Source organism: Cupressus sempervirens, chromosome 5 (genome assembly GCF_028749045.1).
Source record: "Cupressus sempervirens isolate cs-2001-9-10 chromosome 5, ASM2874904v1, whole genome shotgun sequence".
Taxonomy (NCBI): domain Eukaryota; kingdom Viridiplantae; phylum Streptophyta; class Pinopsida; order Cupressales; family Cupressaceae; genus Cupressus; species Cupressus sempervirens.
This window is the reverse complement of record NC_143122.1, coordinates 428,362,002-428,434,090: the sequence shown is the minus strand read 5'-3', so window position 1 is coordinate 428,434,090 and position 72,089 is coordinate 428,362,002. Positions and strand designations below refer to the sequence as shown.

The 72,089-nt window shown below is 33.7% G+C and overlaps 1 protein-coding gene across 1 annotated transcript; it reads left to right on the top strand.

The window, feature by feature from the left end:
* The first annotated feature begins 11,831 nt into the window (after positions 1 to 11,831).
* On the top strand, positions 11,832 to 53,829 carry LOC149556620 (uncharacterized). The gene is made up of 4 exons (XM_089829930.1): positions 11,832 to 12,077; positions 52,983 to 53,053; positions 53,219 to 53,311; positions 53,425 to 53,829. Exons 1-4 carry the CDS (start codon positions 11,832 to 11,834, stop codon positions 53,549 to 53,551), a joined length of 537 nt encoding a protein of 178 aa, XP_089686056.1. The 3' UTR covers positions 53,552 to 53,829.
* The last annotated feature ends 18,260 nt before the right edge of the window (positions 53,830 to 72,089 follow it).

Genomic DNA, 72,089 nt, shown 5'->3' with positions numbered 1-72,089 from the left:
CCAGAGAAAGCCTAAGATTTTGAGGTTCTTCTTTAAAGTGTGACCACTTTTCCTCTATGTCCTTAAATGTTGAACCACCATCTACAGGCATTCGACTAATGTCATCTCGACTTCTATTGTATGCATGGTAATCCATAAATTGTGCTAAGCCACTACACCTAAATAATCGTTTAAGATGAGAATTAATGGGGATGTAACAAAGAACCTTGCAAAGCACCTCTTTTGTCACTCGATCATCTTTATATCTACTTGTATGGAATTTGGGGCATTATGTTGCATTTTTGTATTCTTTATGATAACTTACGTGATCTTGAGGACAAGCATCTATTGATTGATACTCCATTCCAATATGTTTCATAGTGGCACATAATTCTCAGTACGAGCGAGGGAGAACATTTGATGGTGGTAACAAATAGTCACCTATCAATCTAGAACAAAAAATATTATTCATTAGTATAAACAATTTTAATGGTGCATATTTCAACTTTTATAGACTATAATGACATCTATCACAAACCTTAGCATACGTGACACTATTATGTTGGATAAACCATTCATAACATTCAAATTCACCAACAACAATACAATAGAGAGAAGAGTTGATTGGGATCCTTCATAAAGGGTCATGTTTTCCTTCTCGAGTAGAGGTATATCATGGACAGCCTCAATGCCATCCTCATCATCATCATCATCATCATCATCAGTAGCACCAGTACCAAATGTGTCATGGATCAATGCATTTGTACTGTCATCTTCAAATGTGTTTTCTGGTGCATGATAGTCATCTTCCATGGGATCATGATCTTCTCCTTCAATACTCACACCTCCATGTTCCTCCATATTCACACCTCCATGTTCCTCCATATTCACACCTCTGTGTTCCTCTAAGATGTGTTGGTCCATATCATGTACTACATTGGGGAGATCAACCTATATAAAAATGATGATAATCAAACCCTCGTTTTGTGGTTCATAAGTATATTAATTGTGAAAACAATATAACAAACAACTTATCAATTGATGATAATCAAACCCCCCTTCAGTATGACCATTCTCCCAGTTCAGTGTCTCTTAGTTGTTTTAATTTTGATTCTTCTTGTCTTTAAGTTGTTACAATTCTTGCAAGGATAATAACATTTTTCATCACCTAGTCTTTGAAAGTTAGACAACAATCTAGTGATTTTCTCCCTATTTTGATCAAACTTCCTTGTATTATCTGACATGATCCTTCTTCATAGGAATAATTTATTCATGTACCCTTATTGAGTTGGTTGTACTTAATGTTTATATCTACACATATGGTTTTGAAAGAAACATTTGGTGTAATTATTGTGTATATCTGCAAAAATATTGGACATGTTTACTTAATGTTTATATCTGCACATATGGTTTTGAAAGAAACATTTAGTTTAATTACTGTGTATATCTGCAAAAATATTGGACATGTTGTACTTAATGTTTATATTTGCACATATGGTTTTGAAAGAAACATTTGGTGTAATTAATGTGTATATCTTCAAAATTATTGGACATGTTGTACTTAATGTTTATATTTGCACCTATGGTTTTTGAAAGAAACATTTGGTGTAATTAATGTGTATATCTGCAAAAATATTGGGCATGTTGTACTTAATGTTTATATCTACACATATGGTTTTGAAAGAAACATTTGGTTAATTAATGTGTATATCTTCAAAAATATTGGACATGTTGTACTTAGCATTTATATCCACACATATGGTTTTGAAAGAAACATTTGGTGTTGAAATAATACAAAAAGTTTTGCAAAATTAATGTCTTACAAGAAAATACACCTGAAGAACTGTTAGCTCAGAAGAAAGAACATGGTGTTGAATTAGTACTAAAAGTGCTTGACATGAGAGGTCTAGAAGTGAGGGTTTTTGACCAATCTTGAAACCTTGAATGTTGAAATGAAAGCTATCGAGGATCAAACACCTATGCCAAAGTTATAACACTATGTGAAATTAAAAGCTATCGAGGATCAAACACCCATGCCCCTTGTCCTCTATCCCCTCCCTCTTCATTCCTCTTGTTTGCAACTCCTTTTCACTTCCTCCATTCTTCTTCTTGTTTGGCCTTCTTGTTTTCTTGAACATTCAAGGAATTGTTCACATGATTTCTCATTAGTTCATATTTCAATTGAATTCTTTTTTCCTTCAACTTAGCCATCTATTGGTTTACCCATATAGGAGTGAATGGTGTTAAACATGAGTCATTATTATGTCAAAACTTCATCTATGTTCGACCAAACTATAGAAGGAATTACATTCTTTCTTGTTTTGTCATAATCACCTTGGAAATAGCATCTGCATTTGCTTAAACCAGCATATCCTAATATCTTAAATGTTGGTTTCTCAAATTTGTTCATTTGAAACATTTTGTTAGTTTTTGTGTATGTTCTTTATCTACTTTCACCTTTAAAAGTTTTCATGCATGGGATCTTTAAAGAAAACACGCTTCTCATAAGATTCTTACCCTCCAATTTATTGCATTTAAGATATTAGGATTTTTCATTATGACCTTGGAATTTTTCATGTATTGCATCTACATTTGCTTTGTCATTGCTTATAAGAGTGTTTCAAGGTTGGCAACCACATCAACATCCTTTGCATGGTTTAGAGGTAATGTCATTGTGGCAGAGGCTTCTACAAGGGAATGAGCCTCGTGATTATGGAATTTACATAGAAGTTACTAGATTCAGTACTTCATAACATTTTTGGATCATATAGTGATGCCCAAATTAACAACAACAATAGATACTTGGGACCCTCACATGGAGATTGTGCCAATACATGCATGGTTACATACTTGGCTTCCATTGTTGGGCCAACATATGGAGCCTTTATATCCAACCATTCGTTATAAGTTGGGGAATGCAATACATGTCTATCATGCAAGTGATGCATCTGCATATGCAATTTTATCACCTTGAAAATCCGTATTTGATCCTACTAGCTGGGAAAAACTGATTGTTTAAATTATTTTCAATTAAAAGATTATTTCTCCATCTTCAAGTAACCTAAATCCTTGCTTGTCCCAGTTGTATTCTTTCTCTATTGCTATATTTTCTATAATAGATTTTCAATTTCTTTCTCCATATTTCAATAATGCATAGAAAAGACCATATCATCTTAGGATAACACAAAGGAAAGTGGTTGCAAATATATGAATAAAGAACTCAAAAAAGAGTTCAATTAAACAAATAATTTGTGTCTAGTGCTATTTTATGAAATATTAAACCAACTAATGATCATATACTTATAATGATCAAAGTATGCACAAAGAAAGATCTTGATACATAAAATTTCAGCTAAAAATAGAGGGAACAAAATTCAAATAGGGAATCATATAGTATCTAACTATAATTATAAATTAAACATAATATCAAATACAACCCTGTTTACAATGTAATATCATTATGTATATTTTGTTAGTCCACACCAAAATCAATAACCTTATTTTTACTATACAAACTTTTTGTTAGTCAATAACCTTTTTCTTTTTTTAATTTGGGAAGTAATCCCCTTGAATTGAGCATACCATGTTTTCTATCCAAGTAGTATTAGGACAAGCACAAACAACTCCTAGAATTGTTGTTCATAGACCTAGTGGATATTCATGCACACCCAATTCAAAAGTTGCTACCATTATATCTCTCTATTTCGGATAATCATATAAAAATTTGGGTTATGGTGCTCAACCCATGAGCACTCTAAGCCTTATCTTATCTTGGATGTCATCCAGATACATTATATTTCTCCTTTGATTAAATCAGCAAAAAGACTTAATCCCCACACAACTTTCAAGAATCAATTATAGTCAATGTTTAGATCATTTTAATTCTTTTTATTAATGGTTGAATTTAGTTTTTATAATTACAAAGGAAAATATTGGAGTGAATGTGTTTCTTGATCAGCATCAATAAGTTAGAGAGTAAAAACTCATCCATAACCCAAAATGACTGAGGAAATCAAAGGCTTAAGAAAACAAAAAAATAGAGTATATCTTAGAAGAAGAATATCACCTAGTGTTCAGTGGAGCTAAGAAAAGAGTCTAGGGTTGATAAAATTGAACTAATATTGCATAGCTCATGCTTTCAACTCTATTTATTTTTCTATTAAACAAAATAGGAAGAGTTTGTATAGTTAAAAAATCATTCTGTGTATTCTATGTATTTTGTAATATTTTCTATGATATGTTTTTGTAAAATTTCTTGCAAACTCTACCCATTTTTTGTGGTCTGCATGATTTTTGTGTAGGATCTTGAGGTAAGTCACTTAGCATGGGTTGAGTGAGTTTTATTGTTTTATTATTTGGAATTTGGAATATGTATGTAGTTGGATCATTTTTTCTATTATGTAGATAATATGTAATAAGCACCTTAAAAAAATTCTCTTTAATATATAAAGATATTTGCTATGATATGTTTTTGTAAAATTTCTTGCAAACTCTACCTATTTTTCGTAGTCTGCATTATTTTTGTGCAGGATCTTGAGGTAAGTCACTTAGCATGGGTTGAATGAGTTTTATTGTTTTATTATTTGAATTTTGGAATATGTATGCAACTAGATTTTTTATTCCTATTCTGTAGATAATATGTAATAAGAACCTTAAAAAAGATCTCTCTAAATACATAGAGAGATACAAGTTTAGAAGGAAAGGAAAAGAACATTTACATACATACCTCTTCTCACCTTAGAAGAAAATCACAAAGCAAGGGCATGTAGATCACAAGGGCATGACACCAAAAAGAAATCGCAAAGCAAGGGCATGACATGGCAATGAAATTGTAGAGCAAGAGAACAACAACAAAATGCAAGGATCGTGAGGGCACGACAACCAAATGCACTGATCATAAGGGCCATGACAATGTTCACAACACTACACCTCTTTCCTGCCCAACTCACTCCACCTCTTTCTTGTGTAGCTCTCCATAATCAAAATCAAATGGAAAAATATAGTCATTTTTTCTTTTTTTGTTTATTCTTATGAGGGTATCAAAATTATGACACTAACATTAGTATTGCAATGACATCATGGACATTGCAAAAAAAACATGAAAATCACCACAAATTACACCATCTTTGCAAATTATCCTTACAATTTGAACCCAAATGTTGTAGTGCTGATTTTCACCATCAAAGATCTGGGGCTAGACTTGGTAGTGAGGGTAATGGCTCACAAATTTTATCAATCCAGTTGACTGGAGAGTGTACCCTTTGTTTTAGTTGGCATAGCATGGAAAATTGTGAAGAGAGATCATTCATATGATCTTGTTGACTTACAACTACAATAATTGGAGGAGAAACTCAGGAGCATTAGGAAATTGAATAACACAATGTAAGTTTGGATAACTATTAGTTTTCATATTCTTTTATATGAAAAAATTATTTCCTACCATTGGTAATGTGAATTGGAGAAAGAAGAGACCAGTGACTAAGCAAACTAATGAGTTCATCAGATAAATGGGAGATGATTTTGAAATTGTCATGGATGGGTAATTTGAAGAGTTCAAATAAAAGATGAAAAATAGGTCAAGAATACCTAAATATTTGGTAGACAAGTACTATGACAACATTTGTTTCCTAGTCGTTATTGATTGGACTTATGTTCAAGAAATCATACCAAGAATTGCATGGTTGAGGCCACTATGAGATAATTATTGATGAGTTTGTTGTTTCCTTAACAATACTACTACTTGAGCTTATTGACAAGGATGTCGAGCCATTCAACACATATGAAACAAAAAAAATAAAAATCATGATGGAAACCAAAGTACCAAAGATGGAAAGAAAGAGAAAGAAGATGATAAAGACCTCAGAAGATACATTTGGTGAGGCATAATTACAGATTACACAAGGAAAAGATGAAGATTCGAGCAGTGGTGAAGAAGATGATGACAATTAAATAAAAGAGAATAATAATAAAGAAGAATCAATTGAGGAAGAAGAAGAAGAAAAAGTAGCGGAAGGTAAAGGAAAAGAAATAATGGCTACCGAGACACAATCAACTAAATACAAATAAATTTTTATTTCCAAGCCCAAGGTGAAGAAGAGTTTAAAGAAGACTATCACAAAACTAACACCCACACCACCAAGGGTGAGAAGAAAAAGGACTAGGAAAACTAGCACTATAGTTGTCGAGCCTCAGAAGAAAGGTGTTGTCAAGATAACCACGCTAGCTCAAATCAAGAGCTCAACAAAGAGGAAGACAACCTTTGAGGAAGCCAAGCCAAGAAAACCAATGAAGAAACCAAGTAGAAGGCTCGTAGTTAGAAAGGATAAAAAAGAAGAGGAAGAAATGATGTAGGGAGGTTGTGGGATTGAAGAACAACATATGGAATAAACTCACCCTCAGACCATTCAAGAATCCCTCTTAGAGATGCACATGGAAGCTACACATTGATTAAAGAAATCATAGAGAACACAAGGCTAGATGCAACATATTTGTAGGTGTAATTGTTTCACTTCACACATAAAGAAACCATAACATGTTTGACTATGAGGCCTTCTAGGTTATAGCCTTATACAAAACAAGAAATTTGCAATCTCAGAACCTTAGTTCACATCTTTTATCTTCTACTTTCTCCTAGAATGTTACTTTACAACATCTAACCAAGCTTCATTTATAGCCAACTAAGCCACAAGTCAGCTATTCAAGCACTTATTTACAATATAGGTCCATATTTGGAAAAGTAAACAAAAACCACACAAATGGTGATATAAAGTGATGTGCACTTCATGGTAGGTCCAAATGTGTGTTAGGAGTTGGCTCCTAACTACACAAGATACCATGTAATCAAATGAAACCACACCAATTATAATAACATGCTACACAAGGTGGAAACAATAGGAAAATGATAATGCAAAGAATGACACAAAACTCAAGAAATATAGAACATAAGAATTCATGCACTTAAGAAAAGGATCTAGGATAGGTCCTTGACATGATGACAATTGCACATACCATGAAAACAAAAGCAACAATGACACGAACAATGGACTGGTACAAAAAATTGGAAATATTTTTGGTTGATGTAAGATTGTTCAAAGACCCAAGATGCAAAGAATTGATATCCACATCAAGAATGATTGATATTATGACCTAAATAATATAGATCTAACTCAACTTGCATAATCTACAAACTATCTTCAATTGGTTTGTCTTTCCACTGAACTAGGTATTCCATATAGTCATTCTCTTTGGTGCTTTTACTTATTCGGCTACTCAAGATCTTCTTAATGATATCTATTTTCTTCTTAGAGTGATCCAAGTTACCTTTCATCTTATCATCTAATTCAAAATATTCAAAGATATCTACACTATTGAATATAAGTGAAATGTCCATGTCTTCTGGTAATTCAACTTCATAGACATTTCCATTATCAAACTTCCTTAGAATCTTACAAGGACCAAACTTCTGCATCTTCAACTTACTATAGGTACCAACTGGAAATCTATTTTTCTTCAAGTGAACCATTACCTCATCACCAACTTCAAAAGATTTATGTCTCCTTCGCTTATTTGTTCTATGTTTGTATTCTAGATTATTGTCTTCTAGGTTCCTTTTAACTTCCTCATGTAAAGCCTTCATGAAAATTGTAAATTCTTCAGATTCAACACTTCTCTTTGTCTCAAGGTTTAGATTTCTTAATTTAGTAGTTCCTTTAGGATTTTTTCTAGTAACAATCTAAAAAGATGTCTTCTTAGAGATCCTATTTATAGAATTATTGTATGTGAACTCTGTTTGTGCCAAAATCAAGTCCTAATTAGTAGGCTTATCTCTAACCAAACATCTCAATAGGTTACCCAAATTCTCTTCACAAATTCAGTTTGTCCATATGTGTTCAAATGAAATGTAGAAATAAACTTCAACTTTGTATTCAACTTCCTCCAAAGTGTCCCCCAAAAATAACTAGTGAATTTAGTATCTCTGTCTGAAAAAATATTTTTAGGCTATTCATGCAATCTCACTAGTTCCTTAAAAAATAATTTTGCTACATGTACTACATCATATGCCTACTTATAAGGTAATAAATGAACCATCTTTGAAAATCTGTCAACTACCACCAAAATAGAATCATTGCCTCTTTGCGTTCTAGGAAAACTAAGAACAAAATCCATACTAATATCTTCCTAAGGCTTATCAGGTATAGGCAATGGTGAATATACTCCCAAAGTTTGACTAGTCCCCTTTGTTGTTTGACAAACTCTGCAACTTCTTACCATTGTTTACACATCTTTACATATATGCAGCCAAAAGTATCTATCTAAAATCAACTTTACTATCTTGTCAATCCCAAAATGTCTAGGAAGTCCACCACTGTGTTTCACTTTTATGATGTTTTCTCTCATAGATTCTCTAGGTATGCACAAGTGAATTCATTAAACAACATATCTTTGTGAATGAATTAATTAGTCCACTTGTCTCTCACCATTTGTTCGTTACAAGCTTTCAAAGGTTATGCAAAATCAAGACTAATTTCATACAAATACTTCAAATCATTAAAACCAAGTACCTCAATTCTAATTTTTGTCAGGCAATTCCTTCTTTGGCTCAAAGCATCAAGAACCTTGTTTGACTGTCCACTCTTATGTTTCAAAGAAAAGGAAAATTTATGCAAAAGCTCAACCCACTTCATATGTCTCTAATTCAACTTATTCTAACTTCCCAAGCACTGCAAATCTTTATGGTCAGCATACAACACAAAACCCTTAGGCATTAAATAGGGTCATTTCTTCAACTCTTGAATAATAGAAAAAAATTCTTGATCATGAATTGAATACTTTTTCTTAGCATCATTCAATTTTTCACTAAAAAAAGCTACAAATCTTCCTTCTTGACTAAAAAAAAACACCACTAGCATCACATTCAACTTGAAAAACTTTATTGAAACTAGGCAAAGCAAGTGGAGGCAATTCTACAATCTTTTGTTTCAATATTTCAAAAATCTTATGTGATCCATGTGTCCACTTCAAAATTTTTTTATCTCCTCTCATAGTCTTAGTCATATCATTACAAATAGAACTGAAATTTATGATGAACTTCCTATAAAAACTTTCCAATCCATGAAATGATTTTACCTCTCCAACATTCTCAGGTGTATGCCAACCATGAATAACTCTTACCTTTTCAAGACTTGTCTTCAAACCATCAACTAAAATATCAAAACCAAGATACATAATATCGTCCTTCATAAATGAACATTTCTTTAGGTTAATCAACAATTTCTCCTCTTTCAATCTCTGTAATACTTGTCTGACATGCTCAATATGCTCTCCCTTAGTCTTACTAAATATCAAATTGTCATCCAAGTATACAATCACAAAATTACCCAAGAATGTTTCCAAATCCTCATTCATCAATCTCATAAAAGTACTAGGTGCATTAGTTAAACCAAAAGGCATAACCAACTAGTCATAAAAACCTTAATTAGTCTTAAAAGTCATTTTCCATTCATCCCCTTCTCTGATTCTGATATAATGATACCCACTTTTCAAATAAATTTTGGTAAAAAAACTTCACTCAACTCAAACTCAACAAGGTTCTACATGATCCAAGCCTGAAGAAAGAAAGAACTCTAATACCACTTGATGTAGGGAGGTTGGGGGATTCAAGAACAACATGTAGAATAAACTCAACCTCAAACCATCCAACACTCCCTCTCAGAGATGCACACAAAAGCTACACATTGATTAAATAAACCACAGAGAATACAAGGCCAAATGCAACATAGTTGTAGGTGTAATTATTTCACTTCACATATAAAGAAACCATAACATGCTTGATTTTGAGGCCTTCCAAGTTGCAGCCTTACACAAAATAAGAAATTTATAATCTCATAATCTTATTTTTCATCTTCTATCTTCTACTCTCTCCCATCATGTTACTTTCCTACATCTAACCAAGCTTCTTTTATAGCCAGCTAGGCCAAAAGTTGGCTAGTCAAACACTTATTTACAATATGGGTCCATATTTGGAAGAGTAAAAAAAACCTACACAAATGATGATATGAAGTAATGCACACTTGATGGTAGGTCCACACATGTGTTAGGAGTTAGCTCCTAATTATGCAAGATGCCATGCAAATAATTGAAACCGTGTTAATTAGAACAACATGCTATGCAAGGTGGAAATAACAAGAAATCATGACCATAAAGAATGACACAAAACTCAAGAAATATAGAACATAAGAATTCATGTGCTTAAGAAAAGGATCTAGGATAGGTCCTTGACATGATGATAATTTTGCATAACATGATAATAAAAGTAGTAATGACTACTTTGCAAACAATAGACTAGTATAGAAAACTAGAAATATTTTTGGTTGATGCAAGATTGTTCAAAGACCAAAGATGCTCCTGCAACAAGTAGAGAGGATTGAGTCACATGACTTGAGTCAATTCAGAATTGCTACACACAAGAAGTCACATGACTTAAATGAGGTATGTGAGAATATAAGGAGCATTGCAAGACTATTTAGATTCCATTATATAAAGTATGATACATTAAGTAATGCTGGTAAAAGTAAGGTAGAAGAAGCATTTTTGGACATGATGGTGAATTATAAACATACACCTATAGAATTAGGAAAGATGATTCAAGAGGATCTATACAAGAAAATTGATGAAAAATGGAAATGGACATTAGTGATAGAGAGAAAAATAAAGGAAGCCTTATTGGCTCAAACTATATCTAAACTAACAAAGAAAAAAATCTATTTAGCCATCAGAAATCATACAAATAGTTTTGTACCCAAAAGAAGAGGATATATGTTATTGAAGAACTGAGTATAGGAGGTAGTTGAAGAAAGAAAGTTGACATGGAAGAAGATTTATGGTTTAGGTTCTACTAATGAAGAGAATTATGATGAGGAAGAGAAGGAGGTAGGTGAAGTAGAGTTAGATTATGAGGAGGATATCTATGATGATGTTGAGAAATTAGTTGACACAATTCATAGGATGGCTAAAGAAAAGTGAACATAAAACTAAAAAAGTCACCATATAGGATGAACCTATAGAAGATCCACCAAAATATGGGACTAATGCAAAGGAAGAGCTAGAGAAGACTATGCTGACCAAATTAGAATAGAGGGAGCAACCTCCTACACAAAAGTCAACAAGAGAAGTGTCGATGAACACTAATCCTATGTTAGTGTAAGTGAAAGAATATCCTAAGATTGACACAAAAGTCACTTCTAAACTGGTTGAACAACCACCTATTTCTATTGTCACTTTGAATCTAGCTAAAAGTCAAGTAAATGCAAATGTGAGTATTGTCAAGCAACAGAGTGTGTCAGCTAGTGAAGGAAAAATTGCACAAAGACCTGAACAAATAAATGATGACAATAAAGATAGTGCATGTAAACATTTAGAAGGAGAGGAGAAGGAAGAGATATCACATGTCTAAGTCTACCAGTCTATTGCAATTGTGACAACAAGTGCCTCATGACCTCAAATTGATGGAGCAAAGGAGGCTGCATAATAGAGTTCAACCAGTAAATTCATTTCTACTTATGAGAAGAAAAGAGTTGATGCACGTGAATAACAAGTGATAACCACTACAAAGAAACAAACAAATGAGGAGATAGAGACAAAAGGAGTCAAGGAGTCTTAGAGACCGAGTGTTAAAATTCCCACTCAAGGTTTGTAGTTGTCAGTGCCGAGTACTAGCACCCTAGATTCAAAGGGGAAGAAATTCAAGAAAATAAAATTGAAATCTCTTGGAGGAATACAAGGTAAGCCTGTGACACTTCATGAAGTGATTTTGATTCCTAATTGGGACACAAATTAACTTAACTTATGATAAAATGGAGACACTTCAAGAATTGTTAGCCATGAAAACAAGACAAGAAGAGGTGAGAAGGGAACAACACCAGAAGGAGGTATTGTATGAGATCAAGGGAATATTCCTTGAAACAATTATTGTTGATAATATGGATGAACAAACTCCAATCATTGAGAATTTGGTTCAAATAGTGGAAAGATTGAATGATCCAAACATTGATATAAATGAGAAACTTATGCAATGGTCTAAGAGAAAGTTTGAGAAAAAGGTCATGGAGAAAATTGCAGCTGAGATACTTATCAGATAGGTAGAACTTCAAAACTTGTAGATAATTTGGAGAAACTAATTCAAAATGAACATATATTGTTTAGAAAGTTATGTGATGTTTCTATCTTCACAAAACCAATAAGAGCACAAATGGATAAAAATGAAGTTGATTTTTAGTATAGTGCAAATACATTGAACATGGATGCAAGTTCTAGCTTAGTTCATTTTCATAAGTTAAGATTTTCACAAGGAAGACAATCTAAATTGATAACATAAGACAACATAATAAGAGAAAAGCTCATATCAATTCAAGATATGTTGACACCTCACTTGGAGGTAATGCAAATTCATTTACAGAATGCTAAAGAGTTAATAAAGAGGGATCCTAATATGTTTATAGTAGATAGTATGCATGATCTCACTATTAAATTGGAAATCAAAGTTCAAGAAATAGAGTCTTTAAGGAATGCTTGGGAAAGTACATTGGAAATGATTTTGAAGATTCATAAACCACTTTTGTACAAGTGTGGTTTAACCCTGGCTAATACCGCACAACAACCATGACAAAAATAAGGGGGAAAATTCTATGATCAAGCATAAGGAGAAATAAAGGATTATATACCAAGAGACAAAAGCAAGACATATACATAGCTGACGAAGTTGAGTCAAGGTATGGAGCACACCCTAAGAGGAAGGTTTTGAAGATTTTGAATCTTTGAAGTTTTGATAAGCATGAAATGTTGATCATGATAAGTGTTTTTTCCACTAATGCCAAAGGGGAAGATTGTTGATAGTAAAGATAATCTAAGTATTATCTATTAGTGCAAAACACTTAGTCATTATCTAGGCAATATTGGTTAGTCAACATTGTGACTAAGCCACTATATAGGCTGAGAAAGTATAATGGTGAAGTGCACATAATCATTTCATATCAATTGAAAGTTAATGTCAAGTACACACAAGCGTCACCAACCACTTTAGTTAGTGCAGAGTGATTCAAGATAAAATGAATGTTGAGAAAGATAGAGGAACTTTCAGTATAAGCCAAGTAGAGTTAAAATTGAGGGACATCATGAAGAACATACATGATCGAGCATCAGAAGACCATTAGTGTTGAGTAAGCCAATTTTGCATATGAGTTAATAATGACATAAAATCTTATGTAAATCATTTTTTCCAAGCTAGAAAAATGTTTTACAGATCAAGGAGTTAATTAGGGAGATAATTACCTATGTTTTTGAAGATCATTAATCCTTATGAAAGGTAATCAACCAATTAGAAAATTAGAGTGAAAAAAGGGATGAATCTAGATCATTGATCATGATCTAGAAGCTTCATTAAATAGCTATTTAAGGAGGAATTTTAGACCTAATTAAAAGAGGTTGTAAATTAGAAGTTTGGATGTGAAGTTTAAGTTGAATCAGAAAGGTAAAAGATAGAGGTGACTAAGAAGTGTAGTAAGGAGTCATTGAAGATCAATCACAAAGTGGTGATATTACATTGGGTAGAGGAGATATTAATAAACATTCTAGTGCAAACCAAAGGATCAAGGTACTGTAACATTTTAACATGTGTTTTAGGGTAGATCTCTTAACATAGTGGTCCTAACAAGCCTATGTAAATCTCCTAATAGTGTACTCAACTATGATGTTAAATCCTTTAATCAAGGTAGACCTAATAGTCTTGTAAGCTCTTAATAGGGCAAGCCCCTCACAAGGTAGATCATCAGAAGTGATCAAACTTTGTAGCCTTCGAAAGCACACTTTATTGTTGCAGTAGTGAAGATTTTTGTGGGTGTCACCCCCACTGAAATTTTACCTTCGCCTTGGAGGGTTTCTATGTTACCATATCTAGTGTCATGTGTTGATCAATTGATTATATGTGTTATTCATGTTATTAGATGTTAGATTTGATGTTACATTGTAGTAATGATTGTTTGATATAAGGTTATAGTTTAATGAGGGTTTATGATGGAGATATCAAATATGTCTTATGTTTAATGTGCTTTTGAAGATCCTGATTCACCCCCCCTCTCAATATCTTACTTTCCCTATTAGATTTCCAACATGGCCTTGGTAGGAGTTGTTACATAGCATTTAGTACACAACTCCTTGTTAGAGGACTAGACCTTATTAGAGGTCTCCAACCCTATTAAGACTTGCTAATAAAAATAAAGAGAATGCAAGATTGAGAATGAAGGTTATATCTCCTTCTAGATTCATTGTCTAATTATGATGAAAAAATTATAATACAATAAGACTATACTTGACATCAAAATGCATGATTAGTTTGTAATGAAGCTCACATACGATCTGACCCAACATCTAGGCTCATACAAATTAGAATACCATCATCATATGACATCATTATCCATTCTTTCATATGAAACCAAACTTTCTTTTATATTGTTCACTATTTGATTGAAGGTTAACCACCATCTAGACTCATTGTCCAATTATAATGAAAGTATTACAACACAAAAAGATCACACTTGACATTACAATGCCCAATTAGTCTGTAATGAAGTTTTCATCTAATTTGATCCAACATGTAGGCTTTCAAAAATCATAACAACATCTCATTTCATTATCCATGCTTGCATATGAAACCAAACTTTCTTTAATATCTTTCTCTATTTTTTATTCAGTTGGCTAGATAAAACCTTCCACAAAATATGTAGCATGAATTCCAATAAGAAAAAAAAAGTTGTTTTATCCAAGGGTTAACATCTAGGATGTCATCTCTATACTATCAAGCAATTAAATTGTCCAAATAATTCAATTTAATAGGCCAATTCTTGATAACCAAACTATTCTAAGCAGTTGTTATATTGTGCCAATTTCAATTTTCTCAATTAAAACATATGCCAATATACATATTAGCATAGGTGACCATACCTAAAGTCTTTAGATATTGTATATTTCATATATCCAAAATTTTAGCTATATTTTATAAGTATTATGTGCTCACTGGTTAAAACTGTTGGCTTGCATCTTTATTTCTTGCTATGTACTTAGGCATTTTTTATGAATAACCTCTAAACAAAATTGATTGATTAACCACGAGACCATAACAAAAAGATATGTTTCCATCAAAGGCAACATATATGCCTTCATCCAATGATCACTTGCCATCAATATTTACATTTCCAATTGTTCATCAAGCTTCTTTACATTGATTTTGAATTTGTCCTTGACTTTCTTGGCTTTTGTAAGTTCATTCCTTGGGACCGCATTCACCCTATCAAGTTATTGTTAATTATGATTTGTCTCATCAAGATCAAGTTACATCTGACCAACCTGAATGTTTAGTTTATGGAAGTCATTTGATTTTTCCTTCAAATATTTCTCAAGCATTTTTTTATCTTGCTCACTTTCTTCAATATTCTTTTCAATCCTCAAGATTGTTATCTCCACTTCATGGTTCCTTTTAAATTACCTCACAAATATTGTTTCCATCTGTTCACATTTGATAGGTATGAGTTCTTTCCTTTTAGATCTACATTTTTCCAACTAATCCTTAAGAGTTATTACAAAACTTTCAACTTCCTTTAGCTTGTCCTTCAATTTAGTGGTCTCTTCATTTTATTTATCAACATCTTCAAGTCCAATCAAGATCTTCTTTTGAATGCTACAAGGTGTTAGATAACTAAGAGGGGTGAATCAATTATGTCCAATTATCCTACAATCCCTTTAGACACTACAGTGTTGAAAGTCTATTGGGAAAGCAAGATACTGGGAGGGGGGAGGGGGTGAATCATGATCTATAATTTTTTTGCATTTGAAACAATTATCAAACTGATATCTTTCACCTCTAACTCTTATCTCAAAAATATCATAAACTACATAAACATATACTAAATTGATGTATTAGATCTATTCTATTGATCACAACCATAAACATGAAAGTAAATTATCAAAACATAAAAAAATGATTTGGTAACCCAAAAACTCTCCAAGGTGGTAAAACTAGGGTGGGGATGACACCCACAAATCTTCACTACTACAACAATAAAGTTTTCTTGTTAGGGCCATAATTTTGATCAACTTCTGATGATCTACCTTGTGAGGGTTTGTCCTATTAAGAGCTACATGATTAATAAAGTCTGCCTTAATTAAAGGATTTAAAAATTACAACAAAGTAAGCACTATGTTAAGATATTTGCATAGGCCTATTAGAACACCATGTTAAGAGATTTACCCTAATTCACTCTGCTAAATGATGTATTAGTACCTGATCCTTTGGTTAGCATTGTAATGATTGATTATAGATCTCATCTTTCCACTATTTGATCTTTCTTTGATCTAATATAACTTTGTTCTACACTTCACTGCTCTAATTGGTCATTTTGACTTGTTTCACCTCCAAATTTTGCTTTGATATCCAAACCTTGCTCACGCACATACACAATCACCATACTAAAAATAGGGTTTGGATCCTCCTTATATAACCAATAGGAGAAGGTTCTAGATCAAGATACTTGATCTAAATTTCTCGCTTTAGTTTCTTAAACCTTCCATTTTTTTGATTGGTTAAACACCTTACATAAGGATTAGTGATCCATGGAAAACATGTAATATACTCCTTAATCATTAAAACATGCGATAAGTTGGGAAAAAATGGTTTACCTCGGTGTTTGTGTGATTCCAAACATATATATCAAAACTAGTTAACTTGGCACATGAACACTATGATGCTTGGTTATGACTAATCTTCATGCTATTCCTTAGCTTCTAAATGCTTGACACTCATTGTATAACTTGGCATGAACTAATTCTATGTTGCTCGACACAAATTGACTATCTCATTTGGCATGTATAGGAGCACTCAACAATCATAAATGTCCTCAACAACGAAAATTTCTCAACCTTAACTAAAATATGTACAAGTCTAAATGCATTTCTTAGCCTTAGTAGGATGTCTTGCACACAGTGATGACCGACCAAATCTACCATGTAAAAAACTAAGTGTTTGACATTAATAAACAACAAGCTATAGGGATCAACAATCTCCCCCTTTGAGATCAATAGCAAAAACACTTTATCATGATTTCATATTACGTCCAAACTAAAAATAGTACTCCCCTTATACTACGACCTAGTCTTCATCAAGACTTCAATAAATACAAATTATATACATGACTTACATACTCTGATTCAAAAGGAGTATCAATTGCAAAATTTCAAAGAATCGTACCTTTGATATCTACCTTCATATATTTCCCCTTTAAGTTATGACATATTTCCCCCACACATATATACATTCCCCCTTGTTTTTGTCACTTATGGCTATTGGGGTGTTGGGGTCAAACCATACTTGTCCAAAAATGGTTTGTGAAGTTGTAGTATCATGGCTACGACATGATCCCAACTATTTGACTGATTCTAGTAGTTGAATCTTGATTTCTAACATAACAACTAGATCAACAAAACTGTCACTCATGGAGAGATTTGGATCTTGTTGTGCTACCTCCTTGGTTGATATAAGCTCTCTCTACATAACCTCTAAATGAGGCAAAAACATTTTTTGAATAGAGATGAGCTTAGCCCTTATTCTTCCATCATTAACCACTAGCTAGACTAATCTTCCTATTGGAAATATAAGAGGAGTAACTAAGAGGGGAGGGGTGCATCAGTTACTACTAAAATAAATCCCAAATCCCTTAGATGTCAGTACAAATATGCAAACTAAAAATTGCTAATGCTCGACAAACACACATACTCGGTAATAATTGAATATGCTCGGTAAACGATTAACATACAAACTTTAAATGTTATCTGTGATTACCATTACTTTAAGTTAGTTGCAAACACATAAAATAAAATAGCATGAACATTTTTGACACCAGGATTTAATGTGGAAACCCAATTTTGGAAAAACCACCAATTGTAACTAGTTACTATTTTCACTCTTCTGAAGTGAGCCCTATTAGGAGCTAACCCTGTTAAAGGTTACAAAACACAATATTAGGTATGACCCTATTAGAGGATTTAATCACCCTATTAGGAGTGGTCTTGTTAGAGGTCTTTAGACAATTCAACAGAACTGCCACATTGTTAGAGTATTTTGCAAATAGTTGTAAAGCCAACTTTGTTAGGAGATTTTGATCACTGCTACAATGTTTAGAGAGTAACAATGAAATGACCTAATTTGAATGCAACTTAATTTCTAATTATAGATCTCTGTTCTAGCTTGTATTTGATCCTTCCTAATTGAATATAGCATTTTTGCTCCATAAGGATATTATGATTATCCTTCAAAGTCGCTTCCTCTTCTCATCATTAAATCTTCAATAACATCTTCATACTTGCATATCCACACTTTGAAACCACAACTTGACCTTATACTTAAATCTTTCATATTGTCAAGTCAACTTAAATACAATTTAGAATAAATACTATTCATCGCCTTAGTCGGTTGGAATCAATAGATAAATCAATTAAGCTTAATATGCCAAAATAAGAAAATCTTTTGTTAGCCAACCCAGCTAGGTAGAAACTAACTTTAAAGTGATTTCCTTTGTTAACCAATAAAAGCTTGTTTAACACTACAAACTTGCAAAAATCCTTTGGCAATCGAGTGAGCTCAGTTAGCACTGGTTCCATCCAACTTTCTTTCATTAGCCAAGTGAGCTCGGTTAACACTCATCTTCTACATACTTTCCTTCGATGCCTAAGTGAGCTCAGTATACACTACCTTCGAAACTAGGCAACCATAGGAATGCTCAGTAGACACAGAAAATTGTCTTCACTGCCTGAGTGAGCTCAACATATACTGACTAATAATGATATGAAGTTTGTGTAACATCAAAGACAATACACAATTAATCAATTATATCCAACAATCTCCCTCTTTGGCATTGATGGCAACACAACATGTCATAGCATAATGAAATTTTGGATTCCTTCTTGGGAACTCCCACTGTCAGTATTGAGCTCTTCCTTTCATTGGATTCTTCCTATGTCTGTAATAACTACTACCAAGTTCATTCAAAACTTTCTCCCTCTTACAACAAACTTCTCCTTCTTTGGAATGATAGTAAACTTCTCCCTCTTTTGGTTCCTTAATTTATTCCAAAAAAATTCTCAGAGATATGATAGTAAACTTCTCCCTCTTTGACAAAACATGCCAAAAACAACAATTCTGTTAATACCAATGTACCTTAAGTACTGATTCATTTGCAATATGCCCTTGTTAATTTTGTACCAACTAATTGATCTTCAATGTAGCTCTTGTTGATGCATCACTAAGCTTTATTTAGTGAACTTCAGATAGGGGAATGACCCCTAGCTTACCTCTAAGATATAGAAATGCATCCTTAGGTAATGGCTTGGTGAATATGTCTGTAATCTATTATTTTGTATTAACATATTCTAATTTGACTTCTTTATCTTGCACCAACTCTCGTAAGAAGTGATATTTTATAGCAATGTGCTTTGTTTTGGTATGCATCACTAGATTCTTTGATATATTGATTGCACTAGTGTTATCATAGTATATGACTATTGGATCCTTGATTTTTATCTTCATTCCTTCCAACAATTGTTTGAACCAAACAATGTTAGAACAATTAACTATTGCTACCACATATTATGCCTCTATTGTGGATTGAGATGTACAATTTTTCTTCTTGCTTGTCCAAGACACTAGTCTTTTAGCAAGAAAGAATGCTCCACCAGTAGTGCTTTTTTTGTCATCAATACTTCCTGCCCAATCAGCATTAGTAAATAATTTCAAGTCCAAATTGCCTCCAAGTTTATACCATAATCCATAGTCTTCAGTATCTTTCATATATCTCATGATTCTTGATTGCCATTATGTGATTTTCTTAAGGATTTGCTGAGAATCTTGCCACTATTCCAACTACTAGAGCAATATCAGGCCTTGTATGCACTACATATTACAATTTTCCAATCATTGATTTGTATGTGGTCTGATCTACTTCTTTGGAATCATAATTTTTGGAGAGCTTATGTCCAGTAGACATAGGGGTTCCAACTGGTCTTGAATCTTCCATTCCAAACTTCTTTAGTATCTCCTTGATGTACTTAGATTAAGTGATGTAGATACCATTTTTGTTCTGTTGTATCTATAATACAACAAATAATTTTATCTCACCAAACATGGACATCTCAAATTATTTACTCATTTCTTCTAAAAATGCTTTGCATAAGTCATCATTTCCTATAAATAGGGTATCATCAAAAAATATTTCTACCAACACAATCTTTTTGTTTGGTCCTTCCTTGATATATAGACTACTGTTATCATTTGTTCTTTAAAAGCCAATTTGTACCAAGTAATTATGAAGTCTTTCATACCAACTCTAGGAGCTTGCTTTAGACCATATAATGCTTTGTGTAACTTGCAAACCATGTCTCTTTTGCTAGGATCTACAAAACCTTATGGTTGTTCAATATAGACTTCATCATCAAGAATCACATTCAAGAATGCAGATTTAACATCCATTTGATGTACTTTAAATCCTTTATGTGTTGCATATGCTAGCAAAGTTCTAACACCTTCTAGTCTTGCTATAGGAGCAAAAGTCTCACCATAATCAATACCTTCTTCTTGAGAATAGCCTTTGCACACTAGTTTTTCTTTTTCTCTTGAAATCTTTCCATCTTCATTCAACTTATTTTTGAATACCCACTTTGTACCAATTACATTTTTATCTTTCGATCTAGGAACAAGAGTCCAAGTTTTTTTCTTTTATATCTGTTCTATTTCTTCATTCATTGCTTCAACCCAAATTTCATTATCCAGAGCATCCTTAACACTTCTAGATTCAAATTCAGCAAGTAAACATGTACCTTTTAATTTTCTTCTTGTCATTGTTCCATCTAATTTATCTCCAATTATCTGATTAGGTGCATGATGCCTTTTGACATATCTTGCTAACACAGGCTCTTTAGGCTTTGAATGAGTTCCACTATCTTCATTATGAAAGTTAGTTTCAAGCTCAAGTCCTTCTATTTGTGACTCGGGTCCTTCAAACTTGGTTTGAACTAGCTCGGTAGCCTCTAACTGTGACTCGGGTCCTTCAGACTGTAACTCAGGTTGCATTGTCTACAACTTGGTAACTATTAGGGATTTTGGGGACTCAGGAGATGAAACTTCCTTTCTTTTAGATAAATTTGGGTGATAGGTTCATAGTAAAATAATCTTATGTAATCCTCTAGCTCCTTATTGCTTTCATCTTCACTCTTTTCTGCAAACTCATCAATTCTAACATGTGCACTTTCTATTATTTTATGAGTAGACAAATTCAACCATTTGTATGCTTTACTTCTGCAGGAGTATCCTAGAGAAATATGCCTTCATCACCTTTTACATCAAATTTTCCTTTTCTAGACTCTTTCAAGATATAACATTTGATGCCAAATACTTTCAAGTAACTTACATTAGGTTTGTAGCATTACCATAGTTGATAAGGAGTTTTGTTTGAGTCTTTCTTTAATTGTACTCTATTCAAGGTATGAATTGTAGTGTTGATGGCTTCCTTCTAGTATTTGAGAGCAACATTCTTTTCAATCATCAGGGTTATTACACAATCCATGATAGATCGATTTCTTTATTCAGCTATACCATTCTGTTGTGGTGTATCAGGAGCTGATACTTGTCTTTTAATTCCTCTTTCAATGTAAAAATTATTGAATTCATTGGAGATGAATTCCCACCTCTGTCTGATCTTAAACATTTCAACCTTTTTCTAGTTTCTTTTTCTACTCTTGCTAGATACTACTTGAATTTTTGAAAGGCTTCTAATTTCTCTTTTAGATACAATACAGTCATCATTCTAGAATAGTTGTCAACAAAAAGAATGAAAAAGTTTTCTCCACTATAACTCTCTATACCAATAGGTCCACATAAGTCTGTGTGAACAATTTCCATGACTTCTTCTGACTGATAGTTTTTGCTTTTCAAACTAGTCTTTCCCATCTTACCAATTTGGCAAATCTTATAAAGACCCATATCAGGCTTCTTCAAACTAGGAATACCTCTTACTCTTTTATGCTTGCTTATCTGGACCAGATTATCAAAGTTTACATGACATAGCCTTTTGCGTCATAACCAACTTTCTTCTACTTGAGCAATAAAACATAAACAATCATTGAGATCAAGATAAAATGGATTACCTTTTGTTTGCTTTCCAGATCCAACCAGATTTCCTTTTCCATCCAGTAGTTTGGCCTATCCATTCATGAATTCTACCTTGAATCCAAAGTTATTCAATTGTGCCACACTTAGTAGATTATGCTTTAGTCTTTCAAACCAATAAGCATTGTCACATACAAGTTCTTTAGTTAATGAAATACATCCTTTTCCTTTTATGTTACAAGGTTCATTGTTTCCAAATCTCACACTACCTCCATCATAAAATTCCATGTGCTCAAATTTTGTTTTGTCTCTAATCATATGATGTTAACATCCACTATCAATAATCCATATATCATTTTTGCTAACATGAGAGATAAGTGTCATCTTATCTTCTTCATCATCAAATTCATCTTTCATAGCAATATATACCATTTCATCTTCACTGTTATCAGAATCTTTAGCTATAAAACAAGATTTCTTACGTTTGTCCTTGTATTTCTTATTGCTCTTGCAATCCTTCTTTCCTTTATGCTTATTGCTTTTCTTTTCATCTTTGATTTCCTTATTTGGAGACCTAGCAGCAATGGGACCAACTTCTTCACAAGAAAAGCAGATCAGAGGAACTTTACCTTCATACTTTCTTCTTCCTTTGGAATAATTCCTTGCAAGTAGGGCTTCAACAACTTCAAGATCACTGTCTAAACTTTCTTTGAATTCTTCTTCTTCACTTCTTGATTGACTGGATTTTGATTTCTTACCCTTTTCTTTGAGTGAGAGTTTAGCTTTAAAAGCAAATTCAATAACCTTTGAACTAGGAACATAGTTATCAAAGTTATCTAACTCAAAAGCTGTCAATCTTCCAACTAGAGCATCCAAAGATATTTTATTATTTGGATCACATCTCACCTCTCGAATACTAGACACTCCAATTGCATGAATAGGAAGAAGAGTTCTAAGTACCTTGCTTACAATTGTTTTCTCTTCGATGTCTCCTCTAGATGCTTTGATTGCACTTACACTTGCTTTGATCCTTTCCACATATTTTACAATGTTCCCATCTTTTCTCATTTTCATCTGATCAAAATGGCCTCTAAGACTTTTAGCCTTAGCTCTTATTACATTGTCATCTCCTCCATATATGTCTTTTAGCTTGATCCACATCTCATGAGCTATCTTGCAATCTTTGACTTCATCAAATTCAACATAACTAAGAGCAGATGCAATATCAATCATCATGATGTTATGATTCTTCTTTTCAACAATGTCTTCAACAGATAATGTTCTAGTGAGAGTCTTGTATTCAGTATCAAGATATTTGCATCCTAAATCATTGATGGTAGCCAAGTGTAACTTTATAAGTCCTTGTCATGTTGCAAAATTGTCTATGTTCAACTTTAGAATCTCTCTTTTGTAAGACATCCTGATCTTTAGCTTAGGTCCTTGAAACCTTCTCTACAAGCACCAAAAGCTCTGACACCAATTGTTGGAAATGTAAGAGGAAACTAAGAGGGGAGGGGTGAATCAGTTACTACTAAAATAAATCTCATATCTCTTATATGTCAGTACAAATATGCAAACTGAAAACTGGAGATGCTCAATAAATACACATACTTGGTAATAATTGAATATACTCGATAAAGGCTTAACATAAAAAATTTAAATGTTATCTGTGATTACCATTACTTTAACTTAGTTGCAAACACATAAAATAAAATAGCATGAACACTTTTGACACTAGGATTTAACGTGGAAACCTAATTTGGGAAAAACTACCAATTACAACTAGTTATGGTTTTCACTCTTCTGAAGTGAGTCCTATTAGGAGCCAACCCTGTTAAAGGTTACAAAACATATTGTTAGGTGTGATCCTATTAGATGATTTAATCACCCTATTAGGAGTGGCCTTGTTAGAGGTCTTTAGACAATTCAATACAACTGCCACCTTGTTAGAGGATTTTCCAAATAGTTGTTAAGCCAACTCTATTAGGAGATTTAGATCACTGCTACAATGGTTGGAGAGTAACAATGAGATGACCTGATTTGAATGCAACTTAATTGCTGATTATAGATCTCTGTTTTGGCTTGTATTTGATCCTTCCTAATCGAATATAGCTTTTCTACTCCACAAGTATATTCTACTTATCCTTCAAATTCACTTCCTCTTCTCATCATTAAATCTTCAATAACATCTTCATACTTGCATATCCACACTTTGAAACCACAACTTGACATTGTACTTATATCTATCATATTGTCAAGTTAGCTCAAATACAACTTAGAATAATTACTATTCATCACCTTAGTCGGCTGGAATCAATAGATAAATTAATTAAGCTTAATATACCAAAATAAGAAAATCCTTCATTAGCCAACCCAACTCAGTAGAAACTAACTTTGAAATGATTTCCTATGTTAATCAACAAAAGTTTAGTTAACAATGAAAACTTACAAAAATCCTTTGGCAACCAAGTGAGCTCGGTTAGCACTGGTTTTATCCAACTTTCCTTCATTAACCGAGTGAGCTCAGTTAACACTCATCTTATGCATACTTTCCTTTGACGCCTGAGTGAGCTCGGTAGATGCTACCTTCTAAACTAGGCAACCACAGGAATGCTTGGTAGATATAGAAAACTATCTTTACTGCCCGAGTGAGCTCGACATATAATGACTAATAATGATATCACATTTGTGTAACATCAAACAAAATACACAATTAATCAATTGTATCCAACACTTCCTTGGAAAAAAGTTAATTTATTAAAATAATTGGAAAAAAATTAATATTTCATGTTCAAAGAATGTGCTTATGCTTTCAAATATAATTGTTGTTCATCAATAAAATCTTGATTCTCCTTTGTAAATAATTTGATATCACACAACTTTTTTTACAAAGAAAGAATGTTCTTTACAACATATTCTATAGTATTTATTATATTTGACTAGTGTACTTGTTGTATTGTAGTTTGAGTGGAGACTTTTCTAATGAAATTCTTCTCAAATATTCTAGAACTCCACTCCATCGACTTTTCATTAACATCTATATAACCATTATTTATTTTCCCAATAATATGAACCAATTGAGTTATAATAGAAGCATTCTCATTAAGGTTTTCAACATCAAATTCTCCAAGAAAAATGTCCTTAATCTCTTATAAATTGTGTTACTTTCTTTTGTTGTTGCTCTCTCCTCATCAAATTGTGTAGAAATTTCTACACTCAATCTTGTCTTTGTTTCTTTCTAATTTTGACCATGTACCTCAGTTACTACATCACTTGTTTTCTCTATCTTCTTATTTCCCTCTACAAGACTTCTTGAGACAGGTGCTTGTATCTCACTGATAGTAGAATTACCTACTTATGCATTCATCCCATCAATCTAACCCTTTGTGGTCTGGTTTGCCTTAGTAAGCTCTTCACCTTTCTTCTCTTCAAATGTCAATTCACTATGTTCCTCGACATCTATGACCAAAGTCCTTTATTTCATTTGTTCCAATTATTCATTGAAGTCAATAGTAATAATAGGTGTTTCAATAATTGATACAATTACTTGTTGCTTCGTTCCTTACTCTCTAATCTTAGGATATTCTTTGATTTGAACAAGAACTAGATTGGATGTATCAAATAAAATGTCTTTAATGGATTTAGGATTTTTCTCCCCTTTCTCTTGTTTGGTGAACACTATCTCCTTTGGCTCAGTTGAAATTGGAGTCATATTGGGCAATGTGTTGTCCAATATTTCATCCTTAATAGTGACTGACTTTGTCTGTTTGTCCTTGTATTGAGCCATCTTATCCATAGTATCAACTTTACATCATTATACAGATCCTATCTATTATCTAGTTCTATTTTCTCATCTTCATTTTCCTCTTCTATAGTTGGTTCCAACAATCCAAATGCTTTCTTCCATATCAACTTGCTTTCTTGAGCTACTTCCTCAATTTTGTTTCTCAAAATGTTATAAGCTCTTGTCTTGGGCACAAATTTCTTTGCAAAATCTCTTAAGGCTATAGACATATGAGTCTTCCCTTAATTTGGCATTCTTTGGGTGAGAGTTGTTTCCCTTATTTGTCTCTTAGTAGACAATGACCATTTCCATTCAAAATCCATTTTATTATACAACTCCTCTGGTAGTGCTTTACCTAACTCAATAGGAGTAAACATAAAATTTACCATCATATCTAAAACTACTTTTTCTACTTTTTCTTTATCTCCTTTATCTAATGAATCATATTTTACATGCTTAAATCCATAAAGGCTTGTTGAAATTTGAATATTTTCACATACCTTATCTATATCCTGAGGAGGTTTCGGGTACAATCTAGAGTTTTCTTAGATCATCAAATTATGTCCTTTCTCCTTCATCATCATCCTCTTCATCATTAGGATTTACAATAAGATTCCTCCTTAGCCTCTTCTTTTGGCCTTGCTTAGTCTCTATTGCTTCTAATTTTATCTTCTTGGGAGATGTTTCCTTAATTGGCTTGGTAATCTTTATAGTTGCTTTCTTGGACTTGGCAACAATAGGGGTAGCTACCTTTGATCTATGTCTTGCTACTCTTATTTGCATGGAGAAGGGTTGTGTAACCACATTCTTCAAACTCCACTTGACTTTAGGATCAATAATTACTATCTTTTTGCCTTTTGTTGCCTAAGGATTGGCAACCACCAATTCCTTACCCTTAGATTCATCCTTTTTATCATCACTCTCTTGGTCTTCCCCTTATGCTTCTATGATTTTCAAGCGTGTCTCTCCAAGTTTTCCTTCTAAATCTTCTACCATTTTCTTTCCTTTTATGTACATCTTTGGTGCCTTTGTTTGCATCAACATCTTAATCTTTGTTGTTTCATATGTGCCAAATGGCTTGGCATTCTTATCGATTTCCTCTAATAGTAATGTTGTCACTACTACAACACCTCATCAACATTTACTTCATAATGCATTGATCTTAACCATGCAACCCTTCATATAATAGCTTAGGCATAAGTATAGTCAGTATCCACTATGAAGCATATGTAATCATGACTTAGGGATTCTCATCATATTCTTCATTTTCCTCTTAAACTCATCAAAATACCCATCCATAATTATCTCAAAATTATCTCCTAATTGCTCAATGTAACCATTGATATGTTTGATTACAGGCCTAGTCTTGTCACATACCATTTCACCAATGGTAGGAAATGAATTATATACATAAATAAATATAAACAATATAAGTGAGCCAAACTTACAGGATGTATTCTTTTCCTTTCTAATGGTTCCCAGATTCTTAGCTAGTTAAATCAACTGCAACTTGGCCAAATCATAACTATGGTCCTTTTTGATAATGTTGTAATACAAATCAACAGTTATGCAAGGTACACTATTCAGTTAGCTTAACTAATAGAATATGTGAGCAATCACTCAAACTACAAACTCTACAATAGGATCATCAATTACATCAATTGACATCCCATACCCATTCTATTTTTCCTTGATAAGCTCCTTAATTATATTTCTGGCTTGACATCACACAATATTCACTCAATTAAGGATAGGGTTTCCAGTGACTTGCTGGATGATTGAATTTGTAATCTTCACTAGCCCATTTTCTAGCCACAACTTCATATCATGTATCCTACTCAAAACTATTTTGATCCACTTAGTAAAAAAAATCTTTGGAGAAGCTAGGGCATGGGTAAGCCCTTTTTCGACAACTACTCAGTTTTCTTCCTTTAGAATTCCATTCTCGCACAACTTGTTATAAGTATTCCTCAATTCAAAATCTCCAATTTCTCCAATTTTGCACATGTAGCAAGATAACTCACTTTTTACTATGATGAATCATGGAGGGATAGATGACAATGTGCCAGATGCATCTCTAGCCATCGCTATCTTGGGATAAGCCTTAAATTTCAACGGGGGGCATGCATCATTTCTTATAATTTGGGCCTTACAATCCTTTAGTACCTCCTTCTTCCCACTTCTGGATGTAGAGGATGCCATCATGAACTAAGTTTTTAAAAATTTAAATAAATTCATAAAGTAGAAAACTTGATTCTAACAAACTTCACAAACTTTACTTACTTTTGTCGATGACATGCATAAGATCTTTGCAAACTCCACACAAATCGCACTGGAATAACCTTTGAATTACTCTACAAACTCTAAATCATTGGGTGAATGGTGAAATGAACACAAAATTCACTTTATATCTTCAAATGGTTGAAATACCCTTACATTCAATGATTTCTACATATGTTAGGTAGATTAAATATGCATAAAAGTTGTATTGGCATTTATAAGACAAATTGACGTTCATACTCTATTCACTAACTTGATCGTGACACCAACTTGACTGCAACAACATATCAATCCTTAACCACAACTTGGACCAGACATGAGCTTAATCAATATAATGACTTAATCATAGCTAATATCTATACTGATTCTTGGCATCAACTCAATATATGTTTTCTTTGCCTAGTTTACATTTCATAACAATCCTAATGCATCTCATCTTATGAAAATATGGACTTTTACACATTTTGTGTTAGGAAATGATGTATGATAGATCATTTGAATTAATTCTTTTCTTAGTTTTAGGTATTGTGATCACCTGATCCATTGGATTGGGTGGTCTCAACTTCATTAGTTCCATTATTCTTGCCTTCATCCTTCTTTCTCCATTTTTTATTCTTTTCATTTCTTGTTTTTTCTGAATCAATGTTTCCTTTTCCTTTGTTTTGTTCATCACTAGGTGTTGGTGCTTGGGTCCTGCAATTCTTTCTCACATGCCCGATCTTGTTACAACTATAACAAACTAAATTTCCATTCATCCAACTCTTGGATTTGCCTCTGAAATGTGTCCAGATAAATTTTTTTGTAATATGAACATATTCACCATAGTAATGGTAATTGTATCATGTGTTGTAATCCCAATTGTAAGTGTTACCTTATTTAGATGCATTTCCTTGCTTCTTGATTAACTAATTAGGTTTTTCCTTTGTTCTACATTCTCAAGCTCTATGTCCATACTTATGACAATTGTAGCAATAACCTTCAATCTAGGTGCAACTGGTGTATTGTTGACTTTGGATCTACACTCATGTTCTTGATGTCCTTGCTTCTTGCAATCAAAACAATTACCAATACGTTTAGGCTTAGGGTTTTTCTTACCAGTTTTGCTTCTGCAAATGTTTGTTGTATGACCTTGTTTCCCACAGTGATAACATGTAGGTTTGTTATTCTTTGGCTTTGCATTCCTCTATTCTCCACTCTCTGATGATTATCCTTCCTCAGTAGATGATAGGTGCTCAACATAACCTAGACCAAATGTATCATGGGGTCTTCTTTGTGATCTCATTAGTTCTTTGTAGTATCTCACAACTTCTTTGGGTTTGTTCAACCTTTTAGTGAATTCCTTTTCAAATCTCAACTCATTCCTCAAACAGTAATGCCCCTCCAAAGAAAAACCAAAAGAATATATCAAATTGACAAGTTTGATGAGTAAATTGTTTTTTAACATCTTTTTTTCTGTTTAACTCATCAATCATAGATGTACAACCCTATTCCAATTCCCTTAACATTCAATCTTTACTACTTGATTTATTCCATGCATTAGTGTTATTGTTATGAAGTTAATATAGTTCTTAAGTATAAAATTCAGATGTCATAGCATCATCATAATTGACTAAACTAATCTTACAATGAGGATAATCAAGAACAACTACTATAACAGGATATACATCATGATTTACATAAAGAAAGTAGATAACATAAGTAATCACTATCATACACATATACCAAGATAAATTTTATAAAAGAGATACAACTTTCATACATTTACTTTTCAAGAACCAACCTCATCCTTATTTACCCAACCCTTACACATGCCATTTCCTTAAAATGTATCAATCTAAAATCCATGTTTGTATGATTCATCAAATCACATCATTTTTATTAATGAAAGTAACATGAACATCCTTATTTAAGAATCATCCAAGCATATCTCAAGGAAAGAACTCCAATGTAAGCTACAAACAAACCTCTTGTTTTTCCACCCAACCATGTGGAACCATAAGGAACCACTCCCTTGAGCTAGGAGATAAAACCATGATCCACCTAGGCTCTAAGGTAGTCTATATCTTACATCCAAAATCAAGCACAAGGGTAACATAAGGCCATACAAAATCATAAAGCCCAAAATGAAGTCACAAAGCAAATGGACAACTAGAGGCATAAGTAAAGTGATGGATTCAACCACATCTAGGTGAGTGTCATCGTACCTTCCTAAGGTGTTGGAATCCACCTCCTGGGCTTAAGACTATATTGCCACACATAACATCTTTTCCCTCAATACTCCAATGAGGAAAAGAATGACCAAGCAATGTTGGGATCAACCTCCCACATTATGAACCTATAAGTTATGTAGAATGTCCCTTCCCTGAATACTCCAAAAATACTTCCATAATTATCTTATTTAGTGTGTGAATCCCAAAACCCAACCCATAACTTTATTTATTATTATGTTATAACTTATGCAGGATATATCAAGGGACTTTGATCAATTTAGCAAGATGGCAAGGGGGGAGAGAACACTAGGTCAACACATTGATAGACTCTCTGAGGTTATTGGCAATGTGAAAGAGGTAAAGAATTTGATGAAGCAGGTGCCAACAATTGAAACCAAGAATAGGAACTTAGACCAGTTAGGCAAAGATCTTCAAAAAAAGATAGATGGTCTAGATTCTAGAGTGAGTAACATGGAAAAAATAGTCAAGAAACTAGTAGATCAAAATTACATTATTTTGAAGACTATGGATGACAACTTCAACACCATGTTGAACAAGTTGGAACAAAGTAAAGGCGAAGACTCTCATGCTGTGAATGAGGACTAGGGCTTGAGCAAGTGCAAAAGGGCTGATTCCAAGAAGAATGAAGGAGTGGAAGCAAAAAAGTTGGATGACATGAAAGCTTCTGCAGAAAATATGAACATCCTAGCAGACCAAGCAACAAACCTTTTGAAGACATTGTAGCTGTCTGGGGCTATCTTTTTGCTATTCTTTTGTTGTCCTTTTCTACATAGTTTTTCTTTGGCCTATTCTGTTTGTTCTCTTTTGGCTTTGAGGCCTTCTATTCTCTTAACTTTTATGTTCTTGTTTCTTTGATACTTTGTTAAAGGTTTCAAGTCCTTTAAAACCTATTTTTACGTTTACAATCAAAACTCATAAATTAAACCAGCCTACACAGGGCTCTGGCTTTCAAACATAGGATTCTTGGCAGCAACTTTTGGGCCCCAACACCTATGGTGAGCCACTTACCTAGGATTTCCTACCCTACTCTAGATCCAATACACAAGCCATGCAGAGTTAAACAAGTCAAGAAGTCACATAATAGAAACAAGGCCAATTAGGATTAACCAATAGAGAAAATTGACTATAGGATATCACTAAATAAACTGCAAACTAAGAAAATAGTAAAACCACATATTTGTTTCTTATAACCGTGCATTTGTTCAATGTTGGTGCACATTTTTTCAGTGCTAATGCACATTAGTTTGATGTTAACGCACATTTGTTTAATATAACCATGCATATGTGAAGCATAAATGCTTATTTGTTTGATATAATTGTGTATTTGTTCAATATAATTGTGTATTTATTAGGTAGAGGTGCATTTTTACTGACAGGTGGACAAAAGGGGTTAAACGTAGGGTTGCTCATATGCTTAGTATAATTGCACATATGTCCAGTTTGCCTGTGCATTCATTCCAGAGAACTCAAAAAAATATAAGGAAGGCTATGAATTTAATTTTGAGACTTCTTGGGATGGAAGAAGATTTTCTAGTATCCCCTGGGTTGAGATCCCAAATTGAAACCCTCACAACTAATCTTATTCAAGGAATTCAATTCCTAGCATCCCCATTAAACATAATTGCCACACAGTGACTCTACCATAGACAAACATGGGATACAGTCACACACAATTCAATCACATTATATATATATATATATATATATATATATATATATATATATATATATATATATATATATATATATATATATATATATATATATATATATATATTAGTTATCTATTTGATCTTATCTTTCTCATCCTAATTTTTTGCATAAAATAAAATGGAGTATCAAGACCTACTTGTTTTCTTGAGCTGATATGGAATTGGGCTTGAGTTTGTGAAAGATGAAAGCCTCCATCCATTATCCTAGTGCTTGTATCCTTCCCATCCTTAGCCTTGGTTTCCTTTAAGTTTTTACAGGTAATAATCTTGAAAAATGTATATTTGACTATAGTTTTATGCCTCCATCCTTCTCTCCTTCTATTTGTTGAGAAGCCCCTTTTTTATAGGGAGCAATCTTAAATTTATGGATGATTGCATCCATTTTAGTCAGCTCACTAAGGTTTGATTAAATAAATCAAACCTTTAATTAATAATTTAATTTAATTTAACTCACTAACCATTATTGGGTTATCTAGATCGTAAAGAGGTCCTTACTCAAAGGATTCTCATGGCATAATGGTTAAGTCTCTAAGATCCTTCTCTAGAGGTCAAGAGTTCAAATCTAGAGACCTTTTACTATATCTAGACTATAACTTGGTCTAGCTAAGTCATAGGCTAAAATTCATTTTCATTTTATGCTTCATGAAGAGCTATGTGGGTGAGTTGATGGAGGGTGAGATTGAAAGGTGGAAGGTTCTAGGTTCCAAACTCTTAAACATTTTAATCTCTTTGTTTTTTTTTTGTTCTATCATTTTTATTATAAAACATTACAATATAGTTACACAATTAAAATACATCCACACATATACACGTGTGTATATATATTTATTCAGGTATATATGTGTGCACCCATATATACTCAGATAAACATATATTAAGACTTCCAAATCATAAGACTAAAATCAATGCAAGTAAAATATCATTAAACCAAACAAGAATAAAAATCCCCAACAGGACGTCTAGGTTCAAGGTGTCTATTTGGATCATGATTCCAATCAATAGATAATTTTGAGGCTTTTAATACTTTTACATGCGTCACCAACCAACACAACATGTATATAGAAACATATCAACCATAATATAGGTGTTAGATGAGTTAGTGGGGTTAGAAGTCCATAATAATCTATACTTCGTAATCCATATTTAAAAACATATGAAATGTATCATAGGAAGTATAAAACATGCGACATAAAGTATCATCTAACATCCTACCATTCTCACAATGAAAAAGAACCTAATATGCCAATATACATCTAAAATCAAGTTTCTAGGGAGACATTACACAAATTCTCATTCTCAGATTTCAGATTTTCAATATCCACATCTTTTCTATTCGGTTCTTCATTTTCACATAGCAATTGATTGAGCATATCAAATTGCTTATATGTGAGTTTCGGCATAGCTGATATTCTTTCATAAAGTCTTGTGGCTATTTGTGTCTTATCTTTATCATCCATTATCTTATCTTCCTCAAATTTCTTTTTTTGTTCAGTCACTTCACATAGTCTTACTGATTGGATTTCATGGTCTCTTTTTAGTCCTTTTATCTCATCATTAAATGTATTATTTCTTTCCAATAGATATATTGTTGTTGCATCATTTTCACTCGAATTTCCATCATCAAGTAGTCCTTCTGTGTCTTCTTGATATGAGTGTCATTTTTCTAAATTGTTAATTCCTTCCTTCTCTTTAAGGATTTCTTCAATTCCTCTTTTGTTGTTGTAGTGCAAGTTGTATATCAAGTTTCTAGTTTTCAATGATCTTTCCCAACTTATAAGCCTCCATCTCCAAGATCTTAACTCTCAAGTGATTAGACTTCTACCAAGAGAACAAAGATTTGTTATTAAATGTTGAAAATCTATTGGGAAATCAATATACTTGTGGGGGGGGGGGGGGGTGGGGTGGGAGGGAGGGGGGGTGAATTAGGGTCTTTAAAACTTTTGTCATTTGAAATAATTATCAAACTGATATCTTTCACCACTAACTCTTATCTCAATAATATCATAAGTCACATAAACATGTATTGCAATGATGTATTAGATCTAATCTACTGATCACAACCATAAACATGAAAGTAAATGATCAACACATAACACAAAGATTTGGTAACCCAAAAGCCCTCAAAGGTGAAGATAAAACTGGGGCAGGGATGACACCCACAAATCTTTAGTACTGCACCAATAAAGTTTACCAATTAGGGCTACAATTTTGATCACTTCTGATGGTCTACCCTGTGAGGGGTCTTCCCTATTAAGAGCTACAAGACTTATACAAACTACCTTGATTAAAGGATTTAAAATTTAAAACAAGGTAAGAACTTCATTTAGAGATTTACATAGGCCTATTAGGACTACTCTGTTAAGATATTTACCTTGATTCACTCTACTAAAAGATGTATCAGTACCCAATCCTTCAGTTAGCACTGTAATGCTTGATTATATCCTCTTTTCACCGTCTGATCCTTCTCTGATCTAATATCACTTTGTTCTACACTTTACTACTCTATTTAATCACTTTGCTTATTTCACCTTCAAACTTTGTTTTGGTATCCAAACCTTGCTCATGTGTATACATTCTCACCATACTGAAAATAGGGTTCAGATCCTCCTTATATAACTGACTGGATAATGTTCTAGATCAAGATCAACAATCCAAATTTCTCCTTTTTGCCACTTAAACCTTCCATTTTTTTGATTGGTTAAATACATTGCATAGGGACTAATGATCAATGCCAAAATATGTAATCTACTCCTTAAATTACTCATTGATCATTAAAACATGCAATAAGTTGACCAAAAATGGTTTACCTCATTGTTTATACAATATGTCAAAACTGGTTCACTCGACACATGAACACTCTAATACTCAGTCATGACTAATCTTCATGTTGTTCTTTGGCTTTTAAATGCTCAAGACTCATTATATAACTTGGCATGAACTGACTCGGTGTTGCTTAGTGCAAACTAACTTCTATCTTACTTGACATGTATAAGAGCATTAGGCGACCACAAACTTACTTGGCGATAACAATTGCTTGGCCTTGACTAAAATATGAACAAGCCTAAATACATTACTTGACCTTAGTAGGATGGCTCGGTTGCAGTGATGACCGACCAACTCTTCCATGTAAATGACTAAGTGTTTGACACAAATAAACTTCAATAACAATTACTTGGTGATCTTATTCAATTTCACAATTCACTTTTACAATCAATTTACTCCAAACTGTTATCTCATTATTCATTACTATACCAAGTATTATAAATTAACTTAGATTTTACCTAGTTGTTACCGACTTGCAGTAATAAGTAAATATCATGAAAAATCAACTTGCAACATAACAACAAACATAATTGACACCATGAATTTTAACGTGGAAACTTTATAAAGGGAAAACCCACCTAGGAATGACAACCCAATAATTTCACTCTTCTAAAGTGAGCTCTATTAAGAGCCAACCTTGTTAAAGGTTTACATACACATTGTTAATGTGACTTGGTTAGAGGATTTACACCAAAATATCATCTAGACCTTATCACTCCTCAATCATGTCTAAAGAGTGGTCATCTCAAAAGGACTTACAAACATCACTAATTGATGTTACCATATAGGATTTTGTAGACTTGTTAGGTCCACTTGATTAAGAAATTTGTCTGATGCAATGGTAAGAAAGTAATAGTTCAAATGATTCATTAGGTTTAGCACTACCTTGCTTGTTCAAATCTTTGTTCTACTTAGTCACCTTCTGATCTCTTTCTTCTGACTAATTCACTCCTTTTTCTTTCACTCTGTAGTTAACTATGCTTGTTTCTAGCTTCTTTCATCTTCAAAAAATTCACACTTTGACCTTATTTCTCCAACAATTCCACCAATGATTAGCAACCAATTTTTTTCTCAAGAATCTCCTTCAATAGTAGTCTCTTTTCTTCTAGCTTCTTCTAGGTTTTTCCACTTAACCACATCTTTAGATCTTAGATTCATTGCATTTAGTCACTTCAAAAATATAAATTTTATTAAACCTTGTGCTCATCCTTATCTAGCTTAAATCTCCATCATCGTATCTTCATTGTATTTTCCTAGTCGTAGATCTTGTAACTAACTTAAATGACTTTAGCCTTCGAACACCTCGAACATTCTTAATTTTTATCATAAGTCAACCTTAATTTCTATTTTCCTTTACTTTTTCTTCTAGTTGTTAGTCAGTAAATATAACATTTTACTCAGGTAATATATCACTCGGTTAACACTAAACTTACTCAATTAACACTAATATTTTAAATTTTACTTTGTCAATAGCTCGGTGACAACTATAGTCACTTGGTGATCACTATCATCCTTATTTCACCTTGTTACTTAGTGCAGCTTGTATAAATCATTACATTACAAGATTTACATGACTGTAAAAATATCAAACCAATATTTCATTATCACTATCCAACTCATTCAAGTGCCCATTGAATGCCATACTTATCAACTCTAGTATCGGCATACTTTCTTCAAATCCTCTTCATCAATCAAATGATATGGAACTCTATTGAATTAGCATAATGTCTAATCAACAAAAACTTGACATCAATGACAACATAACAACTAATATTACTATTTTACCTACATTCATAACATTCTCAATTACATCATCAATTGGCGCTAACATAGGGTCCCATTAGGATTCTCTTTAAGATGTTAGACTTCCTCCAAGGCACAAAACTCTGATACCAATTTTTAGGATTAAAGAATATTAGTAGGTGTGAATAAATATTCTAGTACTTTGATCCACATTATGTTTATTGCACAACCAAAAAAATAATGAAATGGAAAGGAAACTAAAACATGATAAGGACACCATGCAAGAACTCATAACACCATATTTTTATTGTAGAACCCTCGCTAAGGGGAAAACTACAATTGGAATTATCAACCACAAAATTACTCTTTAAAGGTAATTATCCTTGTTAAAGGATTAAGTATAATATGGACACTATAAAAGGTTTGTAGGAATGTACAAGGTTTATGTGTGATAATTGCTTATCTACAGTTGCAATCCAACACCTCAATAAGTCATTAGATTCATGGTTAGAAATATTAGATAATTAGACAATATACAAAAAACCATGGTAAAGTGACCGATCACCTTCTATTCAATATGAGTATGATGATCTCAAAAATTTCAAGCTTTTTAGTAACTATAGATGCTATTGAAACAATGTATTTAGTATGAATGCAATTAATTTATACTTTTGGATTTTTGTACGCAATAATAAGAATGAATCTAGATGATTTAAATAACGATGCAAATAATATATATGAACTCAATAACAACAATGATCTTCAATAACAAGGATGCACAACATCACTAGAGAAAATTCAACATTATAACTTTACTCTTCAATTGCTCATAAGAATAAAATGTAAGAGGCCTTCTTTTATAGGTCCCAAGGATAAGCTCGAGTTGAGTTTGATCCATGCACTTCCTATTGATCAATTACCTTGGAAGGTGGAAGCACATTTACCTTTCCTAATTTGGAGTGATGAGAGAGTTAACTAATCCATCGATATAGCTAACTCTCTTTTTATAGCATTAATGTAAAGGATCAGTTAACTTGCCTTTCGAATTTATGCATAGTCAACTCCTTTATTTACTTTTTTATTCACATTTTAGATTTGAACTCAACTTTTCACTTAAACTCTATTTTTGAATTATGTTTATCTATCTTAGAACTTCAAAGAAGATAATTGAAGATAATAGAATATTGATCCTGTTTAATAGGATTTTCTTAATTTATGAATATTTAATTCAATAATTGATATTCTTAGTGCTTTAGTTCAATTTAATCATTTAAATTACTTTTTCATGTGTAATTGGAAAATGGGTTCAATTTAATTTACGTGCTAGGATATTTCAGTAAATTAATTGATTTAGGATGATTTGATTGCCAATTAATGTCGATATTCAAGAATTAATTGATTTTTGATGATTATTGCAAGTTAATGATTTTATGCAATTTGATACTCACATCAAAGTAGATCATAGAAATAGATGTGCCTTTTGGTTAGGACTTTTGATAAGTTTAGGTTGATGATTAGGATTAGTGACATCTATTTTAGAAGACCATTTTTAGGTAATTACATTTGCCCCTCTTTGATTTGATGTGTGATCAATGCATTTGTTCAAAGAATATTTTATGTTTGAAGAACAAGACAACTTCAAGTGGTTTGATGAAGTCATTCTTGAAAAGATTGAGAGATGAAATTGACTTTGAGCTTTATTATATGAAGACCAATTGATGATAAAGAAAGAAAAACAAACTTTGAACTTGGTCAAACAAAGGTCGATTGACAAGCAAAATTGATTCCTACCTAGATTGAACAAATGTTGATTGATACACAAAATTGACTCTGAATTTGATTTAAAAAATATCAATTGATAAGATAGATAAACCAGCTTTGAACTTAATTGAACAAATGTTGATTCATCAGGTAAATTGAATCCAAACTTGACTGAACTAAGATGAATTGAACCAAAGAGAAACTGACTTTGAACTTGATCAAATGAGGATCAATTGAACCAAAGAGAAACTGACTTTGAACTCAATCAAATAAAGAACAACTGAAATAGATAGATAAACCAAATTTGAACTTGATTAAGCAAAGGTTGATTGTACAAGATAAATTAACTTCAAACTTGATTGAATGAAAGTTAATTGATATAAGAAAGTGACTTAAAACTTGATTGAAAAGAGGATTAGTTGAGTTAGACAAATTGACTCCAAACTTGATTGAATGAAGACCAGTTCAGATAAGAAATTAACTTTGAACTTGATTGAACAAAGGTCACTTGATCAAAAGAACCGATTCTGAACTTGATTGAAAAAAGATTGACCAATGAGACAAATTGACTCTGAATGGGATTGAACGAAAATCAATTTAGATAGAGACTAGAATATTTAGTTTGATATGGATCGATGAAATCGATATGACCCTAGTGATAAAATTACCCCCAGAGAAGATGAATTTCAATTTTGAGTAGGTTGATAAATTGATAGATGTGATGATGCATTCATCCTACCCCCGCAGGAGTGAAATCAGAGGATGATACATAAATTGATAATTTGAAGCAGCTTGATAAAAGAATTATATTAATGATGACTATAAATAATATATAGTTAATTAGATTTGATTACAAAAGTTTTAGAGCATTTTCTACATCGATTTGAGGTCCTATTGACCAAGTTTGACCTTGGTCAACCAAATTTTGACCTTGGTCGACCAAAATTGACTTGTTTTGATGAAGTTCAAAAGTTTGATAATTATTATTTTTTGATTATGTTTGGAGGTTGATTTTACATCACAGTTATTGATTTTTCACAAGATAGTTGATGTTAAATTTTGATTTTGATCTTGTAAATGGACTCAAGACTATCTTGTGAGAAAATGACGATAACATAATGTGATTGAGAACTATTTTCCTTCTATTCCTATATGCAATTTAAAGTAATCATACCATGCTTATAAAAATACAAATATATAATGAATGAAAACCCAAGACTTAGTCACTGAATTTATATCTTATTTTCATCACTCACTATTTCATGGATATCAAATGTCGGTACAATCCTCATTGGCTAGAACACCACAAGGATATGAGTATGGTATTTTTTTTTTCTTTTTTTGGTTTTTCTTTGATTCGATCAATGTCAAAAGTAGACATAAGCATCAAGGCATAAATGCCAAGATGACCAAAATGTTTCTCATATACAAGCTTGTCAGGCATGCTATAGATTCTTCTCGTGCTATGCAATTTTGATGGTTATGTCTGCAATGACCCCTTTTTGTTCATAACCTGAGACATAATACAACTTTATCTACCCGTAGTGGCCTGCAAATTTAGATCCCGAGGTGGTTATCTGAATTACAATAGCAATGAGAAATCACTCAAACAGATAAGGAGAAGTTCCAACCTCACCAAAGTGTCCAAAAAAATGAGTAGAGGTAAACATGACCATCCAAAACATGATGAAGACTCTCATAGTGGATGCCTCGCTTATTTGGACCCAAAGGATCAATGGAACAAAACCAATAAGAAGAAAAAAAAGAAAAGATCATGCCCTGTGTCATCACTCCTCTAGTCAAGATAGAAATGCCCAAGTCATTCGAGGGAGAATAATAAGGAAAAATTAATACAAAGAAAATTCTAGTATAACTCAAGCATATTTCAAATTTTGTTTCATGTTAACAAGTACAATTTCCTGCCATGTTTGATGTTCAAGGTACTAGTGTTCAAAACCCTTCAATGACTAGGAGGCTGGTAACTAACTTATATTAGATGAACAATAACTAACACAAGGATAACCAAAGTTAGATGCTTAGGATATTGCCCTCTACTATATGTTGATTACCCTAAGACTATGACATTCATCATTTTTATTCCACGGTGATCTTAGAAGGGTTATGAAAGTAACCGAAAGCTATGGACAAGCTAAATAGTAAATGAAAGTGAGAAATGCATGAAAGAAAAGCACTTAAAAGTAGGGAAAAATACAAGCAAAGAAAAGCAGTAAATGGCCACGAGACACATTAATAAATGGAGCACTTTGAAACTAGAGGCATCTATTTACCACATTTTCACCTTCGTGGGAGAAATTATATTTTTGCTACCAAGAAGTCAATATGCCAAGTTTTTATCAAGGCACTTTTTTCTTCTTTTTCCATTTTTTTGTATTTTTGATCTTTTGATGTTTTTGATATTATCAAGGTGCCTATTATTAGGTTCTCATTAGGATGATAATATTTTTAGACACTTTTTTTTAATTGTTTTTCATTTTTTAGGATGTTTAAATATATACAAAAAGATTCTCAAAATATCAGCTATATAATTTATTCAAATGTAGGATATTGAAGGGTCCCCTAGTTGTTCTCCTTCGATTGTTGATAACTAATATGCGCTAGACCTAAAGATTGTAGTAACAATGTATAGACCAAGTCAATTTGGTTCAAACTTACCCTTATGCTATTTGTTTTGTTAATTCTATGGATTCTCTCTCAGAACAACATCACCTACCTGAAATTATGTAGGTCATACTTTTTTGTAGTAGCTCTTTGACATTACCTTATGATAAGCTCTTAGGTGATCAAACACCACTTTATGATGCTCATTATCCAGCAGTTCAAGTTTTTATAGCCTAGATATTCTATGATCATCATCAATAATAAGACCTTTTAGAGAAACCCACATAGTGAGAATCTCAACCTTAATAAGTAGTAAAACTTTTTCTACATACACCAAAGCAAAGGGCACTACAGTAGTAGGTGTACTGATACTTGTTCGATAAGCCCACATAGTTGGATTTGGTTGAAGGTATCATTCCCTCCCACATTTGGTAACAATTTGATGTAGGATCTTCAGTAAGGTTTTGTTTAATGCTTTTTCTTGTCCATTTCCCTAAGGATAGTAAATGGAAGACTACTTGTTTTTATCTTGAACTTAGCATAGAGTTGTTTGAGATCCTTGTTCAAAATTGTCCCCTATTATAAGTGATGATGGAAGAGGCAATATCATCACTACAAATGATATAGTTCAAGATGAACATTGCTACTTATTTACCAATGGCTTAAGTGAGAGATACTACCTCTACCAACTTTTTAAAATACTTAGTTGTTGTGATGATAAACTTATGTCTATTCGATGAAGATGGGTAAATTTGTCCTATCATATCATAGGTCCATTGTTGGAATAGACAAAGCATGACAAACCTTATAAGCTCTATAGTTGGAGCATGGATTAGATTACCATAAAGCTAGAACATCTTGCAAGATTTGACAAATTTTATAGCTTCTCTTTCCATTTCTAGCCAATAGTAACCTATTCTTAGTATTTTACGAGCTAATGTTAGGCTCCTTGAGCATGACACATAAATGCCTTTGTGTACATTAAATAATGTGCATTTGGACACATCATGTTCTAGACACCTAAGTAGGGTACCATCTAGACCTCGTCTACATCAATCATTTTCTATAACTACATACTATGAAGCATTTTAGATAAGATTACATTTTTCATTTCAAATAAGGTTTCCTAGAATAATTTGGTTTCGAAGATAAGAATAGATATGATGGTGGTGAGATGAGTTATGTCCTGTGATAGAATAGACCATCTAAGAATCATGAGAATTATAGGTTTGGTAGAATAATGTCTCCACCAATAATTCATAATGTAAATTATTCTCTAACATTTGTAACATCGAGGTAAGAGTTTCCATAACATCAATTGCTTTGCTTTCAACCCTTGGAACATGTAGAAAGGTAACATATGTGAAGTACTTATTAAGAATATCTACCATCCTCTTATAGGGTAATGAATTTTCATCTTTTGTCTAGTATACGCCATTCACTTGATTTATCACTAGTTGTGAATCTCCATATATATGCAATTCATATACCTTCCATTCAATGGTCATTGTCATACCATTGATCAAGGCTTTATATTCTTCAATGTTATTGGTACAAGGGAACAATATCTTGTATGCCTTGGGTAATGAATACAGTTGAGCCATAATAAATGAAGTTCCAACATTAGATCCTTATTGTGTGAACGATCCATCAAATATCATCTTTTAGATTTGTTTTGTTAGAAGCATGATAGAATCATTTGGAAACTCAACATTCGGGGGTCAATCATCATGCAATGGTTCTTCTACCAACTAATCAACAAATACCTATCCTTATAGAGCTTTCCAATCAACATATTTAATATCAAACTTGCTAAGTATTATGACCCATTTAGATAACCTTCCTATTACCATTGTTTTGTTCAACACATATTTCAATGGATTAGTCTTTGCAATTAGTCTAATAAAATGAGCTAACATGTAGTGTCTAAGATTTTGTGAAGCAAAGACCACTACCAAGAAAACTTTCTCAATGATAGCACGTACTTCATCTCATATAAGACCAAAGTTTTACTGATATAGTAAATTGCTCTTTCTTACTTATTTTCATCTTCTTGTGCTAGTAGTGCCTCCAATGACATGACAATAGCTAATATGTTCAAGATTAATGGCTTCCCTTTAATAAGATGCATCCGAACAGCTGGATTTGTGAGATATTGTGTCAACTGATTTAAGCTTGTTTCATAGTCTTGATTCCACTTATATGCAACTCCTTTGTGTAGAGTTTTAGTAAGTGGTTGTTCTTTGTTTATCAGCTGTGATATAAACCTTCTTACAGATTTTATCCTTTATTGGAACTCTCTTATTTGGCTAATGTTTCAAGCTAGTTCAATTTCCATTATAGTAGTTTACCTTTTTAGAATCTACTTCAATGTCCTTTTTCGATACACTATAGCCCAATAGTTTTTTGGATGTGACTTTGAATTCACACTTCTTTGGATTGGGTTGTAGTTTGAATTTTTCCATTCAATCTAAGATTGGACTTAAATCTACTAAATGTATATTCTTTCCATAGATTTAGCTAAAGTATCATTCATGCAATCTTCCACAGTCTTGTGCATCATATCATGAAATATAGTCCTCATGGCACATTGATATGTTGCTCCAATGTTCTTTAGACCAAAGGGCAAAATATTCCAACATAATGTTCCCCAAGCACAAGTAAAAGTTATCTTTTCTTGATCTTTAGGTGCAACCTTGATTTGATTGTATCCAAAGAATCCATTAATAAGTGAGTACATCTCATATCAAATAGGCAAGTCCACTATCATGACTATATTAAGAGGTGAAAAGTCATCCTTCATACATGCCTTATTTGCATCTCCAAAATCTTTGCACACCCTTGCTCATTTGTTGGGTTTAAAATAGGCATGATATTGGAGATCCTCTCAACATATTCAATTGCTATAATGAATCCTACATTTAGCAACTTCTATAACTCAACTTTGATCAGTAATGTTGTATGAGGAGGTATCTTTCTTAGCTTATATTTCATAGGTTTTGTTCCAAGTGCAATAGATAAATGATACATGATTAGATTAGGGTAGTGACCCGACATATCATAACATGTCCATGCAAAATTAATCTTCTTTTCTTTAAATAATGTTGTGAAATATTTATTTTATTTCTATGATAGAGATTAAGCTAAGTGCATACTCTGTGGACTCTCCTCTATTCCTAGGTTCATTGGTTGTGTTGGTTCTATCAACATTAATGATCGTTCTTGGAAGTGACTCAGGAGAACATCAAATATCCCATTTTTAGGCACCTCAATGAGGTTTTCAACTTCATATACATATTTTATTATTATTATTTTTAGTTCTGACACTGACACAATGTGGTTTTCACCATTAGAGTGGTTATTCTTTTTATTTTTTATTTTTGTGATTGAGATTTTTGATGTGCACCCCTATGATATTCACACTTGATTTGCTAGTGGAAGATGTTTCAAGTTCAAAAACATTTAGGTAACAGGCCAAAGCATAGGCATTTTGGAACACAGGAAATTCATTGGATGTTTTATCAAAGTTCTAATCAACAAGCTCAGGATGTATGAGGGGAAGAGGGTTGATTGGTTCAAGTGAGTTCATGAAAGGTTCATCAAAAACATGGACTAACAAGTCAAGTCCTAAAGAAATCTCATCCAAAGGTGTATTCAGATCACCATAAGACCTAACATCATAAGTATTAGACCCATTAACATAAGTGGAACCAAATTGATTTGGCCTAACACCAGACCCTTCTCCTACGTTGAGTGAGTTTTCATAGCTATGAACTTTATCTATATCCTTTTATATGGTAGCCTCAAAGAATGAATCAAACTCATATTCACAAGAATTAGTATTGCAAGGAGGTAAGTTAAGTTATTCTTCTATAATCATAGGTACTCATTCTCCACTTTCATTATCTTTCTCAACTCCTTCCATTGGTTAAGTTTGACTATATTATTATGTTTAAAATTTTGTAGGAATGTAGATCTTATTCAAATAATCTATATTAGCTATATGAATATAATATAATTGTTAAGGGTTCTCTACTAGATTGATGTTGTCTCTTCTGAATTACCATCCCCTTTAACATTGTTAACTTATGGAGCTCACTCAACATAAACACAAAGCATATTAGATATGTTATGTGGAATAGGAAATGGAGATGGGTCCGCATCATGCAAGCTCTCATTTTGATTCTTAGAGACTGGTATAAGCTTTTTCTTTCTTAGGTGGAATGACATCTTTCAAAATCCTAGGCCCATTTTATCATTAGGCCACCTGAATTTTAGCCTCAACTAGATGTATTAAACCTTTGTTATTCTTACCAACTAGACCTTTTCCTTTGTATCCCATTATTTTCATCAACTTATAACCTCTTCCATAATTCAACCTCTTTCATATTTCTTAGGTGATATTTCACAATGTTTTACTTCTTTGTCTTCCTCTTCTCCTTTGGACAACCAAGCCAAAACAATTCTTTTTTCATCCTTATCATCTAGAGGTATAGTTTCTTGTATGAAGGTTCCATCATGAATAGTTTATTCTTGAAACTTTGATGGTCTCATATCCTCGAAAAGTCTACCATAGTATCAAGGATATGGTGGGAGAGATGTTAAGGACAACACTGGTTCTAGTTTTTACTCCTACATTATTGTATCTTTTAATTTTAGAGACTTCAACATCATGATTATCAGTAGATTCCCTATTGTGTGGCACAAATGTGTTAGTAGATTGTTTCAGTGCATTACAATCGTAGCTAGAATCAACATGTATAGACACCTCTAGTTTTTTTTGGGGAAACTTTATGCATTGATGGTATGTTGAATGTACAACTTGCAATTCATGTACCCGGGGCCTTCCCAATAAGATATTGTATGACAGTGATAGATCTAGCACTTGGCAAATTACATCTGTCCATAGGTTCAACTCTGATAGGTAACACACCAAGTCCTTTTGATGCCCTTTCTTCTTCATCATAAGCTTTGATTCTTATTTTCTTGTGAGGGTCAATAACATGTTCAGGAAAACCAAGTTGTCAAATTAGAATGTAAGGACATATATTAAGACCAACTCCTCCATCTACTAATACACATTTAAGACATGACTTATGTATTAATATGAAATACTTGATTATGCAGGTGACTCGAAGAGTTATCATCTTCTTCAGAAAAGGATAGGTAATGTGGCAAGGTTAAGTCTCCCACTATATATTGAAATGGATCCAAGTCTAAGTCTTTAGGTATGTTTGCCTTAGTGGGGACTTTGTCTAAGATTTCCTTGTTTGCAAGTGAGATTTTTAGTAGTTCAAAGATTGCGATTTGAGTGTTGATGTGTTGTAGTTGTTGAAGAATATGACAACTGGTTCCATTAGAGGAAGATGCTTTCTTTGAATTCTTAGTTGTAGTCACAATAGTCAGTTTGTCTTTGGATGGTTGATATTTTGATGAAGGTTCAACTTCCTTAAGAATATTCTTTGCTCTTGATCTGGTTATGACATTTGCTATTTCAGGATCCATGTTTGGTCCTTTGAAAATGATCATGGTGAAATGTTCTATTTTGACTAGTTCTAGCATGTGAATTATGTTGTCATCGTTGGAGTATATGTACTTTAATATTTTTCTTGGATTTGGATCCTTTGCCTGTTTCATATTTGGGAGAGGGCTCTTTGAAAGCTTTATGATTAGAGTTTGTGTTATGCCCATCTACCACCATATCTCCAGATTCTATGAGATCCTGGATTGTGTGTTTAATTTTCATAGATTTTATCATTTTATGACCTTTGTTCTGATGGATATCCCAGTAATCATTATTGTTCCACCATTTTGGTTTGACTTCAAAATCATATGGTCTTGAATTATACAGTAAGGTTATGATGTTATTATGAAATAAAGTCTTAAAAACTACTTCCAAAGGTTTGTATAGGAACCCAGAGTCTATCTTTGAAGACGTCTCTTGTAATTTTAGAGGTTGAGGCACTTTTATCAGCAATCTTACTAGCTTGCATGTTACTTGTCGAATTGAAAACAATTTTAGTTGCCTTAGGAGTTACAGTATCAGGTACTCCATCATTTACAACATCATAGTTCTTATTTCAATACTTGCTCTTGTCTTTGTTGGAGCTAGATCCCTATTTAGTTTCTTTGTGTAAGGATATCTCTCCTTTCTCAACCATGAAGTCCTCTATCCTTACATCTTTTCTAATCATCTCATCAAATGAAGAGGGTCCTTGCAATTGTAGTTTATAACCCATCTTCAATATGATATTATCCATGAAGATTTCATATCTCTCATCCTCGAGGACCCTTCGAAAATACTTATAATATAGTTGCCTCCATCTTTGCTTAACATTACACAAATCCTTCATAGTAACCAAATGTTGAATGTTCTAGAAGTACTATTGTACAAAAAAATTTCAATTTCATAAAAAGTTTTAATTATTGGAGGCAACTTGGAAAACCATTCCATAGCTTTTCCACCTAAGCTTGGTGGAAACAAGAACATAAGGTACATTTGGTCATGTATGAACTCCATATAGAGGGCACCAAATTCTCTCAAACGATCTTGGGGGTCATATGTACCCAAGTATTTTATTTTCATAGTTTAATATTTTGAATCTTATAGGGAAAGGAGCCATGTACATGTTCTTGTTAAAAGGGAATGGACAAATGACATCAAATGAGTATTTCACGGGAGGTTTGTCTTTATCTTTCTTTATTTGTTCCATTGTGTTGGCATAGCTTGCATCTATTTAGTTAGAAGAGACATAGGAGTTTCTTCTTCCTTTGTGACAAGAGTTTCAACATTAAAGTATTTAGGTGATTAATTGGCTCCTTCAAGAGAAAGTTCAAGGAAATATCTTTACTTTTCTTGTTTCATCAACAAGTCCATCATTTTATGAAAGTTTTTTCTATTTTGACATTTTTCAATTTCTTTAGGAGGTAGTACATTGTCCTTTGAACCTCAAGGGATATTGTTGTCATTCTAATCCCTAGTGTTCCTTTGTCATTCATTATTTTTAATATTGTGTTTAGACATCACTTTAGAAGGTTATCTAGCTAATATTTCAATGTTAGGTCCAACTAGTGTTTATGTTCTACTCTTAGTGATATACTCAAGTTTAGGAGATGAGTTGTCAAAAATATTATCAACAAATTATTCTTGAAATAGAGGGTTGGTATTTTTAGTAAATGTTAGTTTTATGTAAGAGTGTTTCTTTGGTGATGGAGATCTATTTGACTCGCTAGAGAACACCAAGACTCGAGAAGGACTCTTACCCTTTCTAGATCGTTCAACAATTAGTTTTTTAGCATTCCTAGTTTCAGTAGGCATCAAGAGGTGTAATAGCAATAGTATGATAAGTTTAGACCAAGATCACATTTCAAATTTTATCTCAATTTGGATGTAGATAAAAGTGGGGTGAAGCACAACAAGGTATGAGCTATCAAAGTAATGACTAAATAACCTAGATGGTAACTCTCATAACAACAAGTGTGATGACATAGTTTGATAACAATATATTTAATGAGATAAAGGAGAATATTTTGATGCAAATTGAGAGTTTTAACATAGTTTCACTTGCATATTTTAGATGTAAATGTGACTATTAAAGACATAGGATGACAAATGTAACTACCAGAAAAAGACCAAATCAAATAGTGGACCAAACAGATGAAAAAGAGTTCTTTGTTTTGTAATTTTCGTACAATATCATATGAGTAAATGCTTTCCCAGGTGACACCTTTCTAGAATCATGTGAATAAATGCTAGAGTAGATAAGTAAAGGCGTCGATCTAATAAAATTTTGGTAGTAATTGAGCAATCTTTCACATGAAAAATAAGGGGTTCCGAGGTGATAATAAGGCAATTGCTAAGCAATAAAAGAAATGAAAAAGGTCCTAAGATTTTGACTCATATGACTATTCTTAGCAAACAAGGTGAGTAAACAACATAACTTCCTATATTTTGATAGTTTGACAGTTTCATGGGCAAATTTTGACGACATAATGACATGTATAATTTTCAGATATACTAGGACCAGGTTTAATGATAGTATGGTGAACAAGACAATAGCCACAAGAGACAAAGCAATCTCATGGAAAAAAAAATGGGGAGTCTGACTCAAGGACAAATACAAAAGTATCTATGTTCTTAGATGTTTCCACAAGTAGACAACAACAAAGACACTTCAAGCATAGAACTACCCGAGGACAAATTGGTATGATCTCAAAACCTTTGCTCACACTAAATATCTCATGAATATTGTCATGTTGGGGGATAAGTGAACCTTGTGCTCAAAGAAATCCATGCATGTTTGCGTATCATGGAGTATAGATGGTGAGTGGAAAAAAATCTTCTAATAATTAGGGTAATCCACTGGATCCTTCCTGCATGTAGATTAAGAGACTTTCAAAGGTGTTTCGAGTAGCTTCTATCTTAGAGTTTGTAATATGGATTCTGTTTGTAACTATTTTCAATGACCCTACAAGAAGGGTTAAGGGTTTTTCACACCCCTCACAAGAACTCAAATATAAGGTAGTCTCATAAACAATATTTCGAGTTTTAGCGCCTACACACATACTAGTGTATTCCATTGTATTTCTATGAGTACAAGGATGATGATGGTTTTACAATCAAGATTAAAACTCGAAGGCCTCACACATTCACCAGAGTAAAACATAATAAAATAACTATGCCACCCAAGGCTTTAGTCTCAAGGGTGATTTAATTGATTATAGTGGGTTGGATTAACCAAGTTTGCTTGTTCCCACTTGGGTCATTCTTGTGATACTTTTTTACTCAGTGGTAGGCCCTCTAAAGGGACTCACGAGACTTAGAAAAAATTTTAGGGTCAAGATTTATGATTGGACGAAGAAGGCCAAGAGCATACTCTCCTATCCTTAGACTCTTGAAAAACACATCAAATAGATCTAGTAATTTGTGAATTAAACCCCCTTAAGAGAATTCCCAATTCAATGCTTTTGGGTTTCTGATTGGACTGAGATGGCCAAAAGCATAATTCCCTAACTTATAAATTGGACAAACTTACAAAGCGTTATGATTCCTATAAATGAAAAGAAATATTGAAGACATAATGTTTGCTTAAATTTTCCTAGGCAACCTGCATAAATAATTCGTCAATAGTTTTCTTATATGAGAATCTTCAAGAATATGTCATACAAAAACATGTTAAGGTGTTCAAAACTGGATCACCACAAAGCACCAATCCATGCTAGTCTACGACTAGCATTAGTAATGATCAAAATGTGAATTTTAAACCTTGAAAATTTATCGTTGTCTATGAAATGATAGAGAAAGATGGAAATAAAACTTGTACGATAATTTAATGTTACCAAACAAGTAAATAGGATCCTGTACAAAATAGGATCCAATGTTAGGTGATGATTTAGAAAAGTTGAGTGCTCGTATGACACAAGATTGCTTGATATATGAAAGAACTCAAGAAATGTTTTCTCGTAGGAGTCTACATCTAGGGCCATACGACAATTTACTAGAATTGTAAAAAAACTAAATTAAAAAAAAAGTTTAAAAAAATTGCAAAATTGAGCTAAAAAACTAATTTTTTGACTCTACAGTAGCTGCCATAAATGTGTGTGTAAAAATTGGTTACCTACAACTGTGACACAACACCTCAATACACCATTAGATTCATGGTTAGAAAATATAGATAATCAAACAAAATATATAAAAAGATGATAAAGCGACCTATTGCCTTCTATTTAATGAGTATGATGCCCTCAAATGTTTCAAGTTTTTTAAGTATGATGCCCTCAAATGTTTCAAGTTTTTTAGTGACAATAGATGTTATTGAAACAAAGGATTTAGTATGAATGCAATTAATCCATTTTATTATTATTTTTGTATGCAATAATAAGGATGGATCTAGATGATCAAAATATCAATTAATCTATATGAACTCAATAATAGCAATGATCTTCAATGACAAGGATGCACAATATCACTAAAGCAAATTCAACATTACAACTTTAATCTTCAATTGCACATAAGAAATAAGAGGTTTTCTTTGATATGTCCCACATATGAGTTTGAGTTGAGTTTAATCCATGCACTTCCTGTTGATTAGATACCTTAGGAGTTGGAAGTAGAGTTAACTTTCCAGATTTGAAGTGATAAGAGATTTAACCAACCCATCCAATGTAGATGCTCAGTTAGCTTACTCACTTTTAATAGCAACAATGTAAAGGTTCACTTAACTTGCCTTTCTGATCTATGTGTAGTCAATTGCTTTATTTACTTCTTGATTTCATGTTTCAGATTTGAACTCAACTTTTCACTCAAACACTATTTTTGAATTGTTTTTATCAAATTTAGAATATTGGAAAAGATAATTGAATATTTGTCTCATTTAATAGGTTTTTCTCAATTTATGAATATTTAATTCAATGATTGATATTTTTAGAGATTTAATTCAATCTACTCATTTTAATTACTTTTTCATGTGTAATTGGAAAATGGGTTTAATTTAATTAAGACATTTAATTAGGCAGTCACCCACTCCTTTAGAAAACTCAGGGCTACAAACCTACGTGTAAAAACTCATATAATTACAAAATAATTGGGCTACAACTTAGATTTGGACTACAATCCAAAATAGAGTTGTTACATAGCATCATACATTCTTGATTATCTTAAATGTAACCACACTATCCATTTTCTTATTATCCTCTACCTTTTTGCATCAACAACTGATCACAAACTTAGGATAATCTTCATTGATCCTATCATTTTTATATCACATATCAAATTCCTAAAAACTTGATCTCATATTTGCACCAAAAGCATAACTTAGTCTCCCTAACAAGCATTTAATTAAATGTGTAGAAGATTCCATTATACCTCAATCAAATCACCACATAATAACTTTCTATACTAATATAATACTCTCCATAGTCAACTCTATTATGATCAATCATCAAAACTAAATAACTCATAGATTTACCAAGTTTATCTATGGAATCATTCAACTTTGTTTGTTCTTCATAATTTACTGATAACCCAATACTCAAAATAGAATACCTCATGAATCCTTTATCACTATATCTTGTGATGATCATATTAAACACTTCACTTTGTCTACTATCAGAGTCTAGCTACATAGATCATAACTCTCTAACCTTTATCCATATTGCTCAAAAGTATTTGGTACTATCAGAGTCTAGCTACATAGATCATAACTCTCTAACCTTTATCCATATTGCTCAAAAGTATTTGGTTGTATCTTGTACATTTACACATACTAAAGTCAATTTCCATCACATAAACAATTAGTGGACAAAAATCCTATAAGGTGGCTAAGAGGTATGTGTGTAGTTGCCATCAATGACAAGACACCATCTATTTATTAGGGCTCTCTCTCTCTTCAAATCTTTATATCTATATCTCTTTGTTTATTTTCCCATGTTTTCTCTTCCACATTTTCCTCTTTTCTCTTCCACATTTTCCCCTATCTCTATCTCATTCACTCCACATTTTCTCTGGTTGTATCTCCTTTCTCTACCTCTATATATAAATTCCTATTTGTATCTATACATTTCTGTCACTCTCGCACTACAAATATATCTAGTTCATATCTAACCATATACCTCTCCTCTCCCCTCCATATCCATAAATAATCTCCGTCTCCTTGCTCATGTGACACACCAAAGTGCAAAATATAGTTGTCACATAATTTTGCTTAATTGTCTCAATATTGTTGTCACATAATTTTGCTTAATTGTCTCAATATTGTAGGTCAAATAATTTTGTCTACGTGCATATTTTCTCAATTAGACAAGGTATTGGCTAAAACGTAACTCTTAAAATTGCATCGCATCCACAAAAGTCCAAATTCATAGAACTTGCAGATTTGCAGCAGAGTAAACGATTATCTGTGTTATCAGTCTTTTCGAACCCGTAAGTCACTGGGTGCAATTGATCTGTTGCACGTCATATTGTTTTCCCGAAATTTTCCTGGAAATGATTTTTCGCTTTTATTTTGAAAATTTGGAAGTTCCGTTTCAATCTATTTTTTCGTTGAACAGGGTTTGATTCAACTTTACTCCGAATCTTCTATTTCAGGGGGTGTAGAGATGGATTGGCAAGGGCAAAAGCAATCAGAGATTCTGATGCAGATAATGCTGGTGGTATCTGCTACGATGGCGTTTGTCACAGGTTATTTAATGAGTTCATTTAAGAACATGCTCCTAATCTATGCTGGTGGGGTTGTTCTGACCCTGTTGACTACTGTTCCGGACTGGCCCTTATTTAATCGCCACCCATTGCAGTGGCTCGATCCCAAGGAAGCCGAAATTCATGGCGTTAGGGTTCAGAAGCCCTCCAAACCCCAGCCACAAAATTCAAGTAAGAAGCCCCCAAAAGCTTCCAAGAAGTAGGAATCTGCGTTGCATCTAGAACATGACGGCTATATTTTCGGTTATTTCTTCATTAAGTTTGAAGCACGTGTTTAAGTCAGTTCTTTGCCGAATACCGATGTTTTTTGGTTATCAGTTTTCATACAGTGATAATAAGGGTTGTTTTTTGTCACTTATGGGCTGAGCATATTTTGGAAAGGTTGTTTGTGAATGCTCTGAATGCTATTTTATATACAGTGATGAATTTGTTATTTCTTTTATTGAAAACAATAGACACTTACTATATGAATCACATAAATGCAATTTACAGTCGTAAAACGCAGCTCGTAATGGAGAAGGGTCTATATTAGTTCATTTTGTGGCTTACTGTTCTTTGTAAGATAAAGCAAATGTCGTAAGTCATTTTTTTAAAAATAGTACTTACATTTTTGCAAGGTTGATTCTGAATGCTCTTACGGCTTCTTTGCATACATTGTTTAATTGTGTGGTCTCTTTATTATTTGAAACAATAATCATTTTCGATATAAAGTACGCAAATGCAATTCACCTTTATAAAACACAGCTACTAAGGGAGCAGGGATTATATTAGGTTGCTCTTTGGAATGCACTTCTTTGTCTAATTGAGCAAACATTGTAAGTCATTTATTTTCTTCTCCTAATTTTTAAATTGTTGCGCTAATTTTCTTTAGGTTGATTGTGAATGCTCTTGCTGCTATTATACACAAAAATTGATGAACTGACCCTTCTTTTATTTAAAACAATGATTAAACATGATACAAAGTACATAAAATGCAATTTACTTTTGAAAGCGACAGCTGGGAGCAGAGCAAGGATTAGGTCATCTTCTGAAATGCTGTTTGTCAGATTGAGCAAATGTCTTAAGTCATTTTTTTTTCCATCTCCCAAATTTGAAATGTTTTTTTAAGCTTTATAAGGAAAATTGTGAATGCTTTTGCTACTATTTTACATGCAGCGATGAATTGGGTGTTTCTTATCAGGGGGGCAATGATCTTTAATGATATAAAGTGCACTAGCACTTGCACCAACGAGGTGCAATGGTTCAACGATAGCAGGGTATGCTTTGTGTTTTTTTTAAGAAGGCAATTGAAGTCAGGAGATCCATTGAACACAAAAGAAATCCATCTGGAGGAGACAAAAACATTTCAGGTCATTTTTTATTTGTAGTTTACATATCTTGGAATGATTTGCACAGAAGAAGAGGGGTTTCCTGGTATTGGAAACTTGGATCCTGTTCCTCTCTAACTGGGTCTCATTCAAACTTAAGTTTTCAATTCCTCTGCTTGTTCCTTCTGTATTTTCACCACTGGCCACCACTATGTATGACACAAAATCTGTAGGTAGTAATTTTTGCCAATATGTTTATACTTGTCTAAATACCTGTTAGTGCCATCAGAATACAGAAAAGGAAGAGACCGTAGGAATTAATAGGTTTGGAGGTCAAGATGTTTCCTTTCTGTTTTAGGAGCATCAGTTGCACGAATCTGAATTTTTTAAGCTTGAAGAACTGCTTCAGCCAACACTGGCTCATTTTTGGCTACCTATTTCTACCCCTGCAACATTATTAAAAAAACAACTACAAGTGAGATAAAATTTCAGAGAAAACAAATTGCCAATGTAAACCTTTACAAGGAAGAAAGCTTTGAGATATTACAACTTCTCAGTAATGTTGGTGGATGTATCACACATTTCCTTCTTCAACTTGCTTCCCACATAGGAATTTCCATTTCCCATGCTTGAGTTTTATCCTTCCACATTTAGTATCTTGTTCAAATTCTGTTTCCAAAATCTTTTTGAACGGAAGAATAAAAGAGGAGGAATCTTCCAGAGCGTGTAGTTCAGAATGCCTCCCAACCAAGCATCAAATCTATGGAAATATGTTACTTCACAAGCTCATTCTATTAAAAAACAAATATCCCAATAGCAGTGGCAGAAAGGTAACATCTCAAAAGCACTAGGAAAACATCTACTTAAGCCTTAATCATAAGAGGCTTCAAAGCCCTTCCATAGGAAGACTCTGGCATTGGAGTCTAGGAATAACAAAGTTCAGTTGGAGGATACAACGGCTTTAATTTAGATTAATAATTTGGCTGGAAGGATAGAAAATGTTGAATTTGGAAACAGGAAAGTTCTGACTTGTATGGAATTTGTTAACTTGATCTTAGGAGCAACCTAAGTGGCCTAGGCTTGAAAAGCTGCATTCCCCCCCAACATTTGGATTTAGCAAAGTTGGCTTGATGATTAATAATATGACATTTGACATTCAGGAATGGCAGAATGGATTTGGATTACAAGAAAGCTATGAGATTTCAACCAATCCATTTTGTGCATATCCTGCATTGCAGTCCATGAGAATAGATTGATGCATTGTGTCAAACAATTCAAATGCCTCATAAAATAAGTACTTAATATGGACGACCTCAATCACTATTTGTGAGGCTAATGCCCTTGTAAGTCTTGACTAAACAAAATTTTAGTAAGGTTGCTTTCTAGTCATCCAAGGATAGCTTTTCAGCTCCTTTCACTATAGCCATTCTCCTAAGGCAATCATCAATCCTATTATTGGTCGCTTTATATAGTTGATAGCTCTACAAAGTCTTAATCTACCATGACTTAAAACTAGCACTTGCACCAGTCAGGTGCAAGGGTAACGGCGATTGCAATTTATATAATGTTAGATTCAGTGGCTTCAAGGGTTTCTTAAGACTATAGTGCCCAGTTGAACAGTTGAGAACCTTTTGAAAAAGGGCCAAAGCAGTCAAAAGAAATAGAACATTAGACAACTGAAGAGTGTAGGACAAATTGTAAAACATGCTGATAATCGATGAATAAGAATTCACATTCAATGTATCTTTAGGCAAAATGATAAAGAATTTGAGCTTACTGTCCATGGTCATTATTTTTATATGCCATCTGCCTCATGATAGGACCGGGAAAAACCAGAGCCACAAAAATAATGACACAAGGCTGGCTCCTGTCCTACAAACTACTGCTACTATGTGCACTGATTTTATTTATATAAAACTACTTGTTCAATTTGACAAAAAATAATTGTCCCGCTCTTCAAAAACAAGAAACTTCCACTTGTCACAGGACATACAGAACTTAGATAGTAGAACCCACCATACTTGCAAGGCTTAAGAAATCCACCTGTATTTGTAATACCTACCAGATCAATGACATATAGTGAAAAAAGTAGTTGGATTAGACTTAGATTTCTGGCAACTGACAACCAAGCTCCTTATAACAATATTCAGAGCCATTCAGAGCAGACCTACTCAATTATGAACATTCTAGAATCCATAACTATAAGCTAAGTTACTGATTCTGGTTCTGATGCTGATGCGGGTGCGGGATGCTGATGTGTGGATGTGCAGATTTTTTTTGGGGGTATTTTGGATGCGTTTGGGTGCATCCGTATATATATATAAGTTGTCAACTATAATTTATGACAATGTATGCAAAGAAATACAAGAAATATTAAATATACAAAAATAAACCATTCATTGAATCATTATCATAATCAAATTGAAATAACAGTAATGTCTAATTAGTAAATCACTCAAGTTCAGTAAATCACTCAAGTTCAAGATTCCAATGTAACTCGAATTACAAAATCAAAACATAGTTCATGGTTCAATGTTGATCAATCAAGAGTGAAGGCTCAAGATTCACAAATCACATTCAGTAATTCAGAATGATAAGGATTCTCAAAAAACATCCATATTCTCATCATCTCCTCCGGCTGCAACACTTGCAAATTCATTTGAACCATGCATGTTTCCAATTGTGCTAGATGCATGTGCTGTGATGTTATCAACATCATCATCCGTCATCAGAGTAAGATCTTGAAGTGTTGCATTCAAGTCTGTAGATTCAGGGGCTACATCCCAAAGCTTGGTTGACCCTTCCTTGTATCCATCCTCCTTACATGACAAAAGATGCAAGTTGGTATGTATATAAACCAAGTCCTTAGCTTTCTTTGAGCCCAACTAGTTGCGCTTCACTGAATGGATATAGGAGCATGTACTCCAATACCGTTCAGCAGCAGGACTTGCAACCTGAATAGTGTTCATAAAAATTAAAAATTTTCAAGCTAAACATACAAATGAAAAGCAAATTATAGAATGTTAAACACTAAAGTGTAGAATACAATTGCTAAATAAATAAATGAAAACTTACTTGTGAGAGGATCTTGATTGCAAGAGGTTGTAGATGCTTGAATGGTTAACCATACATGTACAACCATGTGATAGCTCCCATTTCATTTTGGTCCTTTATTGCATATGGAGTAAGTTTTGATCCTGAAGCAAATAAGCCAAATTCTTGCCTCACCTTTTTGTGCATTTCTCATCTAGGAAGAGTCTTGCAAATGTAGTGTAGCACCAAGTAGGAACTTCTTCATCCGCATATGATGCAATTCTATCCGGCATAGCAAGTATTTCTTGGCTATAGTACCTTGGAGATAAGGCATATGCAAGGAGGTGCAATGGGGTAGTCATCCTCTCCCAATGATGATGAATGATATCCTCCACCTTTTGCACAAGGCTTCACATTCTGTAGGGTTAGTCTCATGTGCTTGTATGGAAAGCTTTACCCTTTCTACCATGGTGTCCATGCCATCGTACATATCCCCTAAGCAAGGTGCATCTGTATCGGCAAAGCATAGCATAGTCATGATAGGCTTGGTGAAATCCAATACAAATTGCACACGAGCCCACTAATGCTCATCCAAGATCATACCATTGACCTTCAAGGCTTTATTTGAATTTGAAGCCTTCTAAATAGTCCATTGGTTACAAATAACCATTTGGCCGAATGCTGATTTCATCTTGAGGAGTCGTTTTAGAACAACAATATGAGATGCAAATCTAGTCCCAACAACCTATAAGCAAGTTGACAATATGATATCAAATATAAAATGAAGTTATAAACAAGAAATTTGATATTGAACATGAATATAAAACTTATTCAAAATAAATAAATAAATGAAACTAAATAATTACAATTTTAAATCTACCTTCATTAACTCCAACTTGGAGAATGATTTGAATATAGATTGTGACATGTGGTGGTTTGTCACAAACATTTGTATCTCCTCTCCCTCTTGGTATATTTGCTTCACCCAATCTATTTGGGTGCCAATTTGTTGCATGACCAAGTTGAGAGAGTGTACGGTGCATGGTGTCCAAAAAATATGGTTGTATCGAGACTCAACCAAAGCACCTGCACCCCTACAATTCGTGGCATTATTTATGACCACTTGGACCACATTCTCACTACCCACCATCTCTATTGCCTCAATGAGAATTCTAGAAATGAATTGTGAATCCTTAACTTGTCCTTCACAATCAATAGCCCTCAAAAACATTGCCTCTTTAGGGGACATTGCAATCATATTTATCAATGGTCAGTTTCTTTTGTCCTTCCACCCATCAGACACAATAGTTATGCTGAAAGTTTTCCAAGATGTCCTAATTTCTATAGAAATATTTTCTTTTTGCAAAAGAGTAGTACACACCTTTTCATACTCGGTGTTAATGTAATCAAGTGGTGCTCTAAGGATGGCTGCAACCATTTCTTTCCAATATGGCGATCTTGCCAAATTGAAAGGAAGACCATTGGCATAAAGGCAATGTGTGATTGCTTCATCAACAATCTCTCTTGCCTCCATTTTGAATGCTTGATCCAACAGACCGCTTTTGCGGTTAATAACTATCTACTTCATCATCCTCCTCTCCCACTTCCAAGAATGGATGTTTGGAGGATGCAACATGATTGGTGGGCACATTCACTTTGCTCTTTGTAGATGAAGGTTTGTACAAACTTGTTTTTGATTTGCTCACTAAACGATCAGCAGCCTTTTGTTCTTTTATGAATCTGGCTAATTGTGCATCGCATCTTTTTTCATCTTTACTTCCCTTGCACAATGCTATTTCTTTACCAGTAGGGCCATAAAATGAGCTTTGACCCGAGAATATGAGCTATTGAATGGTTTACATGACATATATTGCATTTCCAAATGTATGACCCACCTACGGAAACCTGTGATAATCTTTTGGTGTGTCTCCATAATGGAGATGCCACATCAATATTGAAGTTATCACTTCGTTCTTGCCCTATTGCTGAACTTTGACTATCAGTAGTGGCCATTCTTGCACAATAGAAACTATGAATCTAATAAGAAAATAGAAAAAATTAACTTAGAAATGTTTATAAAAACTTACTCCTTTTCTTTACAAAAAAAATAAATAAAAAATATCTTGAAAAATTTCTTCTAAAACTTGAAAAATTCATGAAGAACTAAAAAAAATCACTAAAAAAGCTCATGAAATGGATCGAATGCTTACCTTAGATGCTTAATCGTCCTTTGTGGAAGCTCAGTAGACACCCTACGAATGATCCTCTTCAAAACTAATGACCTCGCTTTCAGAATGCCACAATGGAGACTAAATGAGAAGAGAGCCCAGCTGCAAACAAAATGGGAAGAATGGGCAATGAATGGCCTCTTTTAGGGCCGGTTTAGGGTTGTGAGGCAAATAGGAGGAAAAAAACAATAGAAAAATATTTAAATCATATGTTCTATTAAGTCACTTAAGTGACTGGACGCTGAAAACAACTGAATGCTCATGGAATGCGTCCAGATGCTCTCCGGAGCACCCACCACGCATCCTCCTACATCCACGCACCAGTCCACAACCGCATCCCCCTCTGCACCCCCCTCCAGGCCAGACACATTGGTAACTTAGACTATATGTAAAGAAAATAATTCCATCATGATACAGACCATAAATCTAAAACAAGGAAATGCAGAGATCAAGTCTTGCATATCCGTTTAAAGGTGTGGACATAAAAAATCCTAGTAACAAGTAACAAGAATACAAAAACTAAAGATGGAGCATGCACCTACAAAATCATTAAAGACAGAGGCATTCAATCCAGTGGTCCAGAGTACTCAAGAATACATACTCTATGGTAAATTTATGTGACAAAAAAGCCAAGATCAATGCAATCCGATGCAACTGTTGGACCATTTTCTTGTGAAAGATAAAGGCACTCGGGGCAATTTTATGAATCATCCCAGAATGTGAACAACTCGTTACATTACCGAGACCAAGCTTCTTCATGAGGTAACCTGCAAGATATGATTAAGGTGATAAACTCATTTTATCAGTGTCCAAACAAAAGCTTCCTTCCAGAGAAACCACTCAATGCAGAATTCAAATGAGGCAGTCACTTCTTGCAGGGAAACTAACTCTTCAGAAGAAGAGGTATATAGAACAATAGACACAAGATAAGCTACAAAGAAAAAATAATCACATTAAAAGCATGTTATATATCTACTTTAGTTGTTTATTAAATGCTTGACTTATTTTATTACCCTAGATATGTTTATTAATATTCCATTCTATATTTATTTCATTAGCCAAGATATTTCTATTTTATGCAAGTGTTTTATTTTCCCTAATAAAGATATTCGCATATGTGTCCAAATGAATGTGTGTGTAATTGGTAGGGTGAAAATTAAATTCTTTTTCATGTCCATTTTGGCCTCAGTTTGATGTGTGTCTTTGCACATGTGATTGTGTCCTCAAATAGTTCATACGCCTTGTCTATGCTTCCACATTCTGCATTATTGTCTACCAAACAATTTACAACGCCAACATCACAAAAATCATTTATCCTTTGTCATGTGATGGATGTTTATAATCTGTTCCAAAGACCCCACTTCAGCTTATGCCTGCAATATGCTGGGCAACATTTCTTTGTGGCACTAAATCAAAAAATTCACATGCCTTGTGTATTCTTTGAGGGATGTCCATGCCCTGTTCCAAGATTCCCACTTTGGCATAGGCAAGGACGATGCTGGCAAGGGTTGTGAATTCTTTATGACTACCAACTCCATTTTCTCAAATATAAAAGTATGCATGAATATGTGCATGCATCTGTCTGTAATATCAATAAATTTATGTTCTGCACATCCTTGAATCATGGCTTGCCAGGAGACCGCAGTTTTTTTAGGCATTCTGTAAAAAAATTCACATGCCTCGTCTATGATTCGACATTTTGCATGCATGTCTACCAGAGCATTTTCGACCATTATATTTGACAAAAGTCCACCTTCACCCTGTTTCGGGGATGCTGGAAAAGGTTGTTGAATCTAGCATATATGTATACAGCTGAAGCATTTAAGAGAACTCCTAAATTCACAAATAGAATTGAAGATTCATCAAACTTGCCAAAATATACACATGCCAAATACCCCCATTCATTGGGTGGTACTAAATTAGTCCATTCTCTGTGCCTGCCCCATTTTGTTATTAGTTCAAATTCACTGTTCCCCCATTCCATCCTCGAGAATTGTGGTTCTTTGCCTTGCTGTTATACAGAGGGAATAACCTCAGTTTCTCTGAACCTGCACAATATGTTTTAAGAACACAGAGTCTGGACAACAGAGGCGTCGATGGCTTAGACATTATGTACCCCAACATTCTAATGGAAAGTCTTACCAAATTCTAACTAGTTCATGAAAATACCCCAAAAAGCAACTACAAAATTTGCAAATTGATTCATACAAAATTGCCAGACCCATTTTCTGTTTTCTTTTCCTGCCAAAGGACACATAAAAGATCAAAGTAATTTGTGTTGAATCTTCTATATAAGAAAACAGAATAGAAAGGAAACACCATACCCACCGCAAGGAAAATCAATCTTTGTCTCCTCAAAAACCTAAGTAAAATGGAACTCTTAAATCAATTCCTAAAACTGCATTAAAGTTTAATGGACAAGTTGGACAGAATTACATTTGTACACATAGTTTGAACAAAATATAGCCCTAAATGTAACAGTGGAACAAAGCTAAATCTGTACCGAATAAGTTGAAATTATTGTCTCTAATCGAGGAAACTTGTACAGACAGCTGTATCTAGAAATATGGCTGTAGTTGGCTCTTCCAGAGTATAGCCTAAATAATGTATCCTAAAATCATTCTGCTGCAGGGAGGAGGAAAAATATCAAGTCTCAACTAAAATGGCGTGGTGTGTGAGGAATGGGGAGAGAATCTTAAAAAGCCTAAACTACAGAACTGTTTTGGAATATGCTCAGTGAATTTCGTCAGAGTTGCACATAGTGAAGCTGTGTTACTTATAGTTTTATTCCAACATTGAGATCTGGCTGCCCAAGTTAATCTCTGTGACATCTTGTGCATTGATGCAAATTTTATCAGTGTAGACAAGCCCAAGTTTTGTATAAAATTTTATTGTGGAACTTTGAGCCCCTGTTTTGAATAGCTTTCCCTTTATACTTTATGTTAATTTTAAAATAGTGGTAGATAGCTTAAGGCCCTAAGATTTATACAGAATTTATTTGTGGATTTGTGGACCTGTGCTTATGTAACAAAGATTCCTGAATGTAGTCTACAACACTATGAATAAGACATGGAGAAGATGATCAGAGGAGTTAAATAATGTTTCAAGAAGAAAAAGCATTCTAAAGCCCTTGCATGAATTTTTGGAGGAGCAGCAGGATCCCGTTTTATTAGAAGAGTATCTTTTAGATAGGCAGTTCTTAGAGTAAGAGAATTTATTCATGCTCAATTGGTGATCTCTACAAGGAGTGCTATGAAGGTTTTCCAAAACTGGTTGTCCGATAAGAAAAACCATACTTAATAATTTTAACTATTTGGAAGACAATGAAGGAGGAATAGCCCTCAGTCTTGGTCTTTTTTTGGTTGCTTGTTGGAGGTGAACCATAATTAAAAAGAATAAGAGCCTTTGGAGGGAAGAGCAGGACTAACAACCTTGATACCCTGGGGTTTTCAGAAGAATATCACATGAAAGAACACAATTTCAATGTAAAACGCCTTGAATTCACTCTGCATCAAAGCATTTGCTGCCAAACATTCATACTAAACATAGGAATGTTTCAAATAAGATTTTCATTACAAAAACAAAGTTGAGTAGCAAGGATGTATTCTGTCAATATCTTCCACTTTCCAGATTTGATGGAAGTCGACTTTATTTGTGCCAACGAAGCTAAACCAGGTAATCCTGTACCATAAGAAAATCTATGATAAGAGTACCATTTGTATCTAAGAAATAATCTACTTGTGGTGCTTGTGTTTGTATTCTTCACATTTATGTTTGACGTTTGTCTTTACACCTGCTAAATGCAATTGCTTCGACGTTTTTAAAGCCATTTTTATACATAGCGTGCAGTCATTGTAATCCATCAAATGACATCTCTTTGTGGTATTTTTGTCAAACATTTCACTTATCTATTAGAATATTTCCAGCAATAATATCTGACAAGTATCCTGTTTTCATTATATCCATACCCTATTCGAGAAATCCTATTTTGGCATAGGCAAGGATAACACTGGAAAAAGTGATTGCAATTGCATATCTTGCAGTCATGGCATTTCATGACACTGTATTTCTTTTAAGCATTATGCCAAATAGTTGGCACGTCTTGTCTATGCTTCCACATTTTGTATACCAGTCTATCAGAGAAGTTACAACTACAATAATATAAATAAACATTAAAAGCACCCACCATTTTGCTTTGGTATCTTAATGTAGTGTAACTTTCTGAATTTGAAAATACTACAACAATATACAGAGCATTTCAGGGAGAATGTTACAATGCAATGGAGGTAAAATATATAGAGGAGAGAAGGCATGGAAAATATGATGAATGAAAAATAAGCGATGAATCTGTTAGAATATGAACAGGCGGACATACTCAAAATGGTTACAAGCAAATACGAATGGAACTTGTAAAGCAAATTCTGACATCCTCTGTGCTAGTATCCTCCATGCCAATGCCAAAACAGGAACTGCAAATCAGGATATGGACAATAAATTGATTTAGGAGCCTGCAAATAAAATCAAACGGTCACTAAAAACTTTTCCATAAGTTTTATAAACATTCTTTACACAAAATGCCAAATGTAGTCATCTCAAACAACAAACCTCAATATTAGATCCGAGATATAAAAAGTGTTGAAATTGAGTAAAATATTAGCAAACATGCTGACACAGTGCGCCCAACAGAACTCTTGTAAAAATCTATACTGAAGGTCACCTAAAAAATGAGATATTTGCACAATTCATTACTGATAGAAATGAAAAAGCAATCTTTACATTTGGATAGGTGGTGCATAGCTGTGTATCTGACCTTGCATATGTTAATATAAGCCTTCCCTTCAATCTTTTCGACTGTGGTGATTTTGATGGAGAGGGCTTCTTCATCAAGGACTGTAGGGCTCCCAAGAAATTGAGCGCGGTAGGTTTTGGACCATTACAAGCAATCCTTCTCAAAGCAGTACCAATTTTGAACATTGTTGACATCGGGTTCTCCTCAACTATACATTGTTTATCACCCTCTCCAAATATTGCCATTCCCCTCTTGCCTAGTCACCAAATGAATTATACTATAACCCTTCTATTTATGAATTAAATGAAAAAAATGATCGTTCCTTAACCTGGTTGATTTGCTTGATCATTGCGCTTCAGAGCCCACCTCTCTGTTTTCTTGATTACTCTCCTGTAAATGTTTTTGGTGGAATATTGAAGATAATATCCTTTACAATCTGGTTGAAGGAGCCTCCCACTTTATTCAAAATCATTTACACCATTATATTTATAGGGTATACAGAGGAGTGATGGCTGTAATGGGGAAAAGTGATTGTCGGCGAAGACTTCTTGGCAAACACTTTCTGACTGTTTCTCACTTTACCGACGCCTGAACGATTTCCTGACTTGAACATGACGATTTCAAGATTGAGGATTACCTAGTAAATAGCCTAATCAGCTAATTAAGGGATTTCTTGTACATTTGCTATTCTGTTCTAGGATAAGGATTTATTTCACTTCATGTCTGTCATTAGGTGTTGTGCTCTAGTAACTACTTCAAAACATTCGTGTAATTTCCTAAAGCTATTTGAAAATGTAGTAGACTATTAGTTCTTGGTAAATATCCTATTTATTTTAATTCATTACTTTCTATAGAGGAAGATGTTTTTGTTACTCCCTTCCATGGCACCATTATTGTTTGTGATTTTGAATCACACTTCCTAGTATCATTATTACAGAACATTGAAAAACATTCTTCCTACTTTCTTCTCGAGTTTGCTGCATGCAATTTTATGTAAATTGTCAATTATTTGAAGTCCTCTATGTAATCCTTGAAAAGTTTTAAATAACCTGACCTTTGTCAGAAATGATGCAGCACCACTCTTAATCTGTCAAATCTTCATGCATCCCATCCAATATAACTTTCTACTTAATTTCTTATATTACATGGTATGTCGACTCTGGTCTTCCCTCTAAATATAACAATTAGGTGATGCAAATGAATTGGGTGAAAGTGGGTGTTACAACATTGTTGCAACTACCCAGGTGTGAAGAGTTGCAACTATTTGTACATTTCAGATGTCAAAAAAAGACCCAAGCTGAGATCAAGATCATCATTACTTGCATAAAAAATACATTGATTGCTAGTCTTTTTTGAGTGGAATCGAATCTATGTCAAGTCTGCTGTTTCATTCACAGCTTTTGTCATTCTCATTAGCTTTTGCTGATGTCATATTTCTGCCAAACCAGTTCTGCCCCTCTGTGATCTATTTTGAAGTAATCATGTGACATGTCAATCAGTAATTCACTTCTCTAGATATAGTGAAACCATCCCCCACAATAATTTTTAGTCATAAATGGCTTTAATCAAATATGCTTTGGTATGTAGTGGGTTCCCACCAAAATGCTCTAATACACGTTCAAATCTTTGATCCAAACAAAGGTGGATCAAATAGATCTAACTCAAGTTTTAATATCAATTCAATAGGCTTCCAGTTGTGACTGTTTTCAGGTTTATTCTTGTAGACTCTAGAAAGGCTCAAAGGTCTGCACTTTCATAGTTCATGATTGAAATGTATTAAACAAAGCTAAATCTACAAATTCATTGTGGTAGAAACTTGTCATGAATGAGTTGCATAAAGTTCTTGTTAAACTTCTCAAAAGGATTTATCACCTGCATACCGAGAGCTGATGCGACCTGAAACTTTTCCGATTGATAAGTTTATGCAATTTATTCTAAAACGTTGTTATAGAGGTGCAACACTGCAAAAAGGACTTGTTCTTCATACCTTTCTAGTATAAGAAACAACATAAAATAAAAAATAAAAAATAAATTGGAAGAATACATCATTTGTTTTTTTAATCCAAGATTTTTTTCCTTTGGACATTTTGCATTTTTATATCTCTGTGATTTTTAAGTGCTCAATTTTACCGTGTTTTATTCAGTGGATCCATGGTTTAAATGAATATTCTTCCTTTTCTACTGTGTTGATTTTATCATTTAAAATAAACTATTTGTGGATTTTATTGCTCCAATTATGTTGTGGATCTGGCACAACAGTATTTACTGGAATAGTATTTCAAGGGTACCAGTAAAATTCATCAATTAAAAATTGCACATCTGTTCCAAAGCTCCCTTTTCACACAGGCAGGGAGGATGCTGGCAATGTTTGTTGAGTCTGGTTTTACTCCTGCCGATTGCATTTGCTGGAGTGATTTTGAAGCCTTTTAATTCAAATCATCTGTTTTTGTGTATATCATGCAATAATTGCAGTCCGCAACACCACACTTCTATCAGGCATTCTGTCAAACACTCATGTGCCTTCATTTTTAATGCATGTCTACAATGGTAGTTGCAACTGTGACATCTGAAAAAATTAACCTTACCTATATACTCTGATGGATGTCCATGCCCTGGTCCAAAATCCCTTTTTAGTTGGTAGAACGCTGGCAAAGGTTAGGAGTCTGCCTTTACACCTGACTATTGTATTTTCTTGAAAGTTTGTAAAGCCTTTTTCAACAACAATTCCATTTTGTGCATTTCCTGCATTGAGTGCATTCCATGTGAACACATTTCTTTCGGGTATTCCATCAAACAGTTCATGTGACTTGTCTAAACTTTGACACTTGGCTTACATGTCTACCAAGGCAGTTGCAACTACAACATCTGATTTAAATTCTCTATTCTTTATGGTTCAATTGATGCCCATACCCTGTCCCAAAGCTGTTATTTTGGTGAAGGCTGGGATTATGCTGGCAAGTGTGAACTGATCAGGTTGAAGACTTGTTTGTAGCATATGGTGGAAAAATGTGAGTGCCTTGAGGATGGGCATGTCATCTGTTCACTTTAAAAATTGTGTGCCATGAGATGCCGTCTTGTTCATCCATGCAGTCACACTCCTCACGGACATCAACCAAATTTCTGACATGTAATCAAGCTTGTTATGAAAAGTTGTTTGTATGCAAATCGCCTATGAGTGAGAAAGGGTATTTGTGAGAGCACAGGTCTGTCATAATTGAAGATATGTAGTTTTCACTGGATGTTTTGTGTGGTAAGCAGACTGTAGAGCACATCCTTCAACTGAAGGTCTGTGAGATTGAGATGAAGAAAGGATGGCATTCTATGACTGAAGGTCAAAACCCGCAGTTATATTTAGTCTACGTCTCTCAGAAATTGACTGGTGAGCAGTGCATATCGGATGTATGGGCATGGTGCATGGATTGCATGAGGATATTGCACTGGAATCATCAGCATTGTTGCTGTATTGATCCTGTTGTCTTTTTTTCGGACTCTCCTGTGGGCATTATTTTTTGGAGTAAGACTTGATGTTTCTATGGTGGAAGTTCAACCAAAAGATAGCCTATCGGTTAATAAAAACATTTTACATTTTAAAAACTAAGCTGGCAGGAAATCAAGGATTAGTATTAGGTCATCTTTTGGATTATTGTTCTTTGTTAGATTGAGAAAATATCTCTGGTCATTCTTATCTATTTTTAATTTCTAAATTTTAATCAGTTTTTATAGGCAACGCTTAGAAGAGCATTGAATTTAAATTTTTGAGAATTAAATAGTAGAAGGTTAACAATTAAAGTTGTCTGGTTGGCATAACGTGCATAACTAAGTGATTTTTCAAAAGTTGTTATGTCATCTTGGTAATTACAGGTTTAGTAAATATTAATTGTCCATACAGTCAGACACAATACCAAGCATGTGGATACCACTCTGTAGTGCTTTTATTTCAGAACAGATCTAAAATTCTATTAAAAATTTTGCTACCTTAGATATTTTTGCTGCTTTTAATTTTAATTTTTTGATGATTGGGTCCTTTCTTGAAATTTTGTAATTGGTAATTGTGATAAGCAAATGATTGAATTTGGTACCTTTCTCCTTTAGTGATAAATTATGGGAGTTTTTGAAATGATTTTTTCACTTTGAAAACAGTTTATCTTTGAGAGGTTGATGATAAATGTTTTTGATTAAGTAAAACAGGTTTTGAAACACTTTACAAATCAAAATATTTTCAATGAAGCCCAAACCAAAAATACTACAGCCCAAATGTGAAACAGGTCACCAATCAAAACAAGGTGACTAGGGTGGCCTCATAGATAACACAATACTCTTCAACCACCAAAACAGGTTTTGAACGTTAACCTTAAACCCCATGGTTACAAAAGAAATAGACAATTAGTCCTGAACCATTTCAAACTACAAAGAACAATAGGGCAAAAGAGTTAGAAGATCCAAACATGGGACAACCTCAAATACGCTAGTCCTCAAGATTTACATTTCGGTCTCATCTTTTGAGAACGTAAAGACATCAAAAGATGGAGTGGAGGGCTTGACCTTTTTTTCTTTTTGTTGTCCATCCATCCTCCACCATACCAATAACCTTTTGCCATGCAAAGTCAGCAACACCAAACCAACCCCCAAAACCCTCGCGGTAGGAGAAGAAGCACCACCACACGATTTCAGGACCGCAACAATAGAAGGGACAACATCATCATCCAGAGCTAGAGCCACAAGAGGGGCCACAATCAAATCACCAGTGATGGTATCCGAAGGAGGGACAACTGTATTGGTCACCACTGTTGGGGCAACATTCAAACCATTAGAGATAGCAACTGGATTTGCCACCAAAGAATCCTGAGAAGAGCCTCCATCCCCAATAGAGGAAGCTTTCTAAAAAAGTGTAGTGATCATCTGAAACCCCCTTCCACCAAGAAGGTGACTTCTTCGGTCTAAACTTTTCAGAGGAGCATCGCGCAACAAGGTGGCCAGTCATATGGCATTTCCTGCATTTGAAGGGGATACCCTCATAATTAAGAAGCTGAATCCAAGAGCCGATAAGAGTGGCCAACTTAATATTTTTAGGGAACCTCTTGGAGACGCCGATCTCCACAAGAATGCGAACATATGTCATCCAATACACATTGGAAGACGCGGTATCAACCAGCAAGAAGTCCCCGAGGGCCTCCCCCATCGCCTCCAGGACATAATCCAACCATAGGTGAAGGGGAAGATTCGACAACCTTACCCACAGAAGAATCTTATTAAAGGATTCCGTTTACGGGTCAAAATCCTTATACCAAGGTTTAGCCATCAAGGGGTTCTCCTCCCAAGAGAAACCACGGTGCAGGATGACATTTCTATCTTTAGTAGTAGCAAATTTCACAATGAAAAAATCCCTTGCCACTGGGTAAATTTGAACTAATCCGAAATGATGGGCTTCCAAAATTTGGATATCCAAGCATACAGATCTGACAGAGGGCCAAAATTCCCTAAAACGAAAAATAACAGCTGTGGTAGAGAAGTCCTCCACATATGTGGAGATCTTGTCAACAATATCAGATTCTAGATCAATCATAATCAGGTTACTTACAGCTACAGGCACAGCAGCACAGAGCCCCGAATACACAAAATGACCACCAATACAAGCGTCATAGGCGGCCACATCTGCATAAGAGATGGCGGATCTTCTCGCAACACCCCAAGGTGGAGCAGCAGGGGAAAGAGCCGCCCCAGTAGGATCCACGAGCACAGAAACCACAGAGGGGCCGCCAAAAGCCATGGCCGAACGAAACCCAATTGAGTAAGGGCAGGAGAAGACGATTTTTCAAACTTTACTAGGGCAGCTCTGCGAAAGATAGAGTCGGGAGTGTAAGAAGTAGATGCGGGAGACACCAAACCCATCTTGAAGTTAGTTGATAAAGGATTAGAAAAATCTAATTGTTAGGTTGATGACAAATGTTTAGATACCATGATACTGATAGTTATCTTTCGAAAAAATCAACTCTTTTGTCACTTTGATAAGTAAAGATTTAGTTTTGCAAGGTTAACTTCCTTTCATTTAATATTGATTTAGCTTCTTTTGAAATGCAGTTCCTTTGTCACTGAGAGCAAACATTTTTTTGACTTGATGTTAATACTAATTTGTTTTACTACCAATTTGTTTCACTCAATGATAAATTAGGACTCTTTATGAAACATATTTCTTTGTTACTTTGACAATCAAGGGTTCTATTTTGTTAGGTTAATATTACTTAATAATAGATGATTTTGCTACATTTTTTATGCTGTGATTTATCAATTCCTCTGATTTTTCAGTTCTCCTGTTCACTTTTTTTAAGCAAGGGTTTACCTTTTCAAGTGTACTTGCAAATATGTTTTTATATGGTAATGCATTAGGGTTTGTTTTGAAATGCTGTTATTTATCATTTGGATTATCAATGTTTTAGTTTAGCAAAATGAATTTGGAATTTTTTTGCTACAGTTTTTATTTGTCGATGAATTAATATGTTTTCTTGATTATCATGATGGCAAAGCATCCAACTCTGTAAGTCTAGCTAAAATGTTTGTCCTACCATTTGTTGACAAATTAATGTTTTTTATTTCAATGCGCTTTGGCAACTGTGATAGCCAAGGATATAGCTTTGCAAGGTTGAGTCTAATGTTTCAGTTCAAGAGCTTGAGGATCCATATTCTATTGCTTTTTTAACATTGATAGATAGCTGTTCTATGATATATAAGGTGAAGTTGGAACAAGATGAAGAAAAAACTCTTTCCTTTCTCAAACAAAATCTATTTGTCTCAATGAATGTGTAAGGCCATAGGCATTTTGGTTGCTTTATACCATTGAAGAGCTAGTCATATTTAAGATGACACAAATTGAAAGGATTTATAACTTTGATATGGAATGTTGACACCTACATGATTGGGTTTGTACCATTAGGGCCCATACCAGGTTGGGGTATGCACCTTGGTTCTGCATAGGGTACCTGCTGGGTACAACTACTTATATGCTTATTCGAATATTTTTACCACTATCAATTGACACATAATATTTATCTTTGGCACTTGGCTTTGATCAATGTTCAAGAATCATAGTATGAAAAGATTTAGTCTTAGAATTTCACATATTGCTCTTATTATTTTGTACACACGTTTCTCAACCCCTAAAACAAATTTTCACAACTTTAGCATGTAATTGTATGCTATGGAAGTGTGTTTAACGCGATTTCAGCTAGTTTTCTAAACACAATCAAAACAACATATGAGATAAGGCCACAGAGAACATAAATACACAAGAAATGCAAATCTAATGCACCCAAAGGGAGCTCTCTAAATGAGTAGATCTGTCCAAGATGGATTGGATGTGTGCTCAAATGCTCAAGCTTCAATATTATGGAGGGATTTTGGCATTATAA

Coding starts and splice junctions, on each gene's coding strand:
- LOC149556620 (XM_089829930.1), top strand. CDS start 11,832: ATGGAGACACTTCAAGAATTGTTAGCCATGAAAACAAGACAAGAAGAG. Junction 12,078..52,982: donor AGAGAAAGTTTGAGAAAAAG/GTCATGGAGAAA, acceptor CATCCACAAAAG/TCCAAATTCATAGAACTTGC. Junction 53,054..53,218: donor TTATCAGTCTTTTCGAACCC/GTAAGTCACTGG, acceptor CTTCTATTTCAG/GGGGTGTAGAGATGGATTGG.